Source organism: Oncorhynchus mykiss, chromosome 10 (genome assembly GCF_057628025.1).
Source record: "Oncorhynchus mykiss isolate SJ-2025 chromosome 10, ASM5762802v1, whole genome shotgun sequence".
Lineage (NCBI taxonomy): Eukaryota > Metazoa > Chordata > Actinopteri > Salmoniformes > Salmonidae > Oncorhynchus > Oncorhynchus mykiss.
In genome coordinates, this window is record NC_143031.1 from 48,850,001 (window position 1) to 48,911,120 (window position 61,120).

General features: G+C 44.5%; 4 protein-coding genes and 2 pseudogenes across 10 annotated transcripts in view; 5 read left to right on the forward strand and 1 right to left on the reverse strand.

Annotated features, from left to right (window-relative positions):
• Positions 1-7,609, forward strand: part of LOC110534162 (uncharacterized) — an 11,752-nt gene extending 4,143 nt beyond the window's left edge. For all 5 annotated transcript variants that reach the window (XM_036933272.2, XM_036933274.2, XM_036933276.2 and 2 more), the window contains 3 exons: positions 3,837-6,372; positions 6,587-6,725; positions 6,988-7,609. In XM_036933272.2, coding sequence (XP_036789167.2) covers positions 3,936-6,372; positions 6,587-6,725; positions 6,988-7,210 — 2,799 coding nt within the window. In that variant the 5' untranslated portion in view covers positions 3,837-3,935 and the 3' untranslated portion in view covers positions 7,211-7,609. The remainder of the gene's footprint in view (positions 1-3,836; positions 6,373-6,586; positions 6,726-6,987) is intronic.
• A 4,142-nt stretch (positions 7,610-11,751) lies between these two features.
• On the forward strand, positions 11,752-14,330 carry LOC110533135 (retinal guanylyl cyclase 2-like; annotated as a pseudogene).
• A 5-nt stretch (positions 14,331-14,335) lies between these two features.
• Positions 14,336-18,209, forward strand: LOC149980044 (insulin receptor substrate 2-A-like; annotated as a pseudogene).
• A 1,043-nt stretch (positions 18,210-19,252) lies between these two features.
• Positions 19,253-27,950, reverse strand: LOC110534163 (cysteine protease ATG4A). Of its 2 annotated transcripts, XM_021618869.3 has the most exons (13): positions 27,358-27,950; positions 22,821-22,931; positions 22,652-22,723; positions 22,465-22,563; positions 21,961-22,062; positions 21,641-21,713; positions 21,402-21,481; positions 21,060-21,301; positions 20,869-20,947; positions 20,601-20,746; positions 20,342-20,398; positions 20,143-20,254; positions 19,253-19,859 (listed from the first exon to the last, which is right to left on the reverse strand). In XM_021618869.3, the coding sequence occupies exons 1-13, from the start codon at positions 27,365-27,367 to the stop codon at positions 19,795-19,797; spliced, it is 1,248 nt and encodes a 415-aa protein (XP_021474544.2). In that variant the 5' UTR covers positions 27,368-27,950; the 3' UTR covers positions 19,253-19,794. The 2 variants fall into 2 exon arrangements, with proteins under 2 accessions (XP_021474544.2, XP_090043109.1); XM_090186983.1 differs by lacking the exon at positions 21,402-21,481 and having other exon boundaries at positions 27,358-27,408.
• On the forward strand, positions 27,565-32,498 carry LOC110534164 (transmembrane protein 185-like). Of its 2 annotated transcripts, none has more exons than XM_021618870.3 (7): positions 27,565-28,160; positions 28,632-28,808; positions 28,962-29,169; positions 29,340-29,423; positions 29,539-29,715; positions 29,830-29,953; positions 30,113-32,498. In XM_021618870.3, the coding sequence occupies exons 1-7, from the start codon at positions 28,123-28,125 to the stop codon at positions 30,355-30,357; spliced, it is 1,053 nt and encodes a 350-aa protein (XP_021474545.1). In that variant the 5' UTR covers positions 27,565-28,122; the 3' UTR covers positions 30,358-32,498. The 2 variants fall into 2 exon arrangements, with proteins under 2 accessions (XP_021474545.1, XP_090043110.1); XM_090186984.1 differs by lacking the exon at positions 27,565-28,160 and adding an exon at positions 28,195-28,414.
• A 406-nt stretch (positions 32,499-32,904) lies between these two features.
• Positions 32,905-33,724, forward strand: LOC110534165 (protein EOLA1). Its single transcript, XM_021618871.3, has 2 exons — positions 32,905-33,257; positions 33,388-33,724. Exons 1-2 carry the CDS (start codon positions 32,999-33,001, stop codon positions 33,600-33,602), a joined length of 474 nt encoding a protein of 157 aa, XP_021474546.1. The 5' UTR covers positions 32,905-32,998; the 3' UTR covers positions 33,603-33,724.
• Positions 33,725-61,120: the final 27,396 nt, after the last annotated feature.

Below are 61,120 nucleotides of genomic sequence, written 5' to 3' on the forward strand. Positions count from 1 at the left end.
AGCCTGGAGTCTCCTTGGGTATGATGCTACAAGCTTGGCAGAACTGTATTTGGGGAGTTTTTCCAATTCTTCTCTGCAGATCATCTCAAGCTCTGTCAGGTTGGATGGGGAGCTTCACTGCACAGCTATTTTCAGGTCTCTCCAGAGATGTTCGATCAGGTTTAAGTGCAGGCTCTGGCTGGGCCAGTCGAGGACATTCAGAGACTTGTCCCGAAACCACTCCTGTGTTGTCTTGGCTGTGTGCCTAGGGTCTTTGTTTTTTTGGAAGGTGAACCTTCTCCCCAGTCTGAGGTCTTGAGTGCTCTGGAGCAGGTTTTCGTCAAAAATCTCTCTCTACTTTGCTCCATTCATCTTTCCCTCAATCCTGACTAGTATCCCAGTCCCTGCCGCTGAAAAACATCAACAAAGCATGATGCTGCCACCACCATGCTTCATCGTAGGGATGGTGCCAGGTTTCCTCCAGATGCCTGACATTCAGGCCAAAGAGATCAATCTTGGTTTTATCAGACCAGAGCATCTTGTTTCTCATGGTCAAAGTCCTTTAGGTGCCTTTTGGCAAACTCCAAGCGGGCTGTAATGTGCCTTTTACAGAGGAGTGGCTTCCGTCTGGCCACTCTACCATAAAGGCCTGATTGGTGGAGTGCTGCAGAGATGGTTGTCCTTCTGGAAGGTTCTACCATCTCCACAGAGGAACTCTGGAGCTCTGTCAGAGTGACCATCGGTTTCTTGGCCACTTCCCTGACCAAGGCCCTTCTTCCCTGATTGCTCAGTTTGGCCGGGCGGCCAGCTCTAGGAAGAGTCTTGGTGGTTCCAAACTTCTTCCATTTAAGAATGATGGAGGCCACTGTGTTCTTGGGGACCTTAACTGCTGCAGACATTTTTTGGTACGCTTCCCCAGATCTCTGCCTGGACAAAATCCTGTCTCGGAGCTCTATGGACAATTCCTTCGACCTGATGTCTTGGTTTCTGCTCTGACATGCACTGTCAACTGTTTGACCTTATATAGACAGGTGTGTGCCTTTCCAAATCAAATCCAATCAATTACTGAGGAGTATTTCTGTCTGTAATAAAGACCTTTTGTGGGGAAAAACTAATTCTGAATGGCTGTGCCTGGCTCCCCTGTGGGTGGGCCTAGCTGCCAAGTGGGTGGGCCTATGCCCTCCCAGGCCCACTCATGGCTGCACTTATCTGAACTGTAACTCAGTAAAAATCTTTTAAATGTTTGTATGCTGTGTTTATATCTATCTGTTGAGTTAGAGGAAAGGTAGTGGGACTGATCCTATCTAAATGGGGTAATTCCATTTGAATTCAATCACTTTTTGACATCATACCTTTTGCCCCATGGTCAGAAAGTGACTTTTTGAACCGGAATGCCAAAACATGTAGGAGATAAAAGGTGCTCAAAGTTGACCCCTTTTTCGATACCCCACAATACCACGAGACATCCATGTCTTCATCACTGGAAAAGATAAACGGTCGAGAGTGATACAATTTAACCCTATCAGTCCCAAGACCCCGTTTTTTTCTCTCCATTCTCCTGACGTTCATTTATCCGCATGTCAGACTAACGGTTGGTTGGAGTCATTGGATTAAAAGCTTACAGTGCTGACAAACTCTTTTTATTATTCCTTGAAAAAAAAAATGAAATTGTCATTTTGATACCTTTTTCAATGTCAATGATCTAAAATAACATAAACCTAAAAATACTTTAAAAAATCTTCATATTTGCATATTAAACCCCATTTCACATCATGTGAGGTTTTTGTGTGGTGCCAGCCATCGGTTGAAACACAACATGCTCTTGAAAACAGTGTGGCTGTCATTTCAATCATAGATATAGAATTCATAGAATGGACCTATCCCTTCAGACCACTGCAATGTAGCTGCAACACCATTGAAACGTCAATTAAATTGTAGCTTCTAATTACTACCACAAAGATGACCGCAGGACCACCCACCGTCGAAAGTCAACTTAAATGGTCATGTTTATTCTGTTATCTATGTCTGTTTCAATAGGTTTCCTATGCTGGATTGACAGTGTAACTTGAAACAACAGATATTCCCATTCAAATCAACATTCTCTGATGTGTGGACCTTCAACCATCTTTGTGGTACCATTTTGAAAGTTGACATTTCAATTGTATTCCCATTTGAGTACATTTATCAGCCAAAACATGACACCCACCCTGTATTCAAGAGCATGTTGAGTCTCAACCGATGGCGGGCACAACACAAATACCTCAGATGTAAAATATGGTCGAAGCATATGTGAATATGAAGGGGAAAAAAATCAAGAGTTAACATGTTTTTAAATAGTTGACATTAAAGGCAACGAAAAAAAGTTAATGCAGAAATTATAAAATAGTTTGACAACCCTGTTTGTAATCTTTTCAATTATATAAATCTCAACCGTTCATCTTTTCCAGTGATGAATTTGAAATAAAAAAAAATAAAAAATAAAAAATGTATCCTTTATTTAACTAGGCAAGTCAGTTAAGAACAAATTCTTATTTACAATGACGGCCTACCCCGGCCAAACCTGGACGACGCTGGGCCAATTGACATCTACCCTATAGGACTCACAATCACTGCCGGTTATGATACAGCCTAGATGAAGACACGGATGTCTCATGGTATGGTAGGGTATGCAAAACGGGTCAAATTCTATCACCTTTATCTCCTGAATGTTTTGGCATTCAGGTCCAAAAAGTCACTTTCTGAGCACTTCTACAACGAGCAAATATGTACGGAAGGTTTCATTCGAATCAAAAGGGGTGCTGTCATAAAGGGAATCACTTCCAATGGATTTACCCAATGGCAACTGACCCATGCAAAAACGTTCTCTTGAATCCATCATAACCCACTTAGCATTTACAAGAAAGAAAGTGTTAAATGTCATTTTTTCCTAAATAGTATATTGTTCAGAGAGTTGTCAAGGGAGAAAGCAGGTGATAGAACGGAAATGAAAATGGAAGGAAGGAGGGATTTTGGACTGAAAGGAATTAAGGTTTAGTCCAGCAATGAAAGAGGTGGGGATTCCATGAGCAGCTGTACACAACAGTCTTCACCCTACTAGTTGTCCAAAAGAAGGTGCCCCCTCCAACAATAACAGATGATCATTTCCCCCATGAAACAGCATTGACCATCTTCATTAGCTAACTTCATCCGCACTCTCTCGGACTGTGCTGAGACTTGCTATCAAGTCTTCCATTGTTGAATGGGTAGATCTCAAAGCGACATTCATCACACTAGCCTTGAAACTCTTACTACACTGATCCTACCATCTCTTTATTCCTGTTCAATAAATAACTGGTTGGTCTTCGTAATAGAGTTTGTCAATCTACCACATTCAAAATATACATTTTTTAACACACTTTCCCTTTTTATCAATGGCCATGGCTTTGTTGTTGTTGTTGGCATGATCACTGGATTAGCTTTTTGCCTATCTTGTTCATCCAATGCAGTGTAAATGGTGAGAAACCAGACATCACACAGTATAGATCTCATCTGGGAGTGTTTTTGTGCTCTGACTATGGATGAACAGGTAGCAGTTGCCATGGCAAACACCCACTCTTTCTTTATCAAGCACAAGACCAAGATAAGTAGACATTTTCTGACGTCCTTCCTTCTTCCCAGCCACAGCTCTCTCTCGCCCCTCTCATACTCTCACTCTCTCTATATATACAGTATCCTTGTACTCAATGAACTACGTCTTAATTCAAAAGGGAAATTAACAAAAGGCAGAATAGCATATATTGGTTTTATTTCTGAGACCAAGATGAACACCCCACTATGCTCGCACTCACACAACTTCTTTCTTCTCTCTTCTCATCCAGCTGAATGAAAAGTGAAACCCTGTTCTCTAAAGAGGAGCCATCTCTGCTCAGCCAATCAGCCTGTGATCTGCCTGGTCTCTCAGGAAAGTCTCTGATGCCATGGAGCACAAGGCCCTGATGTATACCAGTCAACCCTGGAAGGGGCCCAAGGGCTCCACCTTCACCCCCAACTGGGACACCCCATCATGCCGACCAACCGTCACATCCCTTTGCCCTGACGTGGTAAAGTCCCCGTGTCAACATGCTGCCAACATATGTCACCCTTCAGAAGTCCCTGTGACCTCCCAGTCCCAGCAGATTGGCCCCCACGCTTCAACATCCTCTGGGTTTTCTGCCACCTCCAACACTGCCAGTAGAAAAGGTGAAAAGGAGTGTAATATAGTCATCCCCATTCAAAATGAGGAGACGGCCCTGCCAGCATACAACCCTGGGTTTCGCGGACGCTCCTTCTCCGCAGCCACTGCCTCACACCCAGTCCCACCCAGACGCAGATGTGACAGCTACGTCCACCTATGCCCCGACAACGGCTCAGAGGACACTAGCAGAGGCGACGCCTCCCAGTTGAGCCCAGACGTCTCCCCTGATCATGGTGGTCCACGGTCGCGGTCCCGCAGCATCATCCTGAGGAAGACAAAGAGGAGGCCGGCGCCGCCAACCCGTAGCGTGTCCCTCAGGAGAGAATCTGCCACCAAGCTCAGGGACAACAGGACTAAGAGCCTTTATATCGACAGGGACCCTGGCCCCCATGACTCCTTCCTGCCTGACCTCATCCTCATCTCCACACCGAGGACAGAGGAGGTGATGTGCCTGGAGCAGTCCCCTGCTCAGCCTGTACAGGCCCGGGTTGGGCCACCAGTCAACGACAATGGGCAGCTATGTGAAGAAAGGTCTATTGAGCCCTGCTGTCTCATGTCAAGCTCAGGTCCTGCTATGGGTGTACCTGTAAATGAGGGAAGAAAAGCCTCCAGCAGGTCAGAATCGGTCAGACCCCTTCCCCCCTTGCAACGCCCGCAGTCTCTAACTTGTAAGCAGTCCCCCTTCCAACAACCTGCCTCAGTCTCTCCCTCCAGTGGCCAGTCCAGCTCTCAGTGTGAGACTCGTTCCCCTCCTGTCCTCACATCTGCCATCACGGGACCCTCCCCCTTGGGCTGCAGGATGCGCCCCAAGTCCTCCACCTCGCCCACCTCCCCCAGATCCAGCAGGCTGCGGCTATCCTTGGAGTTGCCAGGGGTCGTCCCTCTCCCAGACCCGGCGGTGATCAAACCCAAAGCTCCCCGGCGACACTCAGAGTCCTCTGGGTCGTCTGGCACCACCAGACCCAGACAGAGGCTGAGCTCCAGCATGATGGTGATGCCTGTGGTGACCCAGGAGGATCTCAGCAATGTGCGTTTGCGTTCCGTCAGCAGCTCAGACTCTGACAAAGGCCTGGAGGGCTCACCTGAAGTCATCAGGGAGGAGGAGCTGGAACAGGAGCTGGAGTTGGAGAGCTGCCCACTGGTCCACCACAGTCCTAAAGCTAAACCACCTGTTGCTGCTAAGCCACCTGCACACAAATGGCCACCGATACATTTGGTAAAGTCTTCCTCAGTCTCTACTCATTTCTCAGAGACCATTCCAGCCTCACCAAGAGAGAGCCAGGGGGACATGTATATGGTGGAAAGGAGACCAAAACCTAAAAGGTCGCACCAGCTTCCTCGTGTTGCCAGTGATGGGGTTATGGTTGAGAGGCAGCAAGCTGTAGACAGGCAACAATATGATGACCCACACCCACCACCCGCCTCCTGCCATTCAGAGAACAAGGATGTGAGAAGGACCTCTCCCACCAGGACCTCATTTCTCCTAGCTGAACTGGATAGGAAGAAGAAGATGGTTCCCCCTCCAGTCGCAAAGAAACCGGATGTCCTCTTCATGTCCTCCATCAGCTCACTGGGACAGAAGAGTAATAGGAGCCATGTCTGGTCTGGGCCCAGTGGTGCTTACCAGTCTCCTGCCAGTGCATACCAGTCTCCTGCCAGTGATTACCAGTCTCCTGCCAGTGATTACCAGTCTCCTGCCAGTGCATACCAGTCTCCTGCCAGTGCATACCAGTCTCCTGCCACTGCATACCAGTCTCCTGCCAGTGATTACCAGTCTCCTGCCACTGCATACCAGTCTCCTGCCAGTGATTACCAGTCTCCTGCCACTGCATACCAGTCTCCTGCCACTGCATACCAGTCTCCTGCCACTGCATACAAGTCTCCTGCCACTGCATACCAGTCTCCTGCCAGTGCATACCAGTCTCCTGCCAGTGCATATCCGTCTCCTGCCAGTGCATACCAGTCTCCTGCCAGTGCATACCAGTCTCCTGCCACTGCATACCAGTCTCCTGCCAGTGCATACCAGTCTCCTACCACTGCATACCAGTCTCCTGCCAGTGCATACCAGTCTCCTGCCAGTGCATACCAGTCTCCTGCCAGTGCATACCAGTCTCCTGCCAGTGCATACCGAGACAAAGACTTTACTGGACAAGATCTCAACCATCACAGTATAAGAGATGGTATTCTTCATTTTATAAGAGAAACTCATTCGCACTGTTTTGAACTCTGCATGCTATCTGTAACCATCACCTTGTAACCATCTTTATAGTTTGTTGTCACTATCGAGTCAATATGTACAAATAATATGTAGGATGGCGTGAGTTAGTTCTTAAACTAAGAGTTAGCTCTTGCACAAAGTAATGGAAATGACACTGTGTTATATTTTTCTAACAGGGTTCGTCCTAGATGAGAACTGTGAAGAGAGGAGGGCAATGCCTCAGATGAGAACACTGTGCCTCGGGGAGGAAGAGGAGGAAGAGTTGGAGCGCAACTCACAGTCAACTACTGAGGACCTATTCACCATCATACACAGGTAATGGGACGTACTGTTCCCCAAAATAGAATTGTGACAGACACACAAAACAAACTACCCGTATAGTTACGTAAGTGAAAGAGATCCAGAGATGGGCCCTGTTCACTTTCATGCACACTAAATTAGTTACATAATTCCATCCAACAAAAGAACCAAACATTACCACACTTCACAAAGAAATATGTTGTCAGAATTATTTTCAACTTTTTATATCTTCTTCACAAGTGTATTAAGTTGGCTACTTTCGGTCTCCTTTTTTAAGGTCCAAGAAGAAACTCCTGGGTCGCAAAGAAACAGCTGACAGCAGGCAAGGTTACGGATCCCCCATTAAAGGCATCCAGGGGGTTGGCCAGAAGTCCAGCTCCAAAAATGACAACTTCATGGCTTTTCTGCAGAGGCGGAGGAGCAATAAACCCAACTCTGGGGAGAGACTGTCAGCCGCTGAACTGCTGAAGAGTACCAAACCACTGGTCGGTCAGCCATAGAGCATCAAACAACTCCAATGTTTATGTTTCTCAATGTGTTGCAAACACTTATCACTCAATATGGGGCATGAGGGTATTGTGGACAATCAGGGACGGGGGGGGGGGGGGGGGGGACTGGGAGAGGGACGGGGGGGGGCTATTGTTTATATTGCTTTACGTGCCACACCGACAACTTGTTTCTGTGATGGCAATACAGCGTACAGAGGTCTAACTGTGAATATGACAACATGTTGCCCAGCTGTGTTTTGCTTATGAGCTGAGACAATCTATCACGTCAACATATTTGTCTTGCCTGGACTTGTGATGCTTACACCATTTGTTTTTGAGCTGCCAACATTTGTGCTTTTGGTCATGTGTCGCTCAGAAATAAAACAAAAAGCTGCTTGTGTGTCTATGACAGATCATTAGTATGCGTCTGACCTAACCCACTACTGCCCAAACCGGATGCCCTTATTTACTCAGACAAGCGAACGGCTCAACGTGATTGCTGTTTTATTGACCGGCTTTTCATCAATGAATAATTCCTCCAGTGTCAGGGTTATTGAACTGATATCAATTCAAGATATGTTCAAAGGACAATGTTTTTCGCCAAATATTTCCCTGTTACAATTACATTGCATTCAAAATTGGTAAACTGGTAGGGCTGTGAAAAAGAGCAATTTAAGTCAGTCAAGAACTTAGTCACTCAAAAGTGGGGATTGTTAAACATTCAAGCCAAGCAAGGGGACTCTGAGCATGAGGGGTGTTACTGAGAGTGTTAGAGATTTAGAGATAGATAGATGGGACTTCATATATTATATATATATATATATATATATATATATATATATATATATATATATATATATATATATACTGCTCAAAAAAATAAAGGGAACACTTAAACAACACAATGTAACTCCAAGTCAATCACACTTCTGTGAAATCAAACTGTCCACTTAGGAAGCAACACTGATTGACAATACATTTCACATGCTGTTGTGCAAATGGAATAGACAACAGTTGGAAATGATAGGCAATTAGCAAGACACCCCCAATAAAGGAGTGGTTCTGCAGGTGATAACCACAGACCACTTCTCAGTTCCTATGCTTCCTGGCTGATGTTTTGGTCACTTTTGAATGCTGGCGGTGCCTTCACTCTAGTGGTAGCATGAGACGGAGTCTACAACCCACACAAGTGGCTCAGTTAGTGCAGCTCATCCAGGATGGTACATCAAAATTACCTCCAGCAGGCCATAAATGTGCATGTGTCTGCTCAAACGGTCAGAAACAGACTCCATGAGGGTGGTATGAGGGCCCGACGTCCACAGGTGGGGGTTGTGCTTACAGCCCAACACCGTGCAGGACGTTTGGCATTTGCCAGAGAACACCAAGATTGGCAAATTCGCCACTGGCGCACTGTGCTCTTCACAGATGAAAGCAGGTTCACACTGAGCACATGTGACAGACGTGACAGTCTGGAGACGCCGTGGAGAACATTCTGCTGCCTGCAACATCCTCCAGCATGACCGGTTTGGCGGTGGGTTAGTCATGGTGTGGGGTGGCATTTCTTTGGGGAGCCGCACAGCCCTCCATGTGCTCGCCAGAGGTAGCCTGACTGCCATTAGGTACCGAGATGAGATCCTCAGACCCCTTGTGAGACCATATGCTGGTGCGGTTGGGCCTGGGTTCTTCCTAATGCAAGACAATGCTAGACCTCATGTGGCTGGAGTGTGTCAGCAGTTCCTGCAAGAGGAAGGAATTGATGCTATGGACTGGCCCGCCCGTTCCCCAGACCTGAATCCAATTGAGCACATCTGGGACATCGTGTCTCGCTCCATCCACCAACGCCACGTTGCACCACAGACTGTCCATGAGTTGGCAGATGCTTTAGTCCAGGTCTGGGAGGAGATCCCTCAGGAGACCATCTGCCACCTCATTAGGAGCATGCCCAGGCGTTGTAGGGAGGTCATACAGGCACGTGGAGGCCACACACACCACTGAGCCTCATTTTGACTTGTTTTAAGGACATTACATCAAAGTTGGATCAGCCTGTAGTGTGGTTTTCCACTTTAATTTTGAGTGACTCCAAATCCAGACCTCCATGGGTTGATAAATTTGATTTCCATTGATAATTTTTGTGTAATTTTGTTGTCAGCACATTCAACTATGTAAAGAAAAAAGTATTTATTAATAATATTTCATTCATTCAGATCTAGGATGTGTTATTTTAGTGTTCCCTTAATTTTTTTGAGCAGTGTATATAATTGTATATATAATCCACAGGTAATTTGCCCTAGGTCCTCAATGTGTCACCCCTGATACTATATGACTGACTGGACTACAAGCGTTTAGTATTTCACTCGCACTGCTAAGGTCCACTCTAAGTTTCAATTTCAACATGGTTTTCCTGTTCAGTGTTAGAGTGGGAACATCCCTGGATTGAAGAGACCTTAACATTCCAGAAAGGGAGAATTGGTGTTAAAATGGTGAGGACTTGTCTAAGCTGAGGCTGGATGATGGTGCACCTGCCAAATACACGTTTGTATATCAATGTCGGCTAGCAGCGTATCAATATATTGTGAGATATCACTCATCTTTGACCTCTGACCCCATCAGGTGATAGGAGGGCCGCTTTCTTTATAAAGTTAATGTTCAAATGCATTGCTCGTATAAATCAATGAATGATATTTAAATGTTTGGGGAATGTAGTAGTAGTAGGAGCAGTAGTAGTAGTAGTCTAGTTATCCTATATAACACAAGACGTGTCTACTTTCTGGTCTCGGATGTCTCAAAGAATTTGAAAATATAATTTCAGGTTAATTCCAACAAATAATACGTGTGACTGAGTTGGAGTTAGTGATATCTCACAATGTCTTTCAAAAGGATACGTAATGATGTCTCACAATGTCTTTCAAAAGGATATGTAATGATGTCTCACAATGTCTTTCTAAAGGATACGTAATGATGTCTCACAATGTCTTTCAAAAGGATACGTAATGATGTCTCACAATGTCTTTCAAAAGGATACGTAATGATGTCTCACAATGTCTTTCAAAAGGATATGTAATGATGTCTCACAATGTCTTTCAAAAGGATACGCAATGATGTCTCACAACGTCTTTCAAAAGGATACGTAATGATGTCTCACAACGTCTTTCTAAAGGATACGTAATGATGTCTCACAATGTCTTTCAAAAGGATACGTAATGATGTCTCACAATGTCTTTCAAAAGGATACGTAATGATGTCTCACAATGTCTTTCAAAAGGATATGTAATAAAGGGTTGTTTTAATGTCACACGAAATATCATAAGGATCATTTTATGAGATTATATTTGTGTAATTTTGTTGTCAGCACATTCAACTATGTAAAGAAAAAAGTATTTATTAATAATATTTCATTCATTCAGATCTAGGATGTGTTATTTTAGTGTTCCCTTAATTTTTTTGAGCAGTGTATATAATTGTATATATAATCCACAGGTAATTTGCCCTAGGTCCTCAATGTGTCACCCCTGATACTATATGACTGACTGGACTACAAGCGTTTAGTATTTCACTCGCACTGCTAAGGTCCACTCTAAGTTTCAATTTCAACATGGTTTTCCTGTTCAGTGTTAGAGTGGGAACATCCCTGGATTGAAGAGACCTTAACATTCCAGAAAGGGAGAATTGGTGTTAAAATGGTGAGGACTTGTCTAAGCTGAGGCTGGATGATGGTGCACCTGCCAAATACACGTTTGTATATCAATGTCGGCTAGCAGCGTATCAATATATTGTGAGATATCACTCATCTTTGACCTCTGACCCCATCAGGTGATAGGAGGGCCGCTTTCTTTATAAAGTTAATGTTCAAATGCATTGCTCGTATAAATCAATGAATGATATTTAAATGTTTGGGGAATGTAGTAGTAGTAGGAGCAGTAGTAGTAGTAGTCTAGTTATCCTATATAACACAAGACGTGTCTACTTTCTGGTCTCGGATGTCTCAAAGAATTTGAAAATATAATTTCAGGTTAATTCCAACAAATAATACGTGTGACTGAGTTGGAGTTAGTGATATCTCACAATGTCTTTCAAAAGGATATGCAATGATGTCTCACAATGTCTTTCAAAAGGATACGCAATGATGTCTCACAACGTCTTTCAAAAGGATACGCAATGATGTCTCACAATGTCTTTCAAAAGGATACGCAATGATGTCTCACAATGTCTTTCAAAAGGATACGTAATGATGTCTCACAATGTCTTTCTAAAGGATACGCAATGATGTCTCACAACGTCTTTCAAAAGGATACGTAATGATGTCTCACAATGTCTTTCTAAAGGATACGTAATGATGTCTCACAATGTCTTTCAAAAGGATACGTAATGATGTCTCACAATGTCTTTCAAAAGGATACGTAATGATGTCTCACAATGTCTTTCAAAAGGATATGTAATGATGTCTCACAATGTCTTTCAAAAGGATACGCAATGATGTCTCACAACGTCTTTCAAAAGGATACGTAATGATGTCTCACAACGTCTTTCTAAAGGATACGTAATGATGTCTCACAATGTCTTTCAAAAGGATACGTAATGATGTCTCACAATGTCTTTCAAAAGGATATGTAATAAAGGGTTGTTTTAATGTCACACGAAATATCATAAGGATCATTTTATGAGATTATATTTAACAAGCAAGGTTGAAAATGTGAATTGAGTTTGTTTTTCTCTCTAATCACAATTCTGACACATGGAACTGGAACGGCAGGTTGAGTACAGTTCTACTGAGGAATAGACAGGTCATTGTGACAGTGCTATTAGGCAGGTGCCGAGGGCTTTTTCTATCTGTACTCCCTGTTAGATTACCACCACACATGACGAATAATCATCCCATTGGAGAAAATAAACCTATAGAATTACGTCAAATAAACCTATAGAATTACGTCAAATAAACCTATAGAATTACGTCAAATAAACCTAGCCATATCTGTCACCATAACTTTAGATTTCACAAGACATCGGGCCTTTTGGGGGAAGGACAGTGTTTGATGGAGAGTGGAATCTGCTGGAGGAGGCATCTTTGCAATGCTCCGGCAGCTTTACCAGCTTCACGGTTCACTGCATGAGTGGCCTCAACCTATTTGACAACCCCAGTCCTCAAAGAAGCCAAGTTCAACTTATACCTACCTCCCCATGGAACCTGGCTGCTGTGGTTCCTGCTGGCATCCCTCAGTCTGTTTGTCCCATGTGGCCCGATCTACTGTGTTCAAGGCAGGGATAGTGGTACCTTGGAAATGTGACCCTCTGTTTGCTAAGGTCCTGCCTCAGACTGCAGCGTGGCTAACTATGGAGACGATCGACAATGTCCCCTCACTGTCTTTGGGCGCCACCTTCGAGTATGTCATCATCGATGAGGACTGCCAGACATCCATGCACCTCAAGGGTTGCCTAGGCCACTAGTCACAGACTAATGCCTTCCTGGGCCCTGTCAATCCTGGCTACGGTGAAGCAGCCTCTTAATTCTTGGTTCTGTGTGAACTATGAGCTGGATGATCGAAGCAGGGCACCTTACCTTTGCCCGCACGGCGCCCTCGCCCACCTGGGCGCTGCTCAGCCTGGTGAGACACTTCCGCTGAGCACACATAGGGATCATCTCCTCGGCTGAGGAGGTGCGTGGGTGGACACAGTCAGCATGGTGGGCAATGCCCATTGCAACCACCGTGGTATCCACAGACAACGACCCTGCTAGCATACGACTGGCTCTCACTAGGGTCCAGAGAGCAGAAAACAGTACTGTTTTGTCATTGTGGTTTTTCTTTCAGTACAACTACTATTTGTCCACCATTAACTACTATTAGTACTACAATCAGTACCAGAGACAGTATAAAAAGATAACTACTACTGTGTCGCAACTACTACTATTACTACTAACCTATTGTGTGGTTGTGTTTGTGTTCCCTATAAATCGGTGGTGATCCTCGGCATGCACTCTGTGCTGATTGGAGGGCGCAACCAGAGGTTGCTGTTGGAGACTGCTCTGGACATGCATCTGACGGACGGTCCCTCGTGTTCATCCCCTACAACACGCTGCCCTACAGGGACGTGCACTACCGCGCCCTCATCAACCACGGCAAGCCGCGGAGAGCACGCAACGCTGTCTTGACCGCCACCATGAACTCAGAGGAAAACTCCTCCTACAAGACACATCAAGCTCCACCAGGTACAGCTGAATGAGCTGAGGAGATCTGGGGCTAAAGGGTTTTTTCATGAATAGCCATAGTTTGGGCTAAATCAGATCGTTGGGAGTGTCCCTGGTTTTGAATATTTGCATTTGTGTTCCATCAGTATGTTCTTATATCCTTTTCCACATTCCCCCTCTGTTTGGTACCGTCTACAGCTCTATCCTCTTCATGGCTAACGCTATGCAGTGTGCGTGACAATGGGTAGTCGATGTCTGGCGCCGACCTGGTGCGCCACTCCAGAAATATGTTTTTCTATGGGTTCCGCCAGCGTGTCGGGGACCAATGGCTCCGGGGCCAGCCTACTGGAGTATGTGGTGCTGGACACAGATAGGCAGTCCTGGCCTCTGCTACCCACCCACCGTGTGGACCTAGACCCTGGGATGGTCAGGTCTCTGGGCTGCAGCACCCACTTCTCATCGGGGCCCCAGCCCAGCCTCTAACTGCTGGTTCATTCCAGGCACCTTATGCACAGGAGGTGATGGGAGAACACAGCAAATTATACAAAAACACATAGGGTAGGGGGGGGGGGGGGGTTAAACGCAGACAAAGGAACACACACACTAACACACTGCCCTCACTCACGCCCACGCCCACACACACACACAAACACACCAGCAAAACAGGAAGAGAAGGTCACCATCTGTTCATAGAGAAGACATCTTTCTCTAGAGGAAAGTGGAACAGAGAATTAGAACAGGGTGTGGTGGTGGAATGTTGATATAGTTTGTGGTAACTTCAGGAAGCTACGGGTCTTTTTTTTTTTTATCAGGCAAATGCTGCGTTTACTATATGATGTTCTAATATTACGTTTTATCCGTCCTATTTCGGGGTCAGGAGGAGCGGATACATTCCATCATATAGTCTTCCTGTGCATCCCTTTGATGATTCTCCTCTCAATTGGACTCTAGTTATCATGACACAAGGCGAGACCCAGATGCAGACACAGGAGGCAGATGGTTGGAGTTTAAGGTGTTTAATAATCCAAAAGGAGTAGGCAAGAGAATGGTCGTGGACAGGCAAAAGGTCAAAACCAGTTCAGAGTCCAGGAGGTACAGAGTGAAACACAGGGATAAATACACTGGGGGAAAACAAGCGACACCTGGAGAGGGTGGAGACGATAACAAGGACAGGTGAAACAGATCAGGGCGTGACACTAGTACTGTTTTAGGTATTTCCACATATTGCAATTTTTTTTAACCAGCTGGTAATAGCAGCAACACCGCCCTACTGCCTGCTGAAGGTAGGGATCGCTCATCCAACCACAACCCCCGACACAATCAAAAACAGGTTTAACAGTTTAGTTTAATATGCGCGAGTGATTCAGGCTTCATTTGAATGTGTGTACATATACGTGGTCAGTTGCATGCATGGTCCCAATGCTCTCTTCCCGTCTGTTGAATATCATCCAGAAGGTGAGAAACCCTCCTCCACTATGCTGTGGTGTCACCAGACCACGCCCGCCCTGGAGTGTGTCCTTCTGATGAAACAGTGCTGGAACGAACAGGCAGACAGGCGCACTTTGATGACATCTTTGACCAGGTACCTTAGCCTGAGACATCCGAGGCATCAATACCAGCTCACAATTGGCGTCTTCGTGAAATCAAGAAAGAAACAAACATTTGACTAAGGGAACCTTTTGTCAGTGAAATTGCAATCATTTTCACCATTAATTTAACCCTGTTCCCAATCAATCCCAGTTTAAGAACATTAACAAAAGGGAGGGAGACCAACATTCTAGACTCTGTGCTGTGGATCCTGGAGCAGTACTCCTCTAGCACGGAGGAGCTGATCCGAGAGAGCTGGAGATAGAGCAACAGAAGACTGAGAAACTACTCACTCAGAAGCTGCCTCCATGACTAACAGACAACAACAACACACACCCTCAAAGAAACTGTCTAGGATGTACACGTTTATCCAGTTTCAATTGAATAGGGCCCTAAGTGGTGTGTTTCAGTCAACGGGAAAGCGTAAGTTCTCTCAACTGTCACCAGAAAGCACAATGTGGCTAAAAGATGAAGCAATTCTAAGCTGCGTTTTACCCATCGCTTTATCCCACACTCCCAAAATAGGATTTTCCCTGCCATGTTGTTTGCAGCATACCGAATCCATTTGAGCCATAGCACAGCAAAGATCCTAGTGGATCTGAGAGGCAACCAGGTTCAACTTGGTCAAAAGAAAGAGCTCAAGGTCAGTTGAGTGTTTTGTGCTCCAACTGTTTTGCATTTCTATTACCCTCAAAGTAAATAATAAAATAAACAACCGAATACTGTTTTAGTGACTTATCTGTGATACATAATGACCTTGGACATGTCCCATGTCTCCACAAGGAAAAGGCATGGAGGAGACCTACTGGCTGGTAGGAGTGCAAAAACAACCTATACAGGGACAGTAACTGTGGTCCAAGTGACCATGTTCCTGCAGGTATCAAACTACTGTATGAATCATGAACTGTATACAAACTAGACTTAACCACCAGATCATAACGAGTTACTATGACAGTTTAAAGTGGATACCTGCAGCGCATTATGAGTAGAGTTCCCATGTTGCAATTGCAATTGCATTTGGTTGGTTTCGTCACACCGTGCTTGAGCGTGGGCAATGCAAGTACCGTATCTTGTGACGCAACTATGCACTAAAAGCCAACGTAGATGAATAAAGGAAACTTGCATCGAGCTTTCTTTGGAAACAATTGTCCAGTGGACAATTCTGTGTCAATTCTGTGTGTCATTCTATTACAGTATCAGAATCCGGGCATTTAAAGATTCCAGTGTTTTCTTCTCAACTCCAGTATGCACTACACTGCCCCCCTAAGGCTGAACGGGATGGTACCAGGGCGCGTTCAGCACCACACAAAGGTTTGGAACGTTCAGATACAAACATGCCTCTCCGTCTCCGACATGTAATCATGTCGGCTCTATTCATGGCAACGTTCAACAGCGTTTGGAAACTGAACGGGGCCCATAATAGGCCAATATAATCCTATACGTAGGCCATCCTCATTACAATTTGCATCAGCAGAGTGAGTAGCTAAAACATTGTGAGCCAAAACAAGTGTAAACTCTGCTCAGATATCTTGCACTGTCCCTTGAGTTTGTAAAGCTGATTTGTTGCAAAAAATATGACTGGCTCCAAAACACTTTGAAATTGAGAGATGAAGTATTACATGTTGCAACAAAAAATAATAATGCAATAGGTCTGTAGCCAACCACCGTCACGAGTCAATTCTATGGACCCCTAAATACAACAAGCTATAGCATAGAGTTGTCACACTGACATATTTGTTTCATAAATGCCGAACTTCTATGTTACGTACCATTTTATAGTGCTCCAACATAGACGAAGTGTCGAGCCATTTAAAACAAAATGTACTTAATTATTGTCAAAACCTCTCGATCTTATTGGCTGGTAGTGTTGTATGTTATAGTAAATCATAAACCCTAAAGACTGACCAATCGAAACGCAGACCTGTTCAATTTAAGTGTTGTCTTAAATTTACCGAAGTGCATCCTGCTTCAAGAAAAATGAGCGATTATTAGTTGAAGATGTGTAGCGAAATTGCAATTGCACAGCAAATATTGTGGCTTTTAGTTGCGAAGTATCTGGTGATTACCTGATCGTGTAAGTAAATGTATTAGAAAGTCAAAACATGTACAAGCTACTGAGCACTAAAAGTTGGTGGTTTCCCCGGAACTTTCAGCGCTTTGAAAATTGCGATAACACCTGAGTGCAGAGGTATAACAAAGGAGAATATATTTTGCGTAGCTGCTATTCACCTACCCTGAAACCACCATAATCATCAACAACAACAACATCACCACCAACATCTTCCCTCGGGAGCAGTGCTCACCTTTAGCCCGAGGACACGCTTGGAGTACAATTCATTTCGAAATATCCCAGTGCTGTGAGTTCTCCTAAGAAGGTAATTGATCTGTATCAGTGTTTCACTGTTGGTAAGAGGGGAGATTCTAAAACACAAGCACCTGATAGGCCTTGTACACTAAGGATGAGAACTTCATCATGAGAGCGAAGAATGCGGAGGAGCAAGAGGATAGGTACCTGGCTCTGAATGACCTGAGTATCTAGGAGAAAAAAGAGCACCAGGACACTGAGGAGTTGAATTATGGATGCTGGACAATCTCTCCTGGCACCATCTTCAAACCAAGAACCTAACGGGGCTGTGCCTGCTGTGCCTCTGCAAGGAGCCGCTATCTGTGAACCAGCCTACGATGATTGTCTGTCGCTGTGGTCACTCCGAGTGCTTCTTCTTTATCGAGGTGGGACGCTAGTCCTCTACTGGGCCCGCGGAGATCTGGTTGCAGGTAGACTCTAGTGACCCTGTAGTGGCTCAGAACATGCACAAGACCATCCTGGTGGCTGTGAGAGCGCTGACGGCCAACCCTGGTTTCAGGCCGCTGCGCAAGAGTCAATCATTCCCATCAAACCCCGGCTCTGTAGTCACCACATGAACCTGCCACCCAGCCGGACAGGGCTCCAGCGCTCCTCAAGGACTGACAGTTGTACGCAAACTGTCCCCACAGAAAAGTGAAAGAGATGAAGTCCACCGCCCTAACCAATCCTCTAGCCAAGGAGAGGGGACAGGTGAACAACTGATCAGCCCAGGGACTGGCACCTTGGCTCTCCGTAATGTCTGCATCCATAAAAGCCTTGAAGAGAGCCTCCGTCACGGTGCCTGCACCTCCACCACCAGCCCCGTCAGTGTATCCGACAGCAGTGGCAATGTCTCTGATACACACCTCTGGCACCTCCGTCTGTGGTTCTCCCAGTGACGGAGGCTCTGTCTGGGCTGAGGATTTGGGCCCAAAGCCTTTCAGTTCTCCAGCAGTAACACCTCTGACTCCCAGTCATTAAAGAGAACAGCCTGAACATTCCAGACAATTACCACCAAATCACTTCATGCGCTCCATTATGTGAAAAATAACTCTCATCCAAGCCCCCCCTTTCCTTCATGTCTATCATCAGAGTACACATACACCCTCAGTGGCGGGCAGTTATATGCCAATGACTCCTGGCCCAGGGCCACATGATGCAGATTATATCCCTTCAGAAGTCAATGTGACTCCCACTCCTCCTCAAACACCTAGCGCCACCAACGTTCTCCTCAGACCAGGTGGGGCCCCAGGGCCACATGATGATACTTCCACATAGCTGTTCACCAGCAAAGGAGAGCCTTAGTGATGTCGATCATTCACTGTGATGAATACATGGACATGTCTCTTTGGAGCCCAATACACATGGCTCACCCGAGGCTGTTAAGTCCTGCACCTCTTATTCCTCTCTACCAAGCTCCAACCAGCCCCCCCCCCCATTTACTGGAAAGTTGCTCTGTACCTGTATGGAAGTCATCACTTTTGGGTTCTGAAAAAATAATAATAATAACTGTTTCGTATTGGATTGCCACGCCCCGGTGATATCACCCTTTTATGCCTGAGATAGGATTATACCATTAAAATAAAGCAAACGTTGTCATCCACAGCTTGTCTTCATTTACTGGGTTAGATGAAAACCAGTAAGACTAGAACCATTATAATTCAGTTGTCACCACAGGCTATCATCTTCAGTACTAATACAGTGGGCTGCAGGGACAATCAATAACCATCATAGAACAACAATTCATCAGTGGAATGGGGTTTGTAGAAAAAGATGGGTTAGGTTCATCACAAGAAAAGAAGCCAGTTTTGCTAATGACCACTCAAGGCTCTATTCTACACATCCCCTTTCCACATGACACTGTGCACAAGGCCATTTTAGCTCCTCAGAAATACCCACGAGGAAGATGGTACTAAAACAGAATATCAACCCTGAGGCTGAATTATCATATATATTTAAATATCTTTATTGTCAGGCATATTTACATTGGGGGGGGGGGGGTATTCCACACCAATACCTTGGGAGACCCCTTATTCCAACCATTGAATAACATACATATATTTAAGAGAGGCACTTTTCTTAAGTTATTTGTTGAATGTTTGTATTTTAACCCTGGGAAAAAAAATGTGTCTGCATATTTGCTGTCTCCTGGCGTCAGGAGGTAGTGTGTAATGAGGAGATATCATCCTCACCCCTGTCTTCACCTACTGTAGGACCCTGGCTTTGTTTCCTAGTTACAACATCAAAATGAGACAGTGCCAGCTTGTATTTACGGTGTACATCACGTTTCTGCCTTCATTTGCTCACTTTGTTATGAGTTATTGTCCAGAATATTTTCTTATCTTTTTTTTTGCAAAGTGGTAAGCAGTTAATGCTTGGTGTTGTTCTGAGGCACTTCTACAGCACAGTATGGAAGGTGGTGGCCAAGGGAATCAACCCAATCGCCATCATCCGCTGGACTGGGCGGAGGGGAGGGGGAGATGGTCACACGTTAAGGATCTCAAACTCCTCTTCAGACTCAAACAGCTTGTCGGACGATTCGATGAACTCTGTTCAAAAAGAGAACACGACAGTAATCCGTTTGACACGGCACACTCGATTTAGTTTGTAGGTTGCAGTTGAGATTAAACACCACATAGAAGTTTCAATACGGTTCAAGTGATAAGGAGCAGTCATGCACCTAGAAATAAATACACTTCCTGTATACTGTAATCTCAAAACAATATAGAGAAATAAGAGTGGAAGCTGGATACCCGTATCCCTATAATTATTTGCAGCCAGAATTTGTTATTGGTGTAATATTATGGGTCTGTCTGGTGACATAGCTCATACCTGCCCCTGTGGTCTGAACCTCTGGTTTGGTGGGAGGAACGAAGGGGGGCCAGTGGGGCGGGTGATTCTCCACCAGCTCAAACATCCGCAGGTTCCTCTTCATCTGGATCTCCTTAAAAAAGGACAAGAACACGGGTCTCAATCACAAGAGAATAACCTCCATCTGCATTGACGTGTGACTTGAGTGGATGACTCTTACCTGCTGGACCAGGTTACACCAACTGTCAAAGTCATCCTCACTCTTACAAAAAAATCCCTTGGAAAAGAAAAAAAAGAATTGAATTTGGATTTGATTTGGCAAAATCATCACCACTGTACACAACATTCACATTGGAGCAACACTTTAGAACATGCCACTTAAAAAAATAATCATTTTAACTATGCAAACGAGGCCCGTGAGACAGGAGGCCCGGTAGCAGAGCAGGTTGTGGTGGTCGGTGTGTGGGTTCAGCTCTCACCAGGGCCACAGAGGGGTCCAGGTTGGTGATCTTCATGCGGCGTGGACTCCTCAGACAGTGGTAGCTCTGGTCGTCCACTCCGCTGCCAGCCTCTGACTCTACGGCTGACTGGGTGGTGTGGGGGTCCAGGTAGATCAGCTCCTCTCCTAAAGGACACATACAGGCCTGGCTGAACACAGTGGCTTGACAACTCACAGATTTGGCTTATTTATTTATTTTTTTGCTTCCTTTTTGGGAACCTTCACTTACGGCTTCCTCTTAGACTCACCTACAAATCCGATGAAGTAATAGGCCAGATTGGGCTTTCCTCCCAGCACACCACAGGATTGTGGTATTTTAAAACACTCCTAAATGGGAGAACACAGAGTGAGACCAGTATAACTATTTAAAAGGCAACAGTAACTACAGGAATATTCTAGTTTAGTATCAATTGAATAAGAACAGAATAATTAATTGTACCTTGAGGGCCTGGATGTAGACAGGGTTGATGTGGTTGATTCCCAAACGGAGAGGTATGACCAGCAGCAGGGGCCTCCAGTCAGAACGAGACTGGGATTGAGAATGCGGACACATCGTGGCTCTGTTCCCGTGCGTGTGCAAACAGGCTTGCTCTGGTGTTTCTCCAGAGGTGAAGGGTTCCCCCCAGCCACAGGGTCTGGGCCGCAATCTGCTCCCTCTGCTTGCCTGGCGACACTGCTTCTCTGGAGAGGACATGGAAAGAAAACACTTGTGTCCTTTTGGCATCCTATACAGAACTCTCAGATGGTAAGAGTTCAACAAGTGAGGGGAAGAAAAACGTACTGATGTCCTCGATCACCACCGTGTTGTCCATTGACACATACACAGCAAGAGAATTCCAGTCATCAAATAGTGCAAGTTTCCTGAGGAGAGATAACCGGTTTCTTATTCGTGGCCCAAACTTATTTGAACTTGAAGTCTTGAAGTCACTGAGTCCACTGATTACTGATCTTTTCAATGTTCCGTAATCAATATTCAGAAATGAATTGATCAGTCGTAAAACATGCTCATAAAATACTTACTTGAGTACTTGTGCAACTGTGTTTGGGCCATACCACTCTCCCACAGACTTCCCTTCACCGACTCCCATCTGAGCTGCAAGCAGGTAAAAGGCAAACAAAGTTCACTGCAAAGGTCTAAGTCATGGCTCCTTTCTAGCCTGTCTAACCTGTCGCCTATTCATCAGGCTATTTGATATTCTTTCTTCAAGTTACACCTTTTTACTATGAGGACCTGTCTTCTTGAAAATTATAGGAATGTGAGAGAATTTTTGTTTTGTTTTTGATCTGCTGATTCATGGTAGGTGTGTTCAGGGCAGGGTTAGCTTATGACTCTGTCTTACCCATTTGGTGTACGGAGTAACAGCTGTCTTTCCTATCCAGGAAACAGTGGAGGATACGATGGTACTCCTCTGGCTGTCCTCCCTCTGCCCTCCAACGCCAGGCTACAACAGGAAGACGAGCCACAATCACTGCGCCATTCTGACATAGCCATGCTACAGATGCTATGGTCAGGGAATACAGGACTAGTAAAGGCCCAGTGCACTACTTTTGTGAAAAAAACAATTTTTCACAACAGCAAAAAATATATATATATTCAGATTTTTCAGGGGGTGCTGCAGCACCCTCATCACCCCTAATTCCCACAGCTATGCATTCTGATACCCTTTCTCTTTCTCACTGTTGAATTGATTACATAGTACTATACATATCATGACCTATTTGGGATCCTCAAAATCTCTCCCCCAGATGAATAATTCACACATAAAACACCCCTTTGCTGATGCAGTTCCATAGATCCCCACCCCATACAGCTATGTGCACGACTCCTGAGACATCCTCCTCACCTCGTCCCAGCTGTGAGCATACCAGGGCCTGTGCAAGAATCATCTGCCCACACCGTAGCATGCATCCCCAGCCTGTATCTGAAGAGGGGCCTGTTCCGCCTACAGTCCAAGCAAAGATAGACACTTAACCGTTAAAGCAACTAGCCATCAATTGGATGTCACAATAACATCTGACCGTTTCACTCACCTATGGGAGAGAATTTTTTTCTGTAGGTGAACCATAGCCGCGAGTGAACGTCTGATAGGAGTTCTGTCTTTTCTGTGACCACACAACAAGAAGCACCGTCAAGCTCTTTATTCGGCTTCTTTTTCCACATATAAAATCACAATCTGACTGCTGGAAGATGCCGGCCTACCTGTTTTAACACTGTAACACTCTCCTAAAACCCACACAGGTTCATCGGTGTCAGGCAAGTCTTCAAGGAATTCAGAAAACACATTGATCTGGTTTTCATACTTGGCTAATACTGAAACGAGACGTGGAAAATGGGAGACATAAAAGAAGACGTGTCAATAAACATATATGATGTGATACACCAGTTCATAGAGTTTATATACAAGACGTTTGGGGAATATGGGTTGTTATTTAGCTAAAATTTGATATAATAATTTAGGTTTGCTGGAATTATTAGACATGCAGGTTGGTTTGTTGTTCCCAACACTATTTGTAGATGTCTGATAATACACAGTGTAGGCTGTACACCAGATCTCAAAAACCCTTCTCCGTATGAAGCATTTGCCACCATTGCATTTGCCCAGATTTGGCTCTGTGTAAACTACAAATCCATGCTGCGTTTTAACGTTTAGAAACGTCAATAATCATCGCTTTTCGAAACGTTTTTCGAAAACATATGCTCATACGGCCCTTCCATCTTTCATGTCAGCGAGAAAGAATCTTTCGGTGTTGTACAGACCCCATTTACTGACAAACAATACATTGCATCCCCCAGTTAGAGACAATAACACTTGGTCGGAAAATATGGTCGGAGGTGCCGTATGGATGGTGTGACCGCAATCGCGGAGCCTCTGGGGTCACACAGAGGCTGTGCGCCTCTCAAAATGCTCTGTGAAGTGCAAGAAGTATGAATACCCTGCTGAGGCCGTATCACCGTAAATGCTGCACGGCCAATGCAGACGTTGGATTGACCATGCAGCGCCTTTCAGCTTACACACAAGTGTTCAGAGCATGCTAGATAGCTAATTAGGGGGTTTACATGTGGGATGCACTGTTGAGCACTACATTCCGAGGGGTTCGTGCTGATTAGAAAGGAGATTGTGACAGCTGGTTAAATGGCGTATGTCAGGAGAAGTGCAGTATTATCATAAGGAGACTTACACTTGGAATATGGAGGAGGAATGGGGGGGTATCGGAGGTGGTAGGTGTGGTGCCCGGGCTAGCACCGAGGGTCAGGATAAAGATGAGTCTGTGACAGTAGGAGTGAAGTTTTTGGAGAAAGTGGACCCTAGCCTTTTGGCTCATCCACTTGAGATTTCAGGGTGGGTCAATTACAGAGTTGGGTGCTGTGGAATCTGTGAGGGTAATCAGAAGTGGTATTGTGCTAATTACAGTGCCTTGCGAAAGTATTCGGCCCCCTTGAACTTTGCGACCTTTTGCCACATTTCAGGCTTCAAACATAAAGATATAAAACTGTATTTTTTTGTGAAGAATCAACAACAAGTGGGACACAATCATGAAGTGGAACGACATTTATTGGATATTTCAAACTTTTTTAACAATCAAAAACTGAAAAATTGTGCGTGCAAAATTATTCAGCCCCTTTACTTTCAGTGCAGCAAACTCTCTCCATAAGTTCAGTGGGGATCTCTGAATCATCCAATGTTGACCTAAATGACTGATGATGATAAATACAATCCACCTGTGTATAATCAAGTCTCCGTATAAATGCACCTGCACTGTGATAGTCTCAGAGGTCCGTCAAAAGCGCAGAGAGCATCATGAAGAACAAGGAACACACCAGGCAGGTCCGAGATACTGTTGTGAAGAAGTTTAAAGCCGGATTTGGATACAAAAAGATTTCCCAAGCTTTAAACATCCCAAGGAGCACTGTGCAAGCGATAATATTGAAATGGAAGGAGGATCAGACCACTGCAAATCTACCAAGACCTGGCCGTCCCTCTAAACTTTCAGCTCATACAAGGAGAAGACTGATCAGAGATGCAGCCAAGAGGCCCATGATCATTCTAGATGAACTGCAGAGATCTACAGCTGAGGTGGGAGACTCTGTCCATAGGACAACAATCAGTCGTATATTGCACAAATATGGCCTTTATGGAAGAGTGGCAAGAAGAAAGACATTTCTTAAAGATATCCATAAAAAGTGTTGTTTAAACTTTGCCACAAGCCACCTGGGAGACACACCAAACATGTGGAAGAAGGTGCTCTGGTCAGATGAAACCAAAATTGAACTTTTTGGCAACAATGCAAAACGTTATGTTTGGCGTAAAAGCAACACAGCTCATCACCCTGAACACACCATCCCCACTGTCAAACATAGTGGTGGCAGCATCATGGTTTGGGCCTGCTTTTCTTCAGCAGGGACAGGGAAGATGGTTAAAATTGATGGGAAGATGGATGGAGCCAAATACAGGACCATTCTGGAAGAAAACCTGATGGAGTCTGCAAAAGACCTGAGACTGGGACGGAGATTTGTCTTCCAACAAGACAATGATCCAAAACATAAAGCAAAATCTACAATGGAATGGTTCAAAAATAAACATATCCAGGTGTTAGAATGGCCAAGTCAAAGTCCAGACCTGAATCCAATCGAGAATCTGTGGAAAGAACTGAAAACTGCTGTTCACAAATGCTCTCCATCCAACCTCACTGAGCTCGAGCTGTTTTGCAAGGAGGAATGGGAAAGAATTTCAGTCTCTCGATGTGCAAAACTGATAGAGACATACCCCAAGCGACTTACAGCTGTAATCGCAGCAAAAGGTGGCGCTACAAAGTATTAACTTAAGGGGGCTGAATAATTTTGCACGCCCAATTTTTCAGTTTTTGATTTGTTAAAAAAGTTTGAAATATCCAATAAATGTCGTTCCACTTCATGATTGTGTCCCACTTGTTGTTGATTCTTCACAAAAAAATACAGTTTTATATCTTTATGTTTGAAGCCTGAAATGTGGCAAAAGGTCGCAAAGTTCAAGGGGGCCGAATACTTTAGCAAGGCACTGTATATGTGTTTCTGCCAGTCAGAGGGAGTAGGTGCTCCATGTTAAACTAATGAGGGCAAGAGATGTGAATTATTGTGCTCTCGAGAAAAGGGTGCCATTGAAAGGAGTGATTACTGGGGTAGCAGTAAATGTGAAAACTGACCAACTGAAGGGGAAGATTCCCAGTGTTTGTGATGCTTGTCGTGAGTGGCACCGAGAGGAGAATCAGAATACATTGTCTGTTCTTGAGTTTTGATGTCGAGTCTGCCCGACAAAGTGATGTTAGGATATATAAGTTATCCTGTACGAGCCTTTGACCCGAATACATTACATTGTTACAGGTGTCAAGCTTATGGGCATGTGGCAGCAGTGTGTTGGGGGAAGGTTCCTAGGTGTGAGAAGTGTGCAGAAGGGCATGAGACAAAGGAATGTGTACCATTGGGGAAAGTAGTGATATGTGTTGATTGTAGGGGTGCCCATGGGGCTGGGGATCAGAAATGTCCCTTGCGAGAGAGTTGAAGTTTCCAGGGTTAGAGTAGTGCAAAAGTTGTTATATGCTGAGGCAGTGAAGAAAGTAGAAGAAGATGGGTCAATGGGGAGGGATCCTGAGAGGAGTGGTGTGAGTAGTAGATCTGTACCAGTACAGAGGGATAAATAAACGTGTAAGTAAAAGTATAAGTAAAAGTGATATGTTTCAGTAAGATTGGATTTTTGGAATGTATAGTAATGGTTATCAACTGTACTGAAGGGATGGAACGTAAGGCCCAGAAAATAGGTTGTGGTGGCAGCTGCAGTGAGGTATTTGGGTGTGCGAGACTTGACATCAGAAGAATTACAGGGTGTGTTAAGGGGTGGTGTCCCATCTTTTCAGGATGTTGGCCTGAAGTAGGACTACGGTATGTATTATTATGGTATTTATTATACTTTTTTTGTGAGTGTAGTGTTAGATGGTAGGGTATTTGTTGTAATTGTTTTTTGTTGAGAAAAAAAATACAATTAAGCAAAGCATAAAGGGAGGTTATACTCCAGTCTAATAGGTGGCGGTAATGCAACATGTATTGGATGCCAAACGCCATTAAACCTCATCGAAGAAGATAGCTAATTAGCACAGTTGGCGGCCCATGTCTTCTGTAAACTAGCGGTGAAGAAATGGCCGTGTGGGAACAATAACCCTATAAAAGGCATGTAGTAATGTACCTTTTTTATTTTTTCACTGATATGAAAGACACGTTCCTAAAACAGTACCGCAAGCCACGCGTGTTAATGTTTTGAGCAAGCGTCGGAGCTCTTATTAACAAAACTCCCCCTGCCAGAATACACTATCGTCAATAGGGCTAAAGTAGCGTCTACGAGTGTAGCTGTACACTACCGACTACAGTACAATACTGTGTGTGACCAAATTACCATAGTATCCTAACACTGAAAAAAAACTACATATCGTACTTCAGAGAAGTACATTTCCACTGACAATGCCTCGCTTTTCAAAATGTTATGAAAGCCGCCGGGTAGACAAGTGAGCGAAACAGGCCACCAAGGAAACAACAATGGCTAAAACTTTCACATCAGCCATAGCTTTTTACAGGGGCAAGTTAATAACGAACAAACATCTTTAGAAAACATGTTTTTGGTTCAATGGCAGGACGATCTGACAACACATGTAAGGGACTAAATGAAAGGCGCATAATACGTGAATAAGGTATTTGTTTTAGTGGCTATTACCTGCCTCCATCCTTCGGCTGTCATTAGCGTTAAAGGGCAGGATACACACATAGTGTAACCTATTGGATAATGTAGTTTAAATGCGTTTGTGATTCGTGACAACTAATAACATTTGAAAACATTATAAACTACATCTACCAAAATGACTTGTTCATAACGAATCAGCGTGAGAGTTTCCAGACTGCAAAACATTACTTGACAGTCTGGTTTTTGTAGTTTTTTCACCCAATTCAAAAAAATGGTTATGGACATACTTAGATATGCCTAATTCCGATATGAAAAATATTAATTTTCATTGTCTCAATTATTAAATGCGTGCCCGCTGCTTTAAAACATAATCCTATTTGATTTATGCGTGCGTTTAGGCTACAATGTATATATCAGTCAAAAAACGTTCATGCTTTGTGCCAGAATGTGGCAGTGTAAGAGAGGATCACAATCGTAGTGTGTATGTATCACGGGTCAATTGTGACTGACTGATCTACAAATAATAATGAGTATTTAGTTACGATGCAGTGTTCTTTGTAGATCAGTCAGTCGGCAGTCTTCTGCAATGTCGAACATGCTCCATTATCATTGTAGCAAGCTCCTTTGACAACATTAGCTACATTGTTGCCAGTGGCAGTAGCCTTACTGTACATGACGCCCCTAGTGGCCTATCTCTCTAGCTAGCGTGAACCGCAATAGCAAGCAGTTTGATAAAAAAAAACATCCTTTTGATACGTAATTTTATTGTTAATCCAAATAAGGATATAAAATATAGTCATGAATCTTCGGGGATTCTTTCAAGACTTCAATCCCAGGTAACGTAAAGAGAAATCTAGCTGTTAAATTAACGTCTCGCGTTCGAGCTTCCAGGAATGTAACTAACTTAACGTTAGCGAACTAGCGAGCTAACTGAACCGGTGAACCATAAGGACTTCTGACACAACTAACGAACTAGCTAACATTAGCAAACTAATTTAGCTATTATATTGGGGAAGGACAGCATTAGCCAAGTTAGCAAACATTGACGTTAGCTAGCCAGCCTTGTTTTACAGTCGCTATTATTAGCTAGGTAACGTTAATTGTTTTTATGCCAACTAGCTAGATAACAAACCAGCTGAATAGTCGGAATGGCTGACTCCACTGAGCTCAGTTTCCTTGTTCTGGAATTGCACGGGGGGCACATTTTTGTACCAGCCTGCGCTAACATAATCTGATGAGTAGTAAACTCAATTTATTGCTGAGTAGACTCATGGTTGATGAAATTGTTTTTTTTCCTCCCTTCTCAGTAAATTCCTCATCTATGCCTGTCTGTTGCTGTTCTCTGTTCTACTGTCCTTGCGTCTGGATGGCATCATCCATTGGAGCTATTGGGCTGTGTTTGCCCCCATTTGGCTATGGAAGCTAATGGTTATCATCGGTGCCTCAGTTGGCACAGGCGTCTGGTCCCATAACCCACAGTACAGGTGTGCTTTTAATCCCAAATGTTTTTATGTTTTGTTTTGTTTTCCTGTCAGTGTGGCTGTCATTAGCTATCAATATGACGCTGTCTGGTTGCCATACCTATCACTGCTGACTAGTATGCCTTATTTACTGTGCCTGTTATGCTGGCAATGCAGGGCTGAGGGTGAAACCTGTGTGGAGTTCAAGGCCATGCTGATAGCAGTTGGGATCCACCTACTCCTGCTCACCTTTGAGGTTCTGGTGTGTGACCGTGTGGCGAGGGGCACCCACTTCTGGCTGCTGGTCTTCATGCCCCTCTTCTTCGTCTCGCCTGTCTCTGTTGCAGCATGTGTGTGGGGCTTCCGCCATGATCGCTCTCTAGAGGTCAGTCTGACATTTATCAGTTACAAGGATGTTATTTTTCTCAAGTAGAATATTTAGGCTAGATCTTGGTGATTATAATAGATATATGTATCTATCTCCCTCATTCCCCCCCCCCCCCCCCCCCCCCCCCTCACCCATTTTTTTCTGTTCTTCCTATCTCCTTGTATCAGTTGGAGATCTTGTGCTCGGTCAATATTCTCCAGTTTATCTTCATTGCCCTGCGACTGGATAAAATAATCAGTTGGCCATGGCTGGTAAGAGAACTACCTCCCTAATATTTAGGTCCGAAATATTATGGGAATTGAGTACAATATATAGCGAGTTGGAATGGAAATATGCGTAGACATTCTGTTGATTTTTGTCGTCCAGGTCGTCTGTGTGCCACTGTGGATCCTCATGTCCTTCCTGTGCCTTGTGGTGCTCTACTACATGGTGTGGTCAGTGCTCTTTCTGCGGTCTATGGACGTCATCGCAGAGCAACGGCGTACTCACATCACCATGGCGATCAGCTGGATGACAATCGTTGTACCCTTGCTCACTTTTGAGGTATGTTGTCATGACACCCCCCCCCCCCCCCCCCCCCCCCCCAGTTATTAGTGTGTTCAGAGAGTTAAAGAAGTTGGGACATTGTTATTGTTGTCTCTGTCATTGGCTCTTCAGATCCTGTTGGTCCATAAGTTGGATGGCCACTACAGCTCCAGCTATGTGTCTGTTTTCGTACCTCTCTGGGTGTCCCTGGTGACTCTGATGGCCACAACCTTTGGCCAGAAAGGAGGCAACCACTGTGAGTTATTCCTCAGACAGTGATAGCAGAATGAATTGGCATAAGTCATATTGAGGCAGTGTTATTTTTATTAATCTGAGAATCCAGTCAGTGTAACTCTTTAAATGTTGCTTCAAGCTATATTTGTTTTAACTGGGTTTTCTCTCTCTTTTCTAACAGGGTGGTTTGGCATCCGAAAAGATTTCTGCCAGTTTCTTCTTGAGCTCTTTCCCTTCCTGCGGGAGTATGGGAACGTTTCTTATGACCTGCACCACGAGGACCCTGAGGTGTGCGAGGAGATGCCTGCACACGACCCGCCAAAAATAGCCCCGATGTTCAGCAAAAAAAATGGTGTGGTGATCACACAGAGCCCAGGGAAGTACTTTGTGCCTCCTCCAAAACTGTGCATTGACATGCCTGACTAAATTAAAGCTTTGCAACAACTGCTCTAGAGCTTTGATGGACTTCACATGCACCAGACAGCTGGATAAGTATTTTTTACAACCACATATCTATTTTTTATGGAAATGGAATGTTCTAGAAGGTTAAGTAGACACTTACCCCAAACGGCGAATCACTCCCTCAATATTGTTGTGCAGTATGGGTGCCCTGAAACATGAACAAAGGCTCCAAAAACACCCAAATATGGCCTTTTAGAAACAGCATATAACATTGCGGATAAAGTTTGGGATGATGCGATTTCATGTGTACATATCTAAATACCTGCGTCACTATACTGAGAGCTTTACTGTTTCGAAAGTAACCTATTTTGGTGTTTTTGGAGCATTCATGTTTTTTCTGGGCCCAACGAGGATGAGGAAGTGATTTGCTGTTTGTGGTAAGTTTCTCAAAAACAAGTAAAATCACAAATAAAAATGTAGCTGGACCCTTCTATAACATGCCATTTACATCAGAAATAGAGATTTGATTGTAAAAAACAAACAACTTCTCCTTTAAAGAAGAGGCAGAAGAGCATAGCTTTCCATGTAAGTCACTCCTAGTGAGTGATGGGACCTGGTGGGACCGGAATTTGGACATGTTTTTTTTTCTGAAAACAAAAATCCATGGCAGAGTATGTGGAACAAAAGGCACTCTTATATCAACGTGTGTTTTTCCATTGTATTGGCAGTGGAAATAATTAGTTCCTTTTCATTGATTTTATGTGATATACTGTATAGTACTTTCTATTTTCCTTGTGATGTTCTGGCCACCAACAAAATATCTTCAAAGTGTTCATCCTCTTTTATAATTCAGATATCTTTCACCTTATTCCAGTTGAAGATACATTTTGTTGTATGTTTGTCAAATTACCCAAATCCTGATTAATTTTTTTTGTATCAAAGCTCAAATACTATATGTTAGGATGACAACACAATCATGCTTATTAGTCTAACCTTTTTAAACCTAAGATTAGCTTGCTACTTGGGTATATTTGCTTTTGTTTATTAAATTATTTAACTTCTCTATTGTGAGGAACATTTGTTGTAATATAATAGCGTGTGTGTATATATAGTATTATTCCCTAACACCCATTTTTGTATTTGGATGGTTTGGTTTTGATTTCATAGGGTATTTTCCTGAATTAAGACCCTGATCTATGTCCACTCAATTGTATTAAGGTTTACAACCTTGTTCCTCTAGTGGCCCTTTGCACTGAGTGTATAAAAACATTAGGAACACCTGCTCTTTCCACAACATAGCTTTCACCTGGATAGTCTATGATCCCTTTTATTGATGTCACTTGTTAAATCCACTTTAAATCAGTGTAGATGAAGGGGACTGGTTAAATAATGATTTTTAAGCCTTGAGACATGAATTGTTTGTGTGCCATTCAAAGGGTGAATGGGCAATACAAAATATCTAAGTGCCTTTGAACGGGGTATGTTAGTAGGTGCCAATATTAGGAAGGTGTTCCTAATGTTTGGTATAGTCAGTGTATATGGCAGTATGACAGTCATTGTAGTTGGCTTTTGCTGTTACAATAATGTCAGATTCAGGGTGCACAACTTTGCCTCAAGGTTCCTAGTAGTGTATTCTAGTTTTCAATTAATCTTGAGTATTCTGGGTAAACAGCCTGTTTGCGTCTTCTACCTTGCCAGGTCTACATTGGGTAATGTAAGGGAGAAAACCCGCAGTGCCGCTTCTCTATTATTATATCTGTGAAAAATTCTTTGTTTGTGAAATTGTGACTCTCCTTCATACAAAATGTTCTCCCCACCATCCCATTGAACTTCTAATCGATCCCCTCATGTTTTGTTCGTTTTGTCTATGTTCTGTGACCACTCTCAGCTGGCCTGAGAGATGAGCATTACTCATTTGAAAACATGTTTTTGACCGAGAACGGACCAATGTTATACTTTTCCCCTCTATTGTACCTTGTTTCTAACCTTTCACCATACACATTCTGTTGCAATATAGCTGTTTTTCTTTCTGCTAGCAAGCACTTCAGTACGTGTTAAATGATGATTAACATTTAAATCACTGTTAGTTATCTGGTCGTCATTTTGTTGACTTGTCAAATGCATGAACATTGATTTCAAATTGAAATAATACTTTTCTGTTTCCACATTGTGTTTACTTGATTTGCTGCAATTTACAGTGAATACAAATAATGTAATGAATGGTTTCCATGGACTTGTCAGTCGCTAGATGGCACTATGCGCCTATTTTAAACATTTTGGAACTCCCATTACCTTCTTATCAAGACGTGCTTGTTAACAGGACAAACAGGAAGTGCGTAAGGTTTGGGAGAGTAGTTGAAAAGTATTGTGGCTAATGTAAAAAATTACCTTTACGGTGCGTCGAGGAATTGCCGAGTAAATTGCCTTTGTTGTAACGAGGTGGTCTATATAAATAGAAGTCAACCATTGCTCCTTTTATAATTACAGTCGGATACATGTAGCCAGCCAGATTTTACGCGTCACAGAGACTACAAAGGCGTTGATTGATTGCGTGATGATGTGTGCAACAGCTCTTTCTTCTTACTAGATCATTATTTTAGGATTGGTTTAGAGTGATAGAGTAGCATAGCACCTGGTTGCAACGTATTCGCGACGTGGAGTGAGGATGACATTACAAGTGGGTTGCCTATCATTCAAGCAGCCGTATGCAGGATTAGTACTGGACGGTGTAAAAAGTATTGAGACACGTTGGCGCCCTCTGCTATCCACAATGGAAAACTGCACTCTAGCTATTCATATTGCGCAGAAGGACTGGGAGGCCGACCAGTGGAGAGACATCCTCACCCATACACTGGGAATGAGCCACATGCAAATAGAGGAACTTCTAGCATCCGGAGACAGATTTGGCCGTGGAGTCGTAGCAGGTAAAACAGACTTTTGCATGATTGAGCAAGTGGTGAGGACTAAAACGCAGCACATCCCATGTTTGTTTTAAACTCGATTTTCAATTGTAAAGTAGATGAATCTCCAACCCTCGTCATGTCTTGTTTTTAGGCTTGGTGGAAGTGGGGGAGACCTGGTGCTGCTCTGACAATGTGCCAGAGAAGGATCTGAGGGAGCTGGAGAAGGCAGCATTGCACACTGGGCTCACAGAGAAACACCTCACACAGCTGTCAAACCCACGCTGGCTCAAGGAACCCCTTTATGCCAGAGGTCACAAAGACATATGGACAGTAGATATCCCAGTGCAATTACTGCCATCTGCGTAGTTGTAATAAAATAATGTATACTCATTTTGTACTGACAGGATCATCTATCAAGTTAGGGAGGCAATATATTTGTAGACTACTCGCATTCGCTTTAAGGTGCAATAAATGACCAATGGACCAAAGTATTGTCAATGTTATTGTATATCCTACATGTCTAAAATTCAGATAGACACCATAACTTTGTTGCAATAGGCATTTATTATGAATCTAGATCTGTTTGCAGGGAGAATGGGAGGTCTGAATCATTGGAGAACTGTGGGAGGTGAATCCCTGTGGCAGGGAGGAGGTAAAAGAGGGCAAGGGTGCCATGCCTGCCATCACTAATGGAAGACCGAAGGATATCCAGGTGGTGGTCATGTAGGTCTGGAGCTGGGCTAGACAAGCTGCTTGGGCATTCCTCTTTGAGAACTGGATAGTCAACCAGTGCTTGGGCTGCTGTTGCTGTGTTCTTCAGCCTCCTGGCCTGAAGTGCAAAGGGTCTGGTGCCAACGATATGGCTGAAGTGCTTGGGAGTGGAGCTCTGCAGTTCAGCCCAGTCCGAGTCCCATTGCCTGTATCTGCAACGCTTGGGCTATGCTGGTGACCAGCGCTGGTCTCATTGCTGTTACCTGATTTCTCCCTCCAAATGCCTTTGACCCACACACATCTCTTCATTCGTGACAGGAGATGTTTGAATGCTCGGCCGGAATTCGGGATTGGAGTGGTAGTGCAAAATAGAATAAAAAGTCGGTGTCAAGAAATCACACGTCCCAATTGGAGACGACCATAACACAATTTGATATTCACGAAACGTGCCTTTGACGTCCATGCGTGGTCTTCCCAAGCCACGAAGGTGCTCAGTGAAAGTCAACCTCGATACCAGGGAAAGCTCTTAAATCCATTAGGCGTTGAGTTGGCGTAGAAAACTCGTCATGCTAGACGTTTCGTGGATTTTTGGATGGTTCAGTACTTTTCATTACCTCCCGTGTGAACAGCTCCTCGTCTATCAGTGCTTTGCATTCCCGTCTGGCCCCATTTTCATAGATTCTAGAATTTCTCTCTCTACAATGGTCCACAGTTGTTTTGAGAATGAAATGTAATAGAAATGGGCATCCACCGGGTTCATTTTTGAGTGAGCGGTATCTTAAGGTTTCTTGGAAATGTTTTTATGAGACCGAATCTGGAATGCACTCTCTTCCTCTTTTAGTCCTCGACTCCAGAGTGTATACCAGCCCAGAGTGTATACCAGCCCAGAGTGTATACCAGCCCAGAGTGTATACGTGGTGAAGGAGAGGGGTAGGCCCCACCTTGTGACTAGGCTGTCTAGGAAGTCCACTGTGCTGTGACTGTTCCGACAGGAACCACTTCTGGTCACCACACAAGGTCTCGACATCGCTGATTGACCTTCACCCAATTGACCCTCGTGCACCATTGATAGAACAGACCACTCAGGACCACAGTGCAAAACCCTCGAGAGACAGACTTCTTCCCAGCAAGAAAGTTTGTGCTTCACCCTGGCGAAAGTCTCCAGCTCTTCCGGCACACGTGCTGGCCTTCCAGTGCGTATGTAGGTGCGCAGGGTAGACAGCGTGGGATCCTGTTCCGATGCTTGCTTCAGCTCCTCCAATGAGACGGCTGATTGAAGGGGGACGTAGATTATTTATAAGATGGTTGGAATAGGAGCGTCAAAGGGGCGGGTGAGGTCTGCTGTTATCCCTCCCCGGAGTGAACTTCAGCTGATAGTCATACTGTCTGAGGTGGTCTGCCCATCTGTGCAGCTGAAGTGGCTTGTGGCCAGTTCCTGATGCCGACAGTAGCGTTGTGAGGGATTGTTGATCGGTTCTGAGCAGCCGGCCATATAGGTAGAGGTGCCACCTTTCGCACCCCAAGACACAGGCCAGTGCTTCTCATTCGCCCACACCGTTGTTCAGTGGGGCTCAGGGCCTTTGAGGGGAAGGCAACGGGCCTCTCAATGCCATTCTGCAGCTGTGAGAGGACAGCTCCTAGTGCTCCAGCTGAGGTGTCACAGTAGACAATGGTGGGGTCAAAGTGAGCCAAGACTGGGGCTGTTGTGAGCTGGCTCTTCAGTGAGTGAACCGTGTCTGAGCAGGCTGCCGTCCATGCCCATGGCTCGTCCGTCTTGAGGAGCTGGCGAAGGGGCGCTGTGGTCTGAGAGTAGTGGGGCAGAAACCGGAGGTACTAGGCTGTCATGCCCAAGAATGTGGCTACCTGAGAGGCTAAGGTCGGTTTTGGGATGCGGAGGACATGAGTGGGGCAATGCCTTTGGCCGACAGGCGGAACCCCACAAATTCGACGGCTGGAGCTGCAAAGGTGCATTTTCCACTGTTGAGGATCAGGTTGTCACGCAGTAGAGTGACAAACTGAATACTCAGTGGAGTCGATGGTCATGGATGTGGAGGTCAGGGCCGTGGACCACGATGTCATCCAGACAGACTGCCACCCCGGGTATTCCAGCGAGGATGGTGCTCATCACCTTCTGGAACCACCTGGGGGCGGAGCTAAGTTCAAAAGGCATGCGTGTGTATCTGAACACACCAGCACATGTGACAAAGGTTGTGAGGTCTCTGCTGGCTGGGTGGAGGGCCACCTGAAGATAACCCTGACGCAGGTCGAGCTTCGTGGAGACCGTGGAGCCATGAAATTGTGCGGTCAGTTCCTCAGCTGTAGGCAAGGTGTACTTATCCGGGACAACAGCCTTGTTCACAGCACGGAGATCCACACAGGTCCGGATTCCACCTGACTTTTTGGTTGTGATGACCAAGTTTGAAATCCAGGGGACCTCGTTGACTGGCTCAATGATGCCTGCCTCCAACTGTGACTGGAGATCTTTTGTGACGTCATCACGCAGTGCAAAGGGAATGCGCCACAGGGGCTGCGGTCACGTCCGGGTTCACTAGGGGCCTGTGAGTAAAATCTGTGAGGCAGCCCAGTCCATCAAACAGAGTTGGCCAGTTCTGTTGCCATGTGCCGGTAACTTGGTGGATAGCTGACCCACTGTCATCTCTGTGTGAACCCCAAGCCTGTGAAGAGGTCGAGGCCCAGGAGGTTGGCACCCCACTTTGCAACGTGAAATGTAAATGATGGTTGGCGCCTGTGCAGCATGCATTGGCGCTGTAGTGCACTGGGACCTGGAGGGTGCCTGCCATGTCCATCTTGGATCTACCATACCCGCAGTGGAGGGCTGTTGGAGTGGTAGGTGACTGAAAAACTTGTGGCAAGCTTGAGCAACGACACTGCAGTGCCAGTATCCAGTAGCAAAGGCTAACCCACCTCGCCCAGCTGCACAGTGCATGTTAGTGGAGATGGTTTGGATTTCAGTGTTCATGTTGAGAGCGAGATTAAAATAAGGTCCTGTTCTGGGTGGAGCTAGTAGCTGGGGTAGAACGACACACTTTTTAGCAAAGTGATTGTATTTTGAACAGTTTTTGCATATTTTCCCACGGGCTGGGCAGTTTGAAGCCCTTGAATTGTGAGAGCTAGTCCCACAGTTGCCACAACTACTTCTGTTTGTTTGTCTGTGCATGCTGCACAGGCATGTCGGTGTCTGTGTCCATGCAGCTATCGACGTGGGAGGGCATGCGCAGTGAGTGATCGTTGTAGTGCGCGTGAAGTTGCTGTGTGAGAATGGCTGGGGGCCGAGTGCATGCTGCAGAGCTGTTTGTTAGCATAGTAGTTAGCAATGCGAGCTGTGGCAAGAAGGTTTGCTGTGTCTGTCAGCGTAGTGTTCAGAGCATGGAGGCGCTACCAGGAGGTGGGGGTTGTGCTTACAGCCCAACACCGTGCAGGATGTTTGGCATTTGCCAGAGAACACCAAGATTGGCAAATTCGCCACTGGCGCCCTGTGCTCTTCACAGATGAAAGCAGGTTCACACTGAGCACATGTGACAGACGTGACATTCTGGAGACGCCGTGGAGAACGTTCTGCTGCCTGCAACATCCTCCAGCATGACCGGTTTGGCGGTGGGTCAGTCATGGTGTGGGGTGGCATTTCTTTGGGGGGCCGCACAGCCCTCCATGTGCTCGCCAGAGGTAGCCTGACTGCCATTAGGTACCGAGATGAGATCCTCAGACCCCTTGTGAGACCATATGCTGGTGCGGTTGGCCCTGGGTTCCTCCTTAAGCAAGACAATGCTAGACCTCATGTGGCTGGAGTGTGTCAGCAGTTCCTGCAAGAGGAAGGCATTTTTTGCCCGCTTTGAGGACAATACAATGCCACTGACACGGCCCGCAACCAAAACATGCAGACTCTCCTTCACTGCAGCCGAGGTGAGTAAAACATTTAAACGTGTTAACCCTCGCAAGGCTGCCGGGCAGACGGCATCCCCAGCCGCGCACTCAGACCAGCTGGCTGGTGTGTTTACAGACATATTCAATCAATCCCTATCCCAGTCTGCTGTTCCCACATGCTTCAAGAGGGCCACCATTGTTCCTGTTCCCAAGAAAGCTAAGGTAACTGAGCTAAACGACTACCGCCCCGTAGCACTCACTCCCGTCATCATGAAGTGCTTTGAGAGACGAGTCAAGGACCATATCACCTCCACCCTACCTGACACCCTAGACCCACTCCAATTTGCTTACCGCCCAAATAGGTCCACAGACGATGCAATCTCAACCACACTGCACACTGCCCTAACCCATCTGGACAAGAGGAATACCTATGTGAGAATGCTGTTCATCGACTACAGCTCAGCATTTAACACCATAGTACCCTCCAAACTCGTCATCAAGCTCGAGACCCTGGGTCTCGACCCCGCCCTGTGCAACTGGGTACTGGACTTCCTGACGGGTCGCCCCCAGGTGGTGAGGGTAGGCAACAACATCTCCACCCCGCTGATCCTCAACACTGGGGCCCCACAAGGGTGTGTTCTGAGCCATCTCCTGTACTCCCTGTTCACCCACGACTGCGTGGCCACGCACGCCTCCAACTCAATCATCAAGTTTGCGGACGACGCAACAGTGGTAGGCTTGATTACCAACAACGACGAGACAGCCTACAGGGAGGAGGTGAGGGCCCTCGGAGTGTGGTGTCAGGAAAATAACCTCACACTCAACGTCAACAAAACTAAGGAGATGATTGTGGACTTTAGGAAACAGCAGAGGGAACACCCCCCTATCCACATCGATGGAACAGTAGTGGAGAGGGTAGTAAGTTTTAAGTTCCTCGGCGTACACATCACAGACAAACTGAATTGGTCCACCCACACAGACAGCATCGTGAAGAAGGCGCAGCAGCGCCTCTTCAACCTCAGGAGGCTGAAGAAATTCGGCTTGTCACCAAAAGTACTCACAAACTTCTACAGATGCACATTCGAGAGCATCCTGTCGGGCTGTATCACCGCCTGGTACGGCAACTGCTCCGCCCACAACCGTAAGGCTCTCCAGAGGGTAGTGAGGTCTGCACAACGGATCAATGGGGGCAAACTACTTGCCCTCCAGGACACCCACACCACCCGATGTCACAGGAAGGCCATAAAGATCATCAAGGACAACAACCACCCGAGCCACTGCCTGTTCACCCCGCTATCGTCCAGAAGGCGAGGTCAGTACAGGTGCATCAAAGCTGGGGCCGAGAGACTGAAAAACAGCTTCTATCTCAAGGCCATCAGACTGTTAAACAGCCACCACTAACATTGAGTGGCTGCTGCCAACACACTGACTCAACTCCAGCCACTTTAATAATGGGAATTGAGGGAAATTATGTAAAATATATCACTACCCACTTTAAACAATGCTACTTAATATGTTTTTTTTTGTTGGAATTTTTACCCCTTTTTCTCCCCAATTTCGTGGTATCCAATTGTTGTAGTAGCTACTATCTTGTCTCATTGCTACAACTCCCGTACGGGCGTCCTCCGATACACAACCCAACCAGCCGTACTGCTTCTTAACACAGCGCTCATCCAACCCGGAAGCCAGCCGCACCAATGTGTCGGAGGCTACACCGTGCACCTGTCCACACACTCAATCAAACAGACTCCAACCTCTCCACAATGGCCAAGACCAGAGAGCTGTGTAAGGACATCAGGGAAAAAAGTGTAGACCTGCACAAGGCTGGAATGGGCTACAGGACAATAGGCAAGCAGCTTGGTGAGAAGGCAACAACTGTTGGTGCAATTATTAGAAAATGGAAGAAGTTCAAGATGACGGTCAATCACCCTCGGTCTGGGGCTCCATGCAAGATCTCACCTCGTGGGTCATCAATGATCATGAGGAGGTGAGGGATCAGCCCGGAACTACATGGCAGGACCTGGTCAATGACCTGAAGAGAGCTGGGACCACAGTCTCAAAGAAAACCATTAGTAACACACTACGCCGCCATGGATTAAAATCCTGCAGCGCACGCAAGGTCCCCCTCCTCAAGCCAGCGCATGTCCAGGTCCGTCTGAAGTTTACCAATGACCATCTGGATGATCCAGAGGAGGAATAGGAGAAGGTCATGTGGTCTGATGAGACCAAAATAGAGCTTTTTGGTCTAAACTCCACTTGCCGTGTTTGGAGGAAGAAGGATGAGTACAACCCCAAGAACACCATCCCAACTGTGAATTATGGATGTGGAAATATCATTATTTGGGGATGCTATTCTGCAAAGGGGACAGGACAACTGGACCGTATTAAGGGGAGGATGGATGGGGCCATGTATCGCGAGATCTTGGCCAACAACCTCCTCCCCTCAGTAAGAGCATTGAAGATGGGTCGTGGCTGGGTCTTCCAGCATGAAAACGACCCGAAACACACAGCCAGGGCAACTAAGGAGTGGCTCTGTAAGAAGCATCTCAAGGTTCTGGAGTGGCCTAGCCAGTCTCCAGACCTGAACCCAATAAAAAATCTTTGGAGCTGAAAGTCTGTATTGCCCAGCGACAGCCCTGAAACCTGAAAGATCTGGAGAAGGTTTGTATGGAGGAGTGGGCCAAAATCCCTGCTGCAGTGTTTGCAAACCTGGTCAAGAACTTCAGGAAACATATGATCTCTGTAATTGCAAACAAAGGTTTCTGTACCAAATATTAAGTTCTGCTTTTCTGATGTATCAAATACTTATGTCATGCAATAAAATGCTAATTAATTACTTAAAAATCATACAATGAGATTTTCATTTTAGATTCCGTCTCTCACAGTTGAAGTGTACCTATGATAAAAATTACAGACCTCTACATGCTTTGTAAGTAGGAAAACCTGCAAAATCTGCAGTGTATCAAATACTTGTTCTCCCCACTGTATGTGTGTATGTATTAGAGGTCAACCGAGTAATCGGAATGGCCGATTAATTAAGGCCGATTTCAAGTTTTCATAACAATCGTTAATCAGTATTTTTGGACACCGATTGTGGCTCCTATTATTATTTTTATTTTTTGACACCTTTATTTAACTCGGCAAGTCAGTTAAGAACACATTCTTATTTTCAATGACGGCCTAGGAACGGTGGGTTAACTGCCTTGTTCAGGGGCAGAACAACAGATTTTTACTTTGACAGCTCGGGTATTCGTTTTTGAAACCTTCCAGTTACTAGTCCAATGCTCTAACCACATGCCTTACATTGCACTCCACGAGAAGCCTGCTTGGCAGGCTGACTACCTGTTACGCGAGGGCAGCAAGAAGCCAAGGTAAGTGGCTTGCTAGCATTAAACTTATAACAATCAATCTTAACGTAGTCCCTAGTTAACTACACATGGTTGATGATATTACTAGTTTATCTATAGTGTCCTGCGTTGCATATAATTGATGCGGTGCCTGTTAATTTCTCATCGAATCACAGCCTACTTCGCCAAATGGGTGATGATTTAACAAACGCATTCGCGAAAAAAGCACTGTCGTTGCACCAATGTGTAACTAACCATAAACATCAATGCCTTTCTTTAAAATCAATACACCAGTATATATTTTTAAACCTGCATATTTAGTTACTATTGCCTGCTAACATGAATTTCTTATAACTAGGGAAATTGTGTCATTTCTCTTGCGTTCCGTGCAAGTATCCAGGGTATATGCAGCAGTTTGGGCCGCCTGGCTCGTTGCGAACTGTGTCCATTTATTCCTAACAAAGACCGTAATTCATTTGCCAGAATTGTACATAATTATGACATAACATTGAAGGTTGTACAATGTAACAGCAATATTTAGACTTAGGGATGCCATCTGTTAGAGAAAATACGTAACGGTTACGTATTTCACTGAAAGAATAAACGTTTTGTTTTCGAAATGATAGTTTCCATATTCGACCACATTAATGATCAAAGGCTCATATTTGTGTGTTATTATGTTATAATTAAGTCTATGATTTGATATTTGATAGAGCAGTCTGACTGAGCGATGGTAGGCAGCAGCAGGCTCATAAGCATTCATTCAAACAGCACTTTCGTGCGTTTGCCAGCAGCTCTTCGCTATGCTTCAAGCATGAAGCTGTTTATGACTTCAAGCCTATCAACTCCCGAAATTAGGCTGGTGTAACCGATGTGAAATGGCTAGCTAGTTAGCAGGGTACGTGCTGATAGCGTTTCAAACGTCACTCGCTCTGAGACTTGGAGTAGTTGTTCCCCTTGCGCTGCAAGGGCTTTTGTGGAGCGATGGGTAACGATGCTTCGAGGGCTGATGTCGATGTGTTCCTGGTTCGAGCCCAGGTAGGAGCGAGGTGAGGGACGGAAGCTATACTGTTACACTGGCAATACTAAAGTGCCTATAAGAACATCCAATAGTCAAAGGTATATGAAATACAAATGGTATAGAGCGAAATAGTCCAATAATTCCTTTAATAACCTAAAACTTCTTACCTGGGAATATTGAAGACTCATGTTAAAAGTAACCACCAGCTTTCATATGTTCTCATGTTCTGAGCAAGGAACTTAAACGTTAGCTTTTTTACATGGCACATATTGCACTTTTACTTCTCCAACACTTTGTTTTTGCATTATTCAAACCAAATTGAAAATGTTTCATTTTATTTGAGGCTAAATTGATTTGATTGATGTATTATATTATTGTTGTAATTGTCATTATTACAAATAAATACATTGGGGGAAAAAATCGGCAGATTAATCAGTATAGTTTTTTTTTGGTCCTCCAATAATCGGTATCAGCGTTAAAAAATCATAATCGGTCGACCTCTAGTATGTACAGTTGAAGTACACCTTACCCAAATACATTTAAACTCAGTTTTCACAATCCCTTACATTTAATCCTTGTAAAAATTAATGTTTTAGGTCAGTTAGCAGCACCACTTTATTTTAAGAATGTGAAATGTCAGAATAATAATAGAGAATGATTTATTTCAGATTTTATTAATTTCATCACATTCCCAGTGGGTCAGAAGTTTACATACACTCAATTAGTATTTGGTAGCATTGCCTTTAAGTTGTTTAACCTGGATCAAACATTTCGGGTAGCCTTCCACACGCGTCCCACAATAAGTTGGGTAAATTTTGGCCCATTCCTCCTGACAGAGCTGGTGTAATGAAGTCACGTTTGTAGGCCTCCTTGCTCACACATGCTTTTTCAGTTCTATAGGACTAAGGTCAGGGCTGTGTGATTGCCACTCCAATACATTGACTGTTGTTTTTGCGATTTTTGCTACAACTTTGGAAGTATGCTTGGGGTCATTGTCCATTTGGAAGACCAAGCTTCAACTTCCTGACATGTCTTGAGATGTTGCTTCAATATATCCACATCATTTTCCTGCATAATGATGCCATCTATTTTGTGAAGTGCACCAGTCCATCCTGCAGCGACGAGCCCCCACAACATGATGCTGCCACCCCCATGCTTCATGGTTGGGATGGTGTTCTTCGGCTTGCAAGCATCCCCCTTTTCCCTCCAAATATAATGATGGTCATTATGGTCAAACAGTTCTATTTTTGTTTCATCAGACCAGAGGACATTTCTCCAAAAAGTATGATCTTTGTCCCTACGTGCAGTTGCAAACCGTAGTCTGTTTTTTTTATGGCGGTTTTATGGCGATTTCAGGTTATGTTGATATAAGACTAGTTTTACTGTGGATATAGATACTTTTGTACTGGTTTCCTCCAGCATCTTCACAAGGTCCTTTGCTGCTGTTCTGGGATTGATATGCACTTTTCGCACCAAAGCACATTCATCTCTAGGAGACAGAACGCGTCTCCTTCCTGAGCGGTATGACGACTGCGTGGTCCCATGGTATTTATACTTGCATACTATTGTTTGTACAGATGAACGTGGTACCTTCAGGCATTTGGAATTTGCTCCCAAGGATGAACCAGACTTGTGGAGGTCTACAATTTATTTTCTGAGGTCTTGGCTGATTTCTTTTGATTTTCCCATGATGTCAAGCAAAGAGGCACTGAATTTGAAGGTAGGCCTTGAAATACATCCACAGGTACACCTCCAATTGACTCAAATTATGTCAATTAGCCTATCAGAAGCATCTAAAGCCATGACAATTTTCTGGAATTTTTCCAAGCTGTTTAAAGGCACAGTCAACTTAGTGTATGTGAACTTCTGACCCAATGGAATTGTGATACAGTGAAATAATCTGTCTGTAAACAATTGTTGGAGAAATTACTTGCGTCATGCACAAAGTAGATATCCTAACCGACCTTCCAAAACTATAGTATGTTAACAACAAGAAATTTGTGGAGTGGTTAAAAAACACGTTTTTTTCCCACCTTTATTTAACCAGGTAGGCTAGTTGAGAACAAGTTCTCATTTGCAACTGCGACCTGGCCAAGATAAAGCATAGTAATTTGACACAGAGTTACACATGGAATAAACAAGACATACAGTCAATAATACAAAAGAAAACAAAGTCTATATACAGTGAGTGCAAATGCGGTAAGATAAGGGAGTTAAGGCAATAAATAGGCCATGGTGGCGAAGTAATTACTATATAGCTATTAAACACTGGAATGGTAGATGTGCAGAAGATGAATGTGCAAGTAGATATACTGGGGTGCAAAGGAGCAAGATAAAAAAAAAAAAATACTGTATGGGGATGAGGTAGGTAGATAGATGGGCTGTTTACAGATGGGTTAATGACTCCAACCTAAGTGTATGTAAACTTCCGACTGTATAAACCTATGCACTTTATCATGACCTGTAAGTAAAATATACTAACAACGGTAAGTTAGTGGTTTTACTATACTGAACAAAAACATAAACACAACTTGTAAAGTGTTGGTCCCATGTTTCATGAGCTGAAATAAAAGATACCAGACATTTTCCATACGCACAAAAAGCTTATTTCTCTCAAATATTGTGCACAAATTGGTTTATATCCCTGTCAGTGAGCAGTTCTCCTTTGCCAAGATAATCCATCCACCTGACAGTTGTGGCATATCAATAAGATGATTAAACAGCATGATCATTGCACATGTGCACCTTGTGCTGGGAATAGTAAGGCCACTCTAAAATGTGCAGTTTTGTCACAACACAATGCCAAAGATGTTTTGAGGGAGCATGCAGTTGGCATGCTGACTGCAGGAATGTCCACCAGAGCTGTTGCCAGAAAATGGAATGTTGATTACTCTACCGTAAGCTGCCTCCAACATCGTTTTAGAGGATTTGGCAGTACATCCAACCGGCTGTCACAACAGCAGACCACGTGTAACCACGCCATCCCAAGGCCTCCACATTCAGCTTCTTCACTTCTTCTAAGACCAGCCACCCTGACAGCTGATGAAACTGAGGAGTATTTCTGTCTAATAAAGCCCTTTTGTGGGGAAAAACTCATTCTGATTGACTGAGCATGGCTCCCAAGTGGGTTGGCCTATGCCCACCCATATGAAATCCATAGATCAGGGCCTAATGAATGTATTTCAATTGACTGATTTCCTTACATGAACTGTAACTCAGTAAAATCGTTGAAATTGTTGCATGTTACATTTTTATATTTCTGTTCAGTATATTTGATTGTTTTGTAAAGTTTTGTAAAGTAGAGTGGGAAAAAAGAAGGACTTCACTGGCTTTGTGGTTTTGAAATGTATTTTGTAGCTCCTGTCACTTATTTAATTTCTCTATGGCTCTGTGTGTGTGTGTGAGATCATTCTTTTGGGATATTTAGAAACATTTTGTTTTTCACCATTGGTTGTCGTAAGGTCAGTAGCATCATGGTGCTGGTGGTGGTTCTTTTGAAGTGGAGGACTGCTGCCCATTGTTACTCAGGGAGGTTTCGTGAATGCATTGCACTGTGTTTCTAGCTATGTATTCTAGTTAAATGAATAGTTTTAAGCTGTGGATAGGCCTGTGTGTGTGTGTGTGCGTGGTCTTGTACTGGGTAATGAGTGCGTGTGAATATGTCCAATGTATTTCCATGTGTTTGTGATGGATGATGTGCACTACATGGCCACAAGTAGGTGGACACCCATTCAAATGAGTGGATTCGGCTATTTAAGCCACACCTGTTGCTGACGGTTGTATAAAATTGAGCACACAGCCATGCAATCTCCATAGACAAACATCAGCAGTAGAATTGCCTAACTGAAGAACTCAGTGACTTCAACGTGGGATGAAACCTTTCCAACAAGTCAGTCCGACAGAGGAATCCTGGTTTGGTGGATGCCAGGAGAACACTACCTGCCCAAATGCAATGCCAACTGTAAAGTTTGGAGGCGGAATAATGGTATGGGGCTGTTTTTCATGGTTCGGCCTAGGCCCCTTAGTTCCAGTGAAGGGAAATCTTAACGCTACAGCATACAATTACATTTTAGACGATTCTATACTTGCAACTTTGTGGCAACAGTTTGGGGAAGGCCCTTTCCTATTTCAGCATGACAATGCCCTCGTGCACAAAGTGAGGTCCATACAGAAATGGTTTGTCAAAATCGGTGTGGAATAACTTGACTAGCCGCTAGAGCCCTGATCTCAACCCCATCGATCACCTTTGGGAAGAATTGGAACGTCGACTGCAAGCCAGGCCTAATCGCCCAACATCAGTGCCCAACCTCATTAATGCTCTTGTGGCTGAATGGAAGCAAGTCCTTGCAGCAATGTTCCAACGTCTAGTGGAAAGCCTTCCCAGAAGACTGGAGGCTGTTATAGCGGCAAAGGGTTGACCACGCCATATAAATGCACTTGATTTTTGGAAGGAGATGTTCGACGAGCAGGTGTCCACATACATTTGGCCATGTAGTGCATATGTGAGTGGTTATTTTTGTATGAAATTATTATTTTTGATACCAACAGAAACATATTTGTTTTTTATATGTTCTATCAATTCTGAGTGATGCTGTCCACGAACCAGACACCTTATTTCCAGTCTCATATACATTTTCTCTTGTTTTACAGGATACTATTATCTGCTGATGTGGTCCTAAGCCTGTTAGACCTATATGAGTTGCATCACCAACACACGCACTACAAATCATTTATTCAAATTAGTCTTGGATGTGTGCTTTGGAGGTGGATGAGAACACAATGTCTTTTCTCGAATAAACTGACACATAGTTTCCTAATTTGATTTTAGGAGCAGCATGGAGAGTTGAATAAACCTTTTCAGATGTCGTCATGATAAATGTTTTCAATGAAATACACCATCTTAACATTTTATTTGGCACACTTCTTTTTTTCCTTCTTTTTTTTGCAGACCATGTCTCCAAAGGAGAAGTCAAAGTTTGAGGACCAGGCGAGGACTAGTGCTCCAAAGAGACCTCCGTAGGTCTATTCCTAAAATACTGTAATCATCTATGCGCAACTCAATATTAGGAAGGTGTTCCTAATGCTTGCTTGGCATTCTCATTGTATATTGGTTTATGCTGATTTATTATAGACAATTCCAGAGTCGGCCCTATGTTTTTGCGGGCCCTAAGTGCAAGATTTGTTTTGGGGGGCCCCCCCACCTCACGGGGCAAACATTTTAGTGGTCCCTCTCTTGACAGCGGAGAAAATGTCAGTTTTAAAGTAAAGTTCATGGCAAAATGCGTAGAGAATTTGGCTGTTTTTAAAACTACACTGAACAAAGATATAAATGTTTCAGTGCTAGTCCCATGTTTCATGAGCTGAAATAAAAGATACCAGAAATGTTCCATACGTACAAAGCTTATTTCTCAAAAATGTTTTGCACAAATTTGTTTACATCCCTGTTAGTGAGCATTTAATATTTTGTCAAAATAATCCATCCACCTGACAGGTGTGGCATATCAAGAAGCTGATTAAACAGCGTGATCATTAAACAGAGACACCTTGTGCTGGGCCAATAAGGCCAATCTAAAATGTGCTGTTTTGCCACACAACACAATGTCACAGATGTCTCAACTTTTGAGGGAGCATGCAATTGGCACGCTGACTGCAGAAATGTCCACCAGAACTGTTGCCAGAGAATTCAATATTTATTTCTTTACCATAAGCTGCCTCCAACGTCATTTTAGAGAATTTGGCAGTACGTCCAACTGGCCTCGCAACCGCAGAACACAGCCAGAACACAGGACCTCCACATCTGTCTGCTTCACCTGCGGGATTGTTGGGGGGGGAGCCCCCAACCCAAATTCACAGTTTTGCTGAGAGTTAGTCGAATACACAAGCGGCAATTTTGAAATATGGTAGCGCATCAGCAGTATCTCATGTAATGTCAGTCACTGACAGTCACTCAAGTAGCTCATGTCAGCTAAAAATGGGTTTGTATTGGTAAGTTAGTCTAGCCAGCTAATTACTGACCAGGCAAACAAGGCATGTGTCCAGGGGCCCTGACCTCCAGGGGGCCCCCATTGATTATTGTTAGGTACTCTCACTCAGATATCATATGAACATGGCAAAAGGTGTAGAATTACAGGAAATCAGCTTTAAAACTTCTCTCCACCCCATGGCAAAAAATGTGTAGAATTAAAGGAAATCAGCTTTAAAACTTCTCTCCACCCCATGGCAAAAAATGTGTAGAAATGCATGAAAATATTATGAAGAAAAGAAATGCAACATTGGAGGGCACAGGCCCACCCGCTTGGGAGCCAGGCCAGGCCAATCAGAATGAGTTGTTCCCCACAAAACTTCTTTATTACAGACAGAAAGTATTGTGGTTTGTTAAGACACTGGCCATTTTAGATGTGAGCACACATATCTGTAGGTTTACACCTAGTTCAACTGTCCCAGAAGAAAACATCAAATTGGTTTTGAAACTGGTTTCTCACTGTAGTTTCTTTCTGTCTGTCATTTTGAGTCTTTAACACTTTGCTCTCCAGTGTTTGTCTTGATCCCTTTGCTTTTTTTGAAAAGCTGAACAAACCTATTCACAGTGATAGCACAAGGGTTCATACCCTATACAATGCTTGTATGGTGATGTGTATGCTACTATATGGTTGTTGAAATAGATTTAGATAAAACAAATTATATTTTATATTTCAAGGAATTGTAAGTTTGCGTTTGAGGGAGTTGTATGTGTATCTAGACACAAAATCCATAGACTTGAGGTAGGTGTCCAGTCTGACAATCAGGTATTCAGGTAACATTGCCGTGGCCTATTATGCAAACCACCTGTGTGTTTGAGGCAGGACTGATCCATTTCAATGTGTTATGGCTGAAAGGAATGATGATGAAATGGGTTCTATGTTTTTTGTTCTGTTGTTAATTTGGATAAGTGGAATGACATTTTAGATGTTAACATTTCTCCATCTCTTGACCAGTGGTGACAATACATCTGTTGGACAAGGCGGGAGTTTTTCTTTGCACCTGCACAATGTGTTTTGTATGCCTCTGATCTAAAAAAATAAATAATTATGTTTTTTACGTTCTGTGTGGACCAAATTGATTTATTCCCTCTATGGAAATGACCGATTTTGTATTTTTGTGGCCTTTCTTTAGCGGTAAATGTAATAAACTTTATGCAACATTGTGGTATTTTGATTTTACATTTTAACATATAGCAGATGCTCTTATCCATAGCAACTTGCACTACTGTTGTGACAGGCATGCATATTTTAGTAGCAACGTTAAAACTCATTATTACACTTAATAGGAACATGTCACAATTCTGAGAATTTAAGAATTTAGCTGCTTAGAAATATTCTTATCTTTAAGAAATTGTATGCTTTGGGCCCTGAAAGTGCTCCCTGGAAAGCCACTATCCTGGATTTAATCTTCAAGGTTAATAATACATTTTTTAAATAGCTCCTCCCATTGAGTTTCGCGAATATAATCTGCAACCCACCTTTCCCCACATGCACTACACCAAATACGCTGCACCGTGTAGTTGAACACGTTCCTCTTTTGTAGGTTATTTATTATCCAACAAAAATGTTGCCCGAAAAGTCAAAAGGTTTCATCATATCCGTCAACGTCAGTGTGCGTGCATCGCTGACTCTCCGGACACAATGGGCGTGGAGGAGGAATGTACATTACATCCCATCACCGACACAATCATAAACCTCATTGCTGGGGCAGCAGGCAAGTAAAACTTTTTAAAAAATCTTTAATTACCTCAATTACCTAAGCCTTGATGACTCTTGACTGACACACGTACAACACAAGGTTGTTTTGTTGTTCAGTGGAAACGTCTAGTGAAGGACAAAGCTGAACAGGAATGGCTGTCATTCAGAAAATGTGAACTTTTTAACCCGTGCACATGACAAAAGAGTGGAAGAAAGGGTTGAGGTCCTTCATGGTGACCCTGGAAATCTCTCCTCTCACATAGGGGGTGTTGCGTGTGTGCTGAGCGGTCAGCCCTTCGAAGCGGTCAAGGTGAAGATGCTACGAGACCTGCCAGCAGCTCACCAGTAGAGTCTTTGGGCTGGGGAAAGGGTCTCACCTCAGGTTGGCAACAGAGGATCTCTGTCTTAGCACTCTCATCTCCTCCCTCTCCCCATTCCCCATGTGTCTGGCTGAGGGCTTATAAAATGCAAAGCGGTCTCTTCGTCTGTTATTGTGTTTTGCTGCTGTTTCTCTTTGCTCTCCTGTAAATCTCTCGCTCGTTGTCTATAACGTCTTTGTCACTGTGACCTGCAGAATGCCCTGTCTGGGTCCCTGGCGTCTGTCTTGTCCTCGCTGGTTTTGTGTCCCACAGACTGTGAGATGAGGATGGTGGGAAAGACCCCCCTTGCGTCACACATGTAAGCATCGCAACTGTTCTGTGGACACCGGGATCATGTTGTCATTGTGGTTCAACACAAAGAGTACACACATGGGTGGCAGGTCATCCCTTTTTGCTTATCTTGCAAAAACACGGTAAACTGGTGAATTAAATATGTCTCAGGAAACCATATTACCTTAGGGTTCTACTCAAAAGCACATTAGGCACAATGTACAATGCACAAGTAAGACGTTGTGTGATGTGATAATAGATGATGTGTTTGGCTGTATTCTGGTGCTCTCCTTCTCCCAGTTCCACCTGGTCGGTGGCGAGGGACATATTGAAGACAGATGGTCCTCAAGGCCTCTTCCAGGGAATGACCAGCACCTGGCTCAGAGAGGTGCCTGGATACTTCCTCTTCTTTGGGGGCTATGAGATCTGCAGAATCCGTTACCATGAGGCCGTCGTCCCCAGTTAAGGTGCCACCAATCTCCTTGTAGTGCCTCGGGCAGTTTGAGCTCCTTTAGATTTCACATGTATGGGCTGTTATGCATCCACCCATGATGTGCTTGATGATGTATTGTCCCTGTTCCAGGGGTTCCTGCTCTGTATTGTGGTCTAACCCCTACCGTCCTGCGGGCCTTCTCCTCCAACGGAGCTCTAATCCTGGCTTATGAGTGGACCAGAAGAACCCTCATCAACCACACATCTACAGCCTGAGTTTGTAGGGCTGGAGCAAGAGGTTTGTGAATTCAAATTCCCCAACATTCATCAGCAGTATAAACAGTATAAACCAGAAGACTGAAAGTTTTAAAAACTGACATTCAACATTTGTGGTAACCTCTGATCTTGTTTTGACCATGTTTTCTATGCTGGGTCAATAGGTTTAATGTCCAGCCACAGAACCTGATGAGTCAGTATTCAATCAATGGACTCCATGCAATCCAACAACATTCCACCCACTTGCCCGAGACATGCATCACACTATTTCAGACAGGATGTGTTGTCAACTAGTGGAACACAATTATAAAAAAATATCCATGTATTTACTGTATATACGTGTACATGAAAGCCTTTCATTATTTGTTTATTTTAATGAACCTTTATTTAACCAGGCAAGTCCGTTAAGAACAAAATATTATTTACAATGACGGCCTACCCAGGCCAAACCATAACCCGGACGACATTGTGCGCCGCCCTGTGGGACTCCCTATCACGGCCGGTTGTGATACAGTCTGCATTTGAACCAGGGTCTGTAGTGACGCCTCTAGCGCTGAGATGCAGTGCCTTAGACTGTTGCGCCACTCAGGATGTGACTACCCCACTGATCAACAACATTGTTTTTTGTTATGTTTGTTATTTTTCTACATGAGATGTACACTGAGTGAACAAAACATTCAAGAACACCTGCTCTTTCCATGACACACACTGACCAGGTGAATCCAGGTGAGAGCTATGAGCCCTTATTGGTGTCACTTGTTAAAGGGTGGGGGGGGGGGGGGGGGGGCAGGTTAAAGAAGGATTTTTAAGCCTTGAGACAATTGAGATGTGGATTGTGTACGTGTTCCATTCAGAGGCTGAATGAGCAAGACAAAAGATGTAAGCGCCTTTGAACGGGGTATGGTAGAAGGTGCGAGGCGCAATGGTTTGTGTCAAGACCTGCAACGCTGCTGGGTTTTTCACACTCAACAGTTTCCCATGTGTACCAGGGTATGGTCCACCACCCAAAGGACATCCAGCCAACTTGGCAACTGTGGGATTGGGAAGCGTTGGCGTCAACATGGGCCAGCATCCTGGCCCATGTTGGCCCATCCTGGCCCATGTTGACGATTTCAACACCGGAGTCCATGCCCTGACGATTTGAGGCTGTTCTGAGCAGCGGAGGCTGTTGAGGGGAGAACGGCTCATAATAATGGGATGGCATCAAACACCTGGAAACCATGTGTTAGATTTTTATTGATCCCATTCCACTGATTCCGATCCAGTGGAATAGGGGGTGCGACTCGATATTAGGAAGGTGTTCCTAATGTTTGGTGTACTTTGTGAATATTACACTCAAGTCAAGTATTATGCCTTCTTTATCATGATGGAGAAGCTACTGTATGTATGAAATGGACAACAATGTGTTCTTTTGAACATCTGAATCTAATCCAAACTCTAAGTAAAGAGATGTTAGGTAATGGGAACACTGTATCGAATTTGTTTTGAAGCTGACTGTTCAAATTCTTCATACCTTTCTAAGCTTTTTTTTCTTCTCCCAGGGCAGCAGACGAACTGGTCATCTGATATTTTCTTTGCTGTCAGTGTGAAAGCGGGGAGTCCTACGAAGCAGGTTTGAGGAGTTAGCGAGGTAACTTTGGTCAACTCTGAGTTCATCTCGGGATAACCGGTCAGACGAAAGTGGCTCATCTTTTAGCCAGGTACATTCCTATGGCAGCGAAACCTAACTCAGGCTAACCTGAGTTAGGCTCAGGGGCAGGCGAACTCACGGCTAACTCCACTTACCGTGAATGAAGTGACTGAGCCGCGAGTTGAGGACCAATGAAAGCAGATTCCCATCCCCTTCATTTGAGGAAGATGACTGATTAAATATTTTATTCATCAAATGTTTGATAAAGGAAACCGCACACTGTTCTTGATAATATCTCTGATCTTTAATGAGCTTACGTGAGCTTTAATACGCTTAAAGATCAGTGATACTATCAAGAGCAGTGTGCGGTTTCCTTGTTCATCTGTTGCCATGCACCTGCAAAAAAATTGTTCAGATGTGCGAGTGCCTTTTGAATATTAATCAAATGTTTGTTTTGTGTAAAAAAAAAAACATAACGTACACGTTTGGTGATGTCAGAATGCATTTTAAACGTTTGTATGACTTAATAACACAAATATTGATAGGAAGGCGCTTGTGCATTGATAAGCACACCAAAGACGGCGTTAACAATAAGTCATAAAATAAAGATGGCACTTCTAAAAGCCTATTTCACACCATAGCCTGCTGAATTGCAAGACAACTTTTATTTTAGACGCAAACGAAAAAGCGCCTCGATAGATTTTTCAGCGTTGTCTCAATAAAGGCATTGGCGTTTGACTAGCCATGTGCGACATGCACGTGCAGTTACAAGCCTGCTAAAGTTAAGAGGCAGGCGGACGAGCAATATTCACCGTCGCAGTAGGCCTACGGATGATGCCTGAGCTGGAATGTAAAGCTAACTGAAGTTGGTTAGCTTTAGAAAACCCTGAGTAGATATAGCTTGCTTCGTACGACACCTCTCTGGACATGTCATCATTTACCTCAGCGCATTCAAAGTACAGTGGGTTCACATCAGCTGTCCACCAAGTTTCAACTTTGGGATAGATCAAAGACAATAGTCTTACACTGTAGTAAGAAAGCATGTTTGTTTCACTCAGTAAACACAGTTTTGTTGAGCACGTGAAAATATACTAAACAAAAATATAAACGCAACAGTTCATATAAGGAAATCAGTCAATTGAAATAAATAAATAAGGCCCTAATCTATGGATTTCACAACTGGGCACGGGAGCAGGCCCAGTCAATCACAATTTTTTCACCACAAAAGATGATCCCGCAGGTGAAGAAGCCAGATGTGGAGAGGTCATGGGCTGGCGTGGTTACACGTGGGCTGCGGGTGTGAGGCAAGTTGGACGTACTGCAAAATTCTTTAAAATTAAGTTGGAGGTGGCTTACTGTAGAGAAATTAACATTGAATTCTCTGGCAACAGCTCTGGTGGACATTCCTGCCGTCATCATGACACTTGCAAACTCCCTCAAAACATGAGACATCTGTGGCATTGTGTTGTGTGACAAAACAGAACATTTTAGAGTGGCTTTTTATTGTTCCCGAGCACAAGATGCACCTGTGTAATGATCATGCTGTTTAATCAGCTTCTTAATATGCCACACCTGTCAGGTGGATGGATTATCTTGACAAAGGCTAACATGCTCACTAACAGGGATGTAAACAAATTTGTGCACAACGTTTTAGAGAAAAAAGCATTTAGTGCATGTGGAAAATTCCAGCTCATGAAACATAGGACCAACACCAGCGCTACGTTTATATTTTTGTTGAGCGTAAGGTTGTCAATGTAGACGTAGAGCACAACGGTTCCACCAGAGGGAGCGCTCTCCTCTCTCTCTCTCTCTCTCTCTCTCTCTCTCTCTCTCTCTCTCTCTCTCTCTCTCTCTCTCTCTCTCTCTCTCTCTCTCTCTCTCTCTCTCAGCAAAAGGGGATGCATTAGCCCATCCTTTTCACAGCATTCACTGCTATACCCCCCTAGAAGCTCCCGTTTATTTGACCACGGCATAAAAGAAAATCAATTCAATGAAAAGGAGATGTTGGTGTGATACTGCAGTATTATCGGCCCTGTTTTCTCATCTGGGTAGAGAGTTGAGGAAGTATACTATAATTATTATTATAAAATGTCGACATGTAGTGGGGTTTTGATTATGCATATAATGGTTTTACCCTGATGTCACCTTTCAGAGTCCAGACCTTCATCAGTCATTGGTACTGTCTATGCGACTTTGACCACTTGGCAAAAGCACTGTGCATTACATACCGTCACTGATAGACAGCTAATGCACCCCAGTCACCTATTGACTGTTTACATGCAGGAAAGGATTTTACGGAGGCGGCTAAAGACAATTGATTTATCTGCCTCTTCGTAGGAAAAGAAGCCTGGCTTTGCTGCTATTTACCATCATATGCCTACATTGTACTGTACAATACACTAACAGGAACTAGTGTATAGTTTCGTCCACGTTGCACAGTAATGTCTTGATGCTGAAAGTAAAGGAGAGCCACCTGGAGGTTTACTCAGAATGTTTATGTTGTAGTAGGTGTAGTATCACATCACTATCCAATGACAATGTCAGCCAGAGGACATTGGAGGATTCAGAGAAGTTGCAGTGGTAATTGTGAAGATGAGACAAGAGGCTCACAATAAACATACGATATACAGGAAGGTCCATAATTATTGGCACCCTTAATAAAGATGAGCAAGGAAATGTAAAAATAATGAATACAAAAATACAGAGCTATATTGTAGGCTGAGAGTAATTGGATGACGTGAAAATAGAGCTCTTTGGCCATTGCACACCAGTGGTTAGGAGGCTTTCCGCAGGGTGTCCGGCCATCTAGGCAGGCTATAGCCAAAGGTCAGAGCCATGCTTCAGTCTGCAGAATACCGCCAATCTGCTACAGTCCTGGAGAAACGGATGAATTATGGAGTGTATTGCATAAGCAGGATGTCATGTACATTCTCTACGTTGCAGGGAGAAGGTCCTCAAACAGACAGGGGGACAGGAATAGTGCCCATAAGCTTCGTGGAGATTTCCCTTATGAAGAGGGTAGACTTCCTTTCTTCATGTCAAGTAAGTCGTTTGACCACATGAAGAGGGAGAAGGGGTGATATTAGTTAGTGGGTGTGTGTTTACTCAATAATTAGGTTATTACTGAAAGCTGACAGAAAGGCTTAAGTATCTGTAAACATTTGGATGCTTCATTTCTAATTTATAGCTGAGTATAAATGGCAATGCATTTTTATACAGGCCTTTTATAGCTGTAACAATGCCATGTATTCACAATAACAAAGACAAGATGGATGCCATCCCTGTAATCATTCCCGATCTCACAGTAAAATTGTTAATTAGTACTTGACAATCAACTTCATAACGATGGGACACAGACTTTTATTTTGCCCTATAAACTACAGATGTGGTTTTATACCCAAGGCCTTTTCTACTTACCACATTAAAAGGACATATTTAATCCAGGCCATCGAATACGACCACGTCAACTAATGGGCTCTCTCCTACTCCTTTGCTCCTCCATACGGTACTGTATATATGTCAGATATGAGTTATTTTGTGCCCCAGCGCAATTTCGGGAAAGTTTCACAATGAACAAGACTTAGAAAAATGTATGAAAATGCCTTTTAAAAGTCTCTCTTCAAAAATAGGCCTCTGGTGTAAATGCTCACCGGGCAGTAAGGGTGGGGCCAGTTGCCTGTCGTTTCTACGTTGTTGGTCGTACGCCTGCTGTTGTTGGGTCGCCTTCCCCACCTTCTCATAGGTCTCCAGGAGGACCTCTTGATGACGCTGAAGCCACTGGTCCGCGGATCCACCTGTCTGGGACAATTTGACTCCAAGAGTACATTCAATAGGCAATCGTGCATGTCCACCAAATATTAGGAAGTGTGGGGTGTACCCGGTCTACCTGTGGACTGTATTGTTGTTGGCTTGAAGAATAGCTGGTAGCTGTTCTTCTCAATGGGCCCGCCCTTCTTCACTCCATGTGTTTAACAGAGTCAACAGCGTCTGGTTCATTCTTTCACAAGCCCCATTACCTAGTGGCCAGCATGGGCTGGGTCTGGTTTTGGTACAACCATACAATGCACACAGCTACATTAAATATCTGCTCTAATTTTTGTCTAGAAGAAACCTCTGCTGTAGGGCAGAAAGGGTCTTCTCTGCCCCATGTGTTGTAGTGGTTCGTGGAAGTGTTTCCATACCTTTTGCCGTTTCCCCTCAGGGACAACTATCTGGATGTGATGCTCCCCGTCCGTTCTTTTTGCACCTGTCTGACTATTACCTTCTCTTGTTTTTTTATCAGGTTCCTGTCTTTGAGCAGGTTCCACTCCTGCAGTAAAGTTTTGGTTGGCTGGGGCGGTGCTTGCCGTGCTGCCTTGCCCTGGTCTAACAGTGATCCCATGTGTTTGGGGGTCCCCCTCTACTGAAGTCCCTCCAACAAACTGAGACGGGGGTGTCTCTTCGACTTGTCCTTGCTCTAGAAGTCCTTCTGCTGAAGTCCCTCTAATGAACTGGGTCTGGGGTGTCATTTCATCTCCTTGCTCTGGAAGCCTAGAGAGGACATCGGCGTTGATGTTGTGGGCTCCTGGACACTACTTGATGTTGAACTGTTAGTTTGCCAACTGTGCGGCCCAGCACTGCTTGACTGCCCCTACGTTGGCTGTATGCAGATGGACAAGCGGGTTATTGTCAGTGTACACAGTGAAATTGGAGCCCCACAGGTATGGTTTAAACATCTCTGTTACCACCCATTTCAGTCCCAGCAGTTCCAACTTGAAGGCGCTGTAGTTTTGGTAATTTCACTCAGTTGGGATCAGGCTTCGGCTGCCGTACGTGATGACCCTTTCCAGTCCATCCTGCACTTTAGACAACACAACCGCCAGCCCGCGGTAGCTTGCATCTACATAGAGCCGAAAAGGGAGAGAAAAGTCAGCATATATCCATAACAGGGTGTCGCAAAAGGTTACTTTCAAGGTAACAAAAGCAGTCTGACACTCTAGTGACCACTGTACTGGGACCCTGGTTTTTCGTGAGCTGGACCCCTGGTCCTCCAATAGCCTATTGAGAGGTGCAGCAATCATTGAGAACTTCGGAATAAATCACTGATAATACCCCACAAAGACCAGAAACGATTTTACTTGAGTCACTATGGTATGGGTAACCCATTCCTTTACTGCTTCTACTTTACCAGGGTCCGGCGTGACCCCCTGGGTACCCACAATGTGCCGGTAGTGACCTGCCTCTGGAACAGGTGACACTTCAATGGGTTGTAGTTTCAGTCCATGGCCCCAGAGGTGCTCAAACGCTTCTTCCAAGTAGGTCAGGTGGGTTTTGAAGTCTGGGAAAGAGACAATAACATTGTCAAAGGTAGAAAAGGTAGCAATGGTAGCAATGATTCTCCTACCTGGTACCCCAGACACCTTTCCATCAGTCTCTGCAATGTGGGTGGCACGTTACACAGCCCAAACGGCATCCACTCAATATTCAAACAGTGGTGAAAGCAGTCCTTTCCCAGTCTCCGGGTTCCACCTCCACTTGCCAGTAGCAACTGGTGATGTCAAGAGTGGAGTACCAGGCAGATTTTTTCAGGGTGGTTAAGGACTCCTCGACCCAGGGGAGGGTGTAGGCAACTTTGTAAGTCACTGCGTTGCGCTTTCTGTAGTCAACACAGAAACGCCATGTACCATTCTTCTTCTTGACCAGGACAATAGGTGCAGCCCAAGGGCTAGTGCTCTCACACACCAGTCCTCCATCCTGCATCTGCTTCAAAAAGCTGCACAGTTCCTGGTAGAGTGCTGTAGGTTGGGCTGGAACCATGTTCTGCTGAGTGGTGCGGTGCCTGTATGGCCAAAGTCGTCTTCGTGACATGAAAACACCTGGGCCAATTCTGCAGGTCTGGAAGTTGTTCAGCTTGAGCTGGGGTCAAGTCCTTCCCTTCCATGACATCTGCTGGCAGCGTGTCTGCTAACACAGCTACTTCTGGGGTAGCACTGGTCACTTCAACCTCTATGGTGTGGGGCCCTTTTGGGTTAAGGTTGATGTCCTTTTCCCCTCTGATATCCTCTGGATTGATGGTATTGATGATCTGCCATCCTCCATCCCTTCCACTAGGCCACAAAATGGTTGTATCACAGAGGGGCCACACACCTCAGTCCATACCACCATCTTGAGGACTAGTGATTGCGGCCGGTGGCGGACAGTGCGGCGTACTCCCTCCCCTCGTTCTGCCACTTGGACTTTGTTGCAGAGGGTGAAGGCTTTGTCTCACTCCTTCCAGGTCTCTGGTCTCATAACGGTTTAAAACTGAACATGTTGAATGGGAGGCGCTCCAAAGAGCTCTCGCCAGCAGGCGGTTATCGCATTCATTCCTAGCACATTCATTCTTATTCATCTTGTACCAGAATCACTCCCCGTTTGAGTATCTCTACCCCTCCTACCTCAAAATTCAAGACTGCGTACTGCCCATTAGCAGCCTTCAAAGTCCACCAGTCGATGCCCTTGGTAATACCATTTCTGGTTTTGGATCCACTTCTGAATGAAAGATTCACTGAACAGTGGTACTTGAGATCCCGTGGCTGCTCATACTTCTTTCTCCCATTGCCCCATGTTAGTGGGCACGGGGGTTGCCCTTCTCTGGGTGGTATCCTACCGCAGCACACTGAGCCTCCCCATGGATGTCTGGCCACCTCCTTCCAAGGTATGGCCCTCCTGGGTGGCATCTGAAAATGACATATATGGTTATGACAAAGTTGTTTGTGAAGTTCTTGACTAACCGGATGTCTAAGGACCTAAGGATTCCCTTGTCTTTTGCTCCACTCTTAATGCCAGCTCATTCAGGCGAAATGTGTAGCCTCCATTTCTCCCAAAAACGTTCTACTGGTGAACCTGGTGTACGAGGAACGTAAAAACTAGTGACACATTATGTCTGTCAACAGCGGGCAAGATAAGTAAATTCTCTTTTTGCATCCCTTTTCAATGCACGCGTTAGACACTCCAGCTGTTGTTGTGGAGTCAGCATTAGTGTTTTGGATCATAAACTGAATTTGGCCTTGCCATTCTTCATAAGAATCTTCATTATCTGACCCTTTACATTTAGGAACCCATGGCGCTTCCATCATCGATGGCATTAACAGAGTGCTTGTTTGGGGGGGCTGCATTATTTTGTTCACCTCGGTCGTTCATCCAAAAAGTATTGAGCATCCTGCCAACTACGCCACATGTCAGAGATGGGAAAACTTTTTGTGCCCCAGTGCCATTTTGGAGAGGGTGAACAACAACCAGGCAAGAATCATTTTGGAAAATGTATCCGAGTCAGGTAGGTATCACAGTTTCCCCATACGAATTCCCTTTTACTTCTATATCTTCATCACATTGTTAGCTCATATCCTGCATAATCATTACTCCGATGACTTTGATACGCAAATGATAACTCCGAGAGTGAGAGGAAAAGAGTACCTACACTTTAGTTTGATGTCTTTGTGTTAGGAGCGAAGGGTGTTCAGAGACCGGAGTGAATGCGGTCTCTGTGGGGGTCCTAACCAGACAGCTGTATGACCGTTCGATACAGGGAGAGAGGCACGCTCACTGGCTACACACTTTCGTCTTTTAGGAGGTCCTGTTCATTTCGTTCACCTGTGCACAATTGAGAGTAGAAAGAGAGGCACGGAGTAATGTCACCTCTCAATTTGGGTTAGAGTATATCATTGGTCGACAAGCTTAATAGATAGTACGTGTGAGAATTTAGCACATGCTTTATTGGTAGCATACGTGTCATGTTGGTATGAGTGATTCGGGAGACAGACGCAGGAATGCGTAATATGGGTTTTATTTCACCTGAATTACGGCGTGCCATGAAAAAGGCACAGGGACGAAGTGCAAACAGACACGTAACAAAAACACAGGGTAGTAAACCCAAAACAAAAGAGCGAGCCGTACCTCGAATAAATAACACACGCGCACAATGATTAATGACACACGGGACGAGACCCGGAATCATCTGCGCAATCCACAATGGCATGAAAGCCAGAATACACAGCACAGGCACTCACACGCACCAACGGACATAGTAACAATAATCGACCGCACCATGGTGAACAAATGGCACATACAGTGGGGCAAAAAAGTATTTAGTCAGCCACCAATTGTGCAAGTTCTCCCACTTAAAAAGATGAGAGAGGCCTGTAATTTTCATCATAGCTACATTTCAACTATGACAGACAAAATGAGGAAAAAAAATCC

Excerpts from the sequence above, each read along its gene's own strand:
- LOC110534163 (XM_021618869.3), bottom strand. Across the intron at positions 21,482-21,640 it reads ACAGTTGCACAAGTACTCAA|GAAACTTGCACTATTTGATG; the intron begins GTAAGTATTTTA and ends ATCTCTCCTCAG. Across the intron at positions 20,747-20,868 it reads TTACTTCATCGGATTTGTAG|GAGAGGAGCTGATCTACCTG; the intron begins GTGAGTCTAAGA and ends TGTGTCCTTTAG.
- LOC110534164 (XM_021618870.3), top strand. The coding sequence starts at position 28,123 with ATGAATCTTCGGGGATTCTTTCAAGACTTCAATCCCAG. Across the intron at positions 28,809-28,961 it reads TCCCATAACCCACAGTACAG|GGCTGAGGGTGAAACCTGTG; the intron begins GTGTGCTTTTAA and ends CTGGCAATGCAG. Across the intron at positions 29,954-30,112 it reads CCAGAAAGGAGGCAACCACT|GGTGGTTTGGCATCCGAAAA; the intron begins GTGAGTTATTCC and ends CTTTTCTAACAG.
- LOC110534165 (XM_021618871.3), top strand. The coding sequence starts at position 32,999 with ATGACATTACAAGTGGGTTGCCTATCATTCAAGCAGCCGTATGCAGGA. Across the intron at positions 33,258-33,387 it reads TGGCCGTGGAGTCGTAGCAG|GCTTGGTGGAAGTGGGGGAG; the intron begins GTAAAACAGACT and ends TCTTGTTTTTAG.